The sequence below is a fragment of the Acipenser ruthenus genome, chromosome 50 (genome assembly GCF_902713425.1).
Source record: "Acipenser ruthenus chromosome 50, fAciRut3.2 maternal haplotype, whole genome shotgun sequence".
Lineage (NCBI taxonomy): Eukaryota > Metazoa > Chordata > Actinopteri > Acipenseriformes > Acipenseridae > Acipenser > Acipenser ruthenus.
This window is the reverse complement of record NC_081238.1, coordinates 5,340,736-5,412,824: the sequence shown is the minus strand read 5'-3', so window position 1 is coordinate 5,412,824 and position 72,089 is coordinate 5,340,736. Positions and strand designations below refer to the sequence as shown.

At 41.7% G+C, this 72,089-nt stretch overlaps 1 protein-coding gene across 3 annotated transcripts; it reads right to left on the bottom strand.

Annotated features, from left to right (window-relative positions):
• Positions 1–12,616: 12,616 nt before the first annotated feature.
• LOC117404707 (E3 ubiquitin-protein ligase TRIM69-like) lies at positions 12,617–48,211 on the bottom strand. 3 transcript variants are annotated; one of them, XM_059015413.1, is made up of 13 exons: positions 48,086–48,211; positions 44,661–44,730; positions 33,978–34,038; positions 29,954–30,078; positions 29,375–29,425; positions 28,877–28,975; positions 27,665–27,772; positions 22,536–22,748; positions 21,649–21,786; positions 20,407–20,458; positions 20,170–20,196; positions 20,036–20,062; positions 12,617–15,723 (listed from the first exon to the last, which is right to left on the bottom strand). In XM_059015413.1, exons 3-13 carry the CDS (start codon positions 34,006–34,008, stop codon positions 15,185–15,187), a joined length of 1,410 nt encoding a protein of 469 aa, XP_058871396.1. In that variant the 5' UTR covers positions 34,009–34,038; positions 44,661–44,730; positions 48,086–48,211; the 3' UTR covers positions 12,617–15,184. The 3 variants fall into 3 exon arrangements, with proteins under 3 accessions (XP_058871396.1, XP_058871395.1, XP_058871394.1); XM_059015412.1 differs by lacking the exon at positions 44,661–44,730; XM_059015411.1 differs by lacking the exons at positions 44,661–44,730; positions 48,086–48,211 and adding an exon at positions 40,185–40,312.
• Between the last annotated feature and the right edge of the window lie 23,878 nt (positions 48,212–72,089).

The window sequence follows — 72,089 nt, the reverse complement described above, 5'->3', positions numbered from 1 at the left end:
AAGAAAGTGTGAAGTGTAGATCATGCTATTAGAAGAGAACACCTTTACACATTTCACTATTCAGAAGCCACTGGAGCTGAGAGGAAATGAGAACATCTACATCTATTTTAATTAATTAGATGGTAAGAATTGTATATTTTTCTTTATAATACACCATTTCAAATATTATTATTCAATACCAAACATAACTTTTAAAAACAGAAATTCCCTTAAAATTATCAAACAAACAACATCTAAAACTGTTTAAATCAGATCCATTCACAGCGTGTATAAACCCAGCCCTGATTGGCTGAAAGGGTTTACAGTATATAAATACTGAAATAGTGTCCGGATCTCCAGGCTATAGGGCGCATCCTGCACTCCACGTGGAGCGCCTTGCTGGATGCACCACTCGGGAGCCCTTTACAAGGAGTTTTAATGCAGATCAACATTATTATTTTATTATTATTTATTTCGTAGCAGACGCTCTTATCCAGGTCGACTTAAAATTGTTACCAGATATCACATTATTTTTACATAAAATTACATTATTTTATTTACACATTATTTTTTACATACAATTTACCCAGTTGGGTTTTTTACTGGAGCAATCTAGGTAAAGTACCTTGCTCAAGGGTACAGCAGTAAAAAAAATAAAATAAAACCAGTGAAAAAAAAAAACAAGAGAGAACTTGCACACAACAAAAAACAAAGATATTAGGCCCATATAAATTTACCACCTTTTGTGATGATAGAACAGCGTAGAGGGAGTGTTGATAGTTTCACCCTAAGCTTGCATACCATACTGAAAGTAGCATGTCAAAGCAAGAAGGAATCTAATCAGCAGAATATGCCTGTGTAATGACAACTCTGAGTCTGGCAGACCTATGACACCACACACAGGACTACAGAAATGGACAAGGGATTCTGGGGGATGTAGTTTTTTTTAAATCATGTTTTCAGTATCACTGTAATGTGACTATACGCTGAAGGCTGCATTAGCCACTATAATAGATTGTTTAGTTTTACATCAGCCAAGGTGAGTAATATAAACTAGTGTATGTCAAAAAATGTTATAGGCGCATATAGAGGGACTCTTTATGTATTCTGGAGAGGGACATTCTGATAATGAGGCAGTTTAAACAACAAAATCCAACAAGTCTGAGCAGAAGCAATCCTATAATAATACTTTGAAATGAGTCATTACAGAGAGCAGTTCTGTGTGGATGATAAAGAGATTGTCTGTGTTGTGTGACAAACTTCAATGAAACATGTCCTTGTTTGTTTCAGAAGTACAAAGACACACAGAGAAGGTATGTAAGATGTGGCCTGTCTTCCTCTCTAGTATTGTATTGAATGCAAACACAGAGCAGCACTAACTCCTGAATATGATTGCAGAGCCGAGTGCAAGATACTGCTCTCTACAATCAATAATAATACATAATGAAATGTACACACCTGTAGCAAATACACTTCTATCCATCAGAGAGATCATCTCTCAGTTCAATATTAAACATTGTGAGCTGCTCATAGTATTGCGGTGAGCTGGAAGAGCATTCCAAGAGAGCAAAAGGCTTTCTGATCTGGGCAGCAGTGTGGAGTAGTGATTAGGGCTCTGGACTCTTGACCAGAGGGTTGTGGGTTCAGTCGGGTTGTGAGAGACACTGTTGTTGTACCCTTGAGCAAGGTATTTTGATAAATGGGTAATTGTATGTAAAATTTGTAAAATTTAATTGTGATATAATTATGACAATTGTAAGTTGCCCTGGATAAGGGTGTCTGCTAAAAAATAAGTAATAATAATTTAAATGCAATCTGCTGAACTATTTGCATTTGGCTTGGTATTTGTAATATTCTAAAATACAAGAATTTGCATTTGAATTTAAAATCATGAGAAAGCTTCAAAAATAATTCAATTTTAAATACTTTTCAATAATAATGCTCATAATAAAGTAGAGAGACTTTTCACTATTGTTGGTAAAGTTGATCAACCTGAAAGATGCAAAACTAAAGGACACTTTTGAGAACTTCATGTTTATTAAACATAACAATCAAAACAAGTAAAAAGAATAATTGTGCAATGCACACATATATAAATATATACATATATATCATCATTTATGTCAATTTTTCACAAACCTGCTCCTGCGGGCCCACTCTGTCTGCTGTTTGTGTTCCAACTGAGTTCTCAATTATTAAATTGATCCCCCAATTGAACTAACAATTAGTGACGTAATGCAATGTTAGAAATAACTTGAAATATCCAACTCTTTTGGCTGCTTTCACAAACCCTGATCAGCACTAATCTTGGACTACCTTACCTGACTTAACATTGGGTAGTCCTAGATTAGTGCTAATTGAGTCCTAGATTAGTGCTAATTGAGGGTATTCCTCTGGAATCTATCACACTCTCTCCCTCCTCCTCAGCTAAGAACCTTGGAGTCACCCTGGACTCCTGCCTCTCTTATTCCCAGCACATCTCCACTCTGGCACGCACTTGCTGATTTTTCCTGAGCAACATATGAAGAATCCGACCCTTCCTCACCAAGTACACCACCCAGCTCCTGGTCCAGGCCCTGGTACTCTCCCGCCTAGACTACTGCAACTCCCTCCTGGCTGACCTCCCTGCATCCACCACCAGTCCACTCCAGCTCATCCAGAATTCCGCTACTCACCTGGTGTTCTCTCTGCCTCGCTTCTCCCACGCAACTCCACTACTCCGCTCACTCCACTGGCTCCCGATCACCACTTGCATCCAGTTCAAGACTCTTGTACTAGCCTACAGATGCCTTGACCAGACTGCACCCAGCTACCTCCAGACCCTCATCTCTCCCTACAACCCCACTCGACCTCTCTGCTCCTCCTGCACTACAAGACTGGCTGTACCTCTTCTACGCTCCCCTGCCTCCAGAGCCCGCTCTTTCTCCACCCTCGCCCCGCAGTGGTGGAATGACCTTCCTACAGATGTCAGGACTGCCCAGTCCCTGACCACCTGCTGGCGCCTCCTCAAGACTCACTTCTTCAGACAGCACCTGTAGAACTCTTTTCCCTCTGGACACTTGCCATCCACTGCATCGCTAACTACTCTGGATATTTGTCACTTCTTAGGAGAACCTTTCAATAGAGGTGAGCAGCAACATGTTGCAGTTTCTCACCAAATTGTCTGAAATTTGTCCTGAAGTATCTCGCATGGTTTCAGTCACAATAAGTCATGACATTCCATGTACTACATGTAACTACTGCTCATCAAACCAAGAGGTGTTACATGTTTATCCTCTACATGTACCTGCAGGTACAGATTCCATGTGTTTGGAAGAATGGGCAATGATTCCTGGTAGCAAATGTAGGCAATGCAAAACTTCTCCAATCGTGAAACGTGAACTTATTCAATCAGCAGGGAGACTGATAGTAGACCAACTTATGCTTTGGGAAACCAAACCAGACGGGACCGTTACAAAGTGACACAATGCTAAGTTTACTGCTGTGCAGAAGAGCAGAATTACTGTGGACAACAGGAATTACCAATTAGATTCCATTATCATAAACCAAGGACAGGATGTTACTTCAGGACACTATGTGTCTGTTCTTGCTGTGGGTGCATGCAAATGATGCACTTATTGAAGTCAAACCATGGCCAAGAAATGCAAAGGACATGTATATGGCCTTTTATGAAGAGATCTAATGCTTTACAAATGCCTTACATTAGCCTAAGTTCATAAAACCACTATATCAAGGAGAATAATGTTTTTTTCCAGCATTAAAATGTGTTAGTATGCTACCCTTTAGCACTGACATGCATATGTACCTTTTGAACCATTCATAATATTGTAGTTTTGTACCTACATAAATATCAATATATCAATACCTACCAAAATTTTTCACCACTGATGCAACTACAAGAATACAATGTTTACACTTTCAATACTGTCCAAAAGTCCCTTCTACCATTATTTTACTTTCAAATATTTTCTCATTTCTCTTATATTACTCTCTTGTAATGTTTGTCTGTCTATTTACCATACACATTCTCGAATATCTTTTCCTCGCTTTATTCATTATTTGATGAAGTAAAAAAAGAAGTGATATCTATAACAAAAACATTGTCAATGTAAAAAAACAAGTTAGAAAAACGCAACAGCCGTTTAAAGGGCTGATATCAAACACAAAAGCCCAAGTTAGGAGAAGCAATTGGGGCAATCTTGTCAAGCAAATAGGCACAATTGGAAAGGTGCTGAGGCCCAACATTCACACAATTGTTGCTTCTAACTTGGCTTCTTTTTTTCATAACTCCACTTTACATTGAAATGCACTTTGTACAACTTCAAGGGCATTGTGACCATTCCCTTATAAGCTCAGAAGTCACATCTGCAATAAAAAACATTGACAATGCACAACCAAAAAAAATGCTCCAACACCCCAGCCCTGGATCTGCAATGCCTGCCCCATCAACTGTCACTTCCCATACACTTACCTTGCATTCTCATTACCCCTTGCACTCGTTGACATTATTGATCTTGTTCACCATCTTCATTGTTGGAAATATACTGCCTCATGCTCTTTGAGGTATTCTTGGGCTAAATGTCTGTCCATGTGTGCCGTGATCTACTTGTGCCTTACCTGCATGTTGTCCGTGTGTCTTCCCAAAACATATTTGTCTGCGCCTGTGATGACGCCTCTCCCATTCCCTGTCTGTCTTTCTCTCTGTAGTAGTGCTTGTAAGGATAAACAAGAACACTTCATTCTGTGTTGAACACTTTCCTTGGCACATATGTGTCTCAGCATCTTTATTCTGCTTACAACCCAGCTGATAAGGGAATGAGAATGTCAATGTAAAGTGGAGTGATCAAAAAAAGAAGCCAAATTAGAAGCAACAATTGCTTGTGCTTTTGTGTTTGATATCACCACTTTAAACGGCTGTTGCGTTTTTCTAACTTGTTTTTTTACATTGACAATGGTTTTGTTATAGATATTATATAGAGGGCGGCGAGTTTGATTCGAGACTCGAGCAGACACAGGCACATTCATTGTTATTAAACCTGCGCGCAGACTCCGGCGCCGTTGTAACACGAGAAACTGCACCCCATGAGATTGTGCGGGCCTATACAGTCACGTGACCAAACGAGTCATTGGACAAGAGAGTATGCAATAGTGCATCCCCTTCTTTGAGCAACGGAAAGAGGTGGAAATGAAATGTTTAAAATCAAAATATCTCAGTAACGTATTATGTACTTGTAACAGGACGAGGAGCCCTGTACACTGATTTGTTTATTTATTTTTAGAACGGGGCTTCCCCCTCCGCCCCTGTGCAATTTATTGTTTTGTATTATGATTTATTTATTTGTATTTATATGTCGGCGAAGCGCCGTGGTTATTGTTTTTGTATTTATTTATTGTTTTGTAACTATGATGATGATAGCCATGTTCTGTTATTGTTTTGACGGCGTAGCCGTGTGTTTTTGTTTTGTATTGTTTAGTAGCATGGATGGGTAGCCTCATCCACAGTAATTTAAAAAACCTTGTGCAGATTGTGGCCATGGGGTAATACTGTAGAATAATTGCCAGCTAGTTAAACCCCTCGGCCACGGTATAAAAAGCCTGCAGCTCTCCATGTTCCGGGTGGGGGTGTTAGGAGCGAGAGCGGAGAGAGCGAGAGGAGCGAGAGAGAAAACAAAACTTAAAAACGTACATGATCAGTGGAGTCTACTGCCCAGCCTGACCTGTATTGTTTAATATTTTGTGTTCGTGGCTTGTGTTTGTTTACTGTTTTTATTCTTTCTCTGTAAGTCTTTCTTTTTGTTAAAACATTTTATTTATTTTTGTTATTTAAATAAACGGCGCCCTGCGTCTCTTTGAACTGCAGTACTGCCTGGTGTCAGTGTTTCCCTTCCAGCTTCTGACCTGACGGCACCGCACAGCCACCCTGCCACAGTACTATTAACGTATTAGATAGTACTTAATAGATTTCATAAGGTGTAGTCGAGTTCAATTTTAGTGACAAGCACATTGTGAGTCAGTGTAAAGTAATATTTATTTAAAGTGTGTGTTCAAGGCCATAGCCAGCTGTGAGCACCCGAGGCACAGGCTTCGGTAAAAATCATAGTACAGTATAAATTATTTATTTAGGCTCCATTACACGTTACTTTGCAGCAATATTAAATGCATTTCATCCCTCATTGTGTGCATACGTGAATCCCCAAGAACCGCTATGATATGTATAGCCACTGTGATTTTCAACATCTTTCCTGTTATTTACTTAAATAGAGTGATTGATGTGTGTAGTAGGCTACTGTCTATATTTCAATTTAATATCAACATTTAAAATACACCCACCCCTCGTTATATCGCCCCTCGCTATACTGCGGATTTGGATATATCGCGGTCCTGGAGTTGGCTCCCCATTTTTACTGTCTAACTATGTATGACTTAGCTGCAATTAGGGTTGCCACATCATGACCTCAAAAATAAGGAACAGACCCTAACGCAATGCCACGCAACACCTGCACCCCCCCACCCCACCCCACCCCACACACACACACACACACACACACACACACACACACACACACACACACACACACACACACACACACACTCACACACACACACACACACACTCACACACACACACACTCACACACTCACACACATTTTTATTGTTTTACTCTCACTGACACAGTAGACCTCTTAAAACATAATTATTAGTTAATGTATTTTAAGATATTTTGACAAATGAAAGCATCATAGGCTTTTTACATTTTCTATTGGCCAAAAACATTTATTATATATAACGTTTCTTCCAGGGCACTTTTGTAATTTCTTGGCAATTCAAACAAATGTCAGGATTTCACACACATTCAATACAAACAAATATCAATGAACAACCTAGAACTATGTGGAATTACAAGATCCCTTTAAAATACATTTCCTCTTTAAAATAAATACCACCAAGCTATTGCACATTTCAAATTAAGCAGTGGACATGCAACCTGCCCTGGTTCCTAATGAAATTTCTGCTGACAGGAAGTCACGTGACAGAGTGAACGTGCTGCATAAAGCTAAAGATAAATAAAACAAATATATATATATATATATATATATATATATATATATATATATATATATATATATATATAGATTCTGCTAAATTCTCAGCCTGAGTTTGTAAGTCTTTACAGAATCAGAATTGGTTGTCCAAATTACTAAGATATGTGAATTTAGAAATTGTTAGTAAAGTAGAAATTATTACTGATTTACAAATTGCTTATGATGAGCTAGCGACAGCGTGTGGAAGCGACATCGTGGGAGAAGTACAGTCGTGGACAAGTACAGCGCAGTTAGAAGCAGAAAGGAGGAATTACATCTTTAAATCTGGAGTTGCTTTAATCAGAAAACATTGCAGCTTAAAGCCTTGCAGCTGCGTGTATTTTTCTGATAAGCTGAAACTCGGAGCAGCTGATTCAAATCCCACGGCGTTCTGGGACACGGGGGAGGAGCTACACTAAACAAAAAAATGGTCTTCAAGCCAGTAATCTGTGACAACTGCATGATGTGGGAAATCCGAGAAAACCCAACAGAGCTCAACCAAGTTTGTGTAAAGTGCTACACCATCCAGGACTTGCTTCAGCGATTAAGCCTGCTAGAAAAGGAGATGGAGGAAATGAGACAGCAACAGGAGCTTGAGGAGCTGACACACCCACAATTCATGGAAGTCTGCACCCCTAGCAGACTGAAAGCCACCAGGGAGATGGAAGAGAGTCGAAACAGCTGGGTTCAAATAGGCAGAAGCAGGGAAAAAAAGAAACTTCGTCAAACACAACCACCAGAAATCCAGACATCCAACACATTTGAGCCACTTCAACATTTAGATGACCAAAACCAACATCAAGAGAATGAAAGAAACAACACCCAGGACCCTATAAACAGTGCTGACCAGCCAGCAAAAAGAAGGGAGGTCATGATTGTTGGGGACTCCATACTGAGAAACACAGCAAGTTCAGTTCGCAGTTTGGACCCCCTTACTACAACAGTGTGCTGCCTTCCAGGAGCCTCTGTCAAGCACATCACTGAGAACGTGGACAGGCTCCTAGAACGAACTGGAGATGACCCGGTAGTAGTAGTCCACATTGGTACAAACAACATTGGAAGAGACAGGCCAAGATCCCTGCAGAACAAATTCAGAGAGCTAGGAAGGAAATTAAAAGACAAGACCAAAACTGTGGTATTTTCTGGGATACTGCCGGCGCCTTGCAAAGGACCATATGGACAGCTGGAAATACAAAATCAAAATGCATGGCTGAAATCGTGGTGCACACAGGAAGGCTTCACCTTTCTTGAACATTGGAGCACTTTCTACAACAAGGACTATCTATACAGGTGGGACGGACTGCACTTAAACAGAAAGGGAACCAATCTACTCGGAGAAAGGATCCTTCAGGCGGTACAGAAGCATTTAAACTAGAAAGGAAGGGGGGAGAAAACAAAAAAACAGAAGGGAGACTACATCAAAAGAAGGGCAACAACTCAGGTAAGACCACTATTAAATGTATTTATCTTAATGCTAGAAGTCTCAGAAACAAAATGTTAGAACTTGAAGCTACTGCACTAACAAGTAACTACGATGTGATAGGTGTTACAGAAACTTGGTTGTCTGAGAGTGATGGAGACGAATATAATATCAGTGGGTACACACTGTATAGGAAAGACAGGCAGGACAGAAGAGGCGGAGGGGTAGCGCTATACATAAGAAATAGCCTTGAAGCCCAGGTGTTAAATCAGGACAAAGAAAACAATGCAGAATCAATATGGGTCAGAATAATGGACACAAATTCAAAGGGCATAATAATAGGAGCATGCTATAGACCGCCAAATTCAGACGCTGAGCAAAATAATCTGTTGTACAATGACATTAGAAATGCGTGTAGAAAAGGAGAAGCCATACTAATGGGGGATTTCAACTTCCCCCATATAAAATGGGAAAACCCAATGGGGGGCACGACGGACGAAATTGAAATGGTGGAAATGACAAATGACTGCTTCCTAACGCAATTTGTCAAGGCACCGACTAGAGGGGAGGCATGCCTTGATTTAGTCTTTTCAAATAATGAAGACAGAATAACTAAAACAGAGGTCAGAGAGCCATTGGCAAACTCAGACCACAACATGGTCTCATTTGAAATATTTTTTAAAACCCCAAAAGTAATGACTAAAGCTAAGGTTTACAATTTTAGAAAAGCAAACTATGAAGGTATGAAACGGAGACTAACAGAAGTAGATTGGAGTAAAATAGAGAAAACATCCACAGAAAAAGGGTGGCTGTCTTTTAAAAATGTAGTACTAGAGGCACAAAACAATTACATCCCAAAAGTAGACATCTAAATCTAAAACAAAATGGCCAAAATGGTTTAATAGATCAATTAAAAAAAATATTCAGCGAAAAAAGGCACTTTACAGAGCGTTTAAAAGGGACCAAAAACAAAGCACACAGAAAGAGTACTTGGAACTGCAAACACAAGTCAAAAAGGAAGTTAGAAAGGCCAAGAGAGAGATAGAAATCAATATTGCTAAGGGGGGTAAAACCAATTCCAAAATGTTTTTCCAATATTATAACAGCAAGAGAACATTCAAAGAGGAGGTTAAATGTCTAAGAGACACAAATGGCAAAATCATAGATGAAGAAAAAAAAATAGCAAATATATTAAATGATTACTTTTCACAGATTTTTACAAAGGAGGACACGGACAACATGCCCCACATGTCGACCTGTTCCTATCCAGTTTTAAATAACTTTAGCATAACAGAGGCAGAAGTGTTAAAGGGACTAGGAGTTCTTAAAATAAACAAATCCCCTGGGCCGGATGAGATCCTCCCAATAGTACTCAAAGAAATGAAAGAAGTTATTTACAAGCCGCTAACCAAGATCATGCAACAGTCTCTTGACACAGGGGTTGTACCGACAGACTGGAAAATAGCAAACGTAATACCGATCCACAAAAAGGGAGACAAAACTGAACCAGGTAACTACAGACCAATAAGCCTGACTTCTATTATATGTAAACTTATGGAAACTATAATAAGATCCAAAATGGAAAATTACCTATATGGTAACAATATCCTGGGTGACAGCCAGCATGGTTTTAGGAAAGGGAGATCATGTCTAACTAACCTACTTGACTTTTTTGAGGATGCAACATTGAAAATGGACAACTGCAAAGCATACGACATGGTCTATTTAGATTTCCAGAAAGCTTTTGACAAAGTCCCGCATAAAAGATTAATTCTCAAACTGAACGCAGTAGGGATTCAAGGAAATGCATGCACATGGATTAGGGAGTGGTTAACATGTAGAAAACAGAAAGTACTGATTAGAGGAGAAACCTCGAAATGGAGTGAGGTAACCAGTGGTGTACCACAGGGATCAGTATTAGGTCCTCTGCTATTCCTAATCTACATTAATGATTTAGACTCTGATATAGTAAGCAAACTCGTTAAATTTGCAGACGACACAAAAATAGGAGGAGTGGCAGACACTGTTGAAGCAGCAAAGGTCATTCAAAATGATCTAGACCGCATTCAAAATTGGGCAGACACATGGCAAATGAAATTTAATAGAGAAAAGTGTAAAGTATTGCATGCGGGCAATAAAAATGTTCATTATAAATATCATATGGGAGATAGTGAAATTGAAGAAGGGAACTATGAAAAAGACCTAGGAGTTTATGTTGACTCAGAAATGTCTTCATCTAGACAATGTGGGGAAGCTATAAAAAAGGCTAACAAGATGCTTGGATATATTGTGAGAAGTGTTGAATTTAAATCAAGGGAAGTAATGTTAAAACTCTACAATGCATTAGTAAGACCTCACCTAGAATATTGTGTTCAGTTCTGGTCACCTCGTTACAAAAAGGATATTGCTGCTCTAGAAAGAGTGCAAAGAAGAGCAACCAGAATTATCCCGGGTTTAAAAGGCATGTCGTATGCAGACAGGCTAAAAGAATTGAATCTATTCAGTCTTGAACAAAGAAGACTACGCGGCGATCTGATTCAAACATTCAAAATCCTAAAAGGTATAGACAATGTCAACCCGGGGGACTTCTTTGACTTGAAAAAAGAAAAAAGGACCAGGGGTCATAAATGGAGATTAGATAAAGGGGCATTCAGAACAGAAAATAGGAGGCACTTTTTTACACAGAGAATTGTGAGGGTCTGGAACCAACTCCCCAGTAATGTTGTTGAAGCTGACACCCTGGGATCCTTCAAGAAGCTGCTTGATGAGATTCTGGGATCAATAAGCTACTAACAACCAAACGAGCAAGATGGGCTGAATGGCCTCCTCTCGTTTGTAAACTTTCTTATGTTCTTATAACAATGCTGTTGTGTCCAAACATGGATGGTACCAACATATATTGATTCTTTATTGGCAGCCATTAAGTTCTCTATTATCTTTTCCATGCATATTTTTGGTTGCTTCTTGCAGCAGCAGCAAGGAGAAGTTTGTCCTCCATGATCAAGGAGTGGAAGTCTGCACACCCCACATCAAAATAGAGGCTCACAAGGAGCTCACTTTTGATAAGCTCTATTGAACACCTGTTACATTTGTTTTGTGATGGACACCACAGTTGACGTGTGTTATCGCCACTAAAAGCTGAGTTCAGAGATAACCCAAACCTCTCCAATGAGCTGGTAATGAATTTCACAATGCCATATGCAGATTCATCTGGATTTTAAACAGCATTATATATATAAATAAAAAAATGTTCTCAAAAAGATAGGTGTCAGAATTATTGGCACCCCTAAGATTCTTGTAAATAAAATCAAATTAAATTAAATCTGCATTAACATTTTACTTCTTTAAATTCATCTCAGTCTTAAGGAACTGTATTGTGGCCTTCCATGGCTTACTGTTTCACTGGGGTATAAAAATTAGGTAACACGCATATGAAATCCATTTGTCATCCATCACCATGGGGAAAGGCAAAGAACTCACAAATGAAGAGACAAATGGTTGTTGACCTTTAAATCAGGCAATTGGTACAAAACAATAGCTAAAAAAACTAAATATACCACTTACCACTATTAGGGCAATAATTAAGAAGTTCAAAACCACTGGAACAGTGGTAAACTTGCCTGGTAGAGGAAGCAAGTGTGTCTTGCCCCCATGCACAGTGAGGCAGATGGTTCGGGAGATAAAGGGAAATCCAAGGGCCACAGCTGGAGAATTACAGAACTTGGTTGCATCTTGGGGTCACCAAGTCGCCAAATCTACAATTTGACGCCACCTCCATGCCAAAAGGCTATTTGGAAGGGTTGCCAGAAAAAAGCCTTTGAGAGCAACCAACAAACGTAAGTGCCTGGAGTTTGCTAAACGACATTGGCACTTCAATTGGATCCGGGTTTTATGGTCAGATGAAAATAGAGCTCTTTGGCCACGCACACCAGCAGTGGGTTTGGCGTCGAAAGAAGGATGCCTGTGCAGAAAAGAACGTCATACCTACTGTAAAATATGGTGGTGGATCTTTGATGTTATGTGGCTGTTTTGCTTCCACTGATCCTGGGGTCATTGTTAAGATCAACGGCATCATGAACTCTACCCAGTATAAGGACATTTTAGCCAATGATTGTGACACTTCATTTTTTTTGGAAATAAATTTATTTAAAGTTGAGAAATGTAACACGTTGTAACATGTTCAATGCAAACTATTAAAATGCAAATATATAAATAGGCTACATCTTAGATTATAAGAACCCAGAAAATGATTGACACATTAAAACGCCATTTACATATCACACATCAACAAAAATACACCATGTGGATGGGGCTTCCCATCCACGTTACTAAACAATAACAAAATAAACAAATGGCTACGCCGTCATACATTTAAATACTAAATCATAATAAACACAAAACAATAATCTGCACAGGGGCGGAGGGGACTCCGTTCTAAACTAAAATAAACAAAACAATGTACAGGGCTGCTCGCCCTGCTACAGTATCATACAGTTCCGAAAATATATCAAAAAATATGTTTGTTCTGTATGGGATGCTGTGATGGCACAAGTATAGTTCTCAAGTTATGACAAAAGTACACATTATTTAAGTCTAGTTTTGCATACATATAACCCCCAGAACAAAAAGTAACAAAGTAAAAAGTAAACTTTTGTTTGTAAAGGTTTGTTTGTTTTTTAATGCCAAGGCAGCTTTAATTTCATGTTTTATACATTGCAAAGACATGTATGTGATTGATTGAAGAATTCTCAGTTTACCATTTTAATCAGTTTACCATTTTAGTACAAGAAATAAGACTGCTGTCAACACATAATGAAGGATTTTTTTAATAAACCAATAATGTAATATATTATGAGCAAGAACAGAACGGGCCACATATTCATTACTATATGCATCATATGCTAGAACTGAAGTTTAATGCATGAATCAAAGGGGGTAAATACAAAACATGTCCTACCGAGCAGTAGTGTAGACTGCTTTCCTTGTACAATAGCCAGGTAAACCTCTAAGGGTCGAATGCACCAGCATGGATTTAATAAAACTCAGTTTAGCACTAAACTGGGGTTAGTTGATCTAGAATTATGTTTTAATCATAGTTACATTGCACCACACAAATTGAAACCAGGATTATTAAATCTTGGATTAAGCAGATAATCCTAGATTTCTGATTAGCAATCAGTCATTATTTGTATACAGCGTGTTTAGCAAATGTAGGAGATCAAGCATAAGAAAACATTATATTCTATTAATTTTACTCATCATATACAATTATCTGCCCAGGTGATGTTTTAACTTGATTATCAAAAAGAAACAAAAGAGGCCCCACATGCAGCCTGCAGCTTTCGTACAACCCTTAGCCCGATCTCTAGTTATGCCGACCGGGTCGTCCTGCATTAATTCCGAATATCAAGTAACTGCAACAACAGCTTTGTTTTACTTTGCGTAAACTTTTAAATATTTATTTTTTGTGAAAGTGTTTATTAGCTACCTAAAGTGGCAAATTCTAATAGATTTATTGTATTGTCCTTGATTACGTTTCAGGGAAAAAAAGCTACAAAGTTACAGAAAGTATTCATTTACTGGAGATGATACATTTGTAATGAGCATTAATTGAAGGCCACTGAAGTGTGTTAGTTATCGACACCTGTACATGCAGGGATTCATTTGTAAACAAAAAGGTACAAATTCTTATAATTACAGAAGCAGGACATCATTTCTTCTATCATATTCCACTGCCCTTGATTTACAGTAGCTTCCACATAATGTGCTTTAAGTTGTCATGTGCTTGTGGGTTTCATGGCTGCCTGCTGACCTTTGCCTAGCTCCGTTTTAATATAATCTTCAGGTTTGAACAAGACCAGCGGTGGGCCGACTAATCTGATGAATAGGAGCGACAAGCACTAGTTTGTTGGTGTTTCGCCTTTTGGGTTATGAAATGAAAATAGTATAGTTTCTAGGGGTGCAACAATTAATCTATGCATCGATTACTGATCATCTGTCCATAAATTTCCCGAGCTTCGATTACATATTGGTAAGGCTGTGTGGTTAACCGATTTTTTCTGTGTAACAAAGAAAATCAAAAGGCTGAAGTTGAAGAAGGTGTGCCACAGACCACTCCATAGGTAACTATCGTACAACTCCAGATCTAGACCTAAAATTATACTGAATGAATAACAATCACAATATGGACAATATTAAAAACATTTCCCAAGACTAATATTGATATATCTAATTGTTGCAGTGCATTATAAACTGACTGAATGAATAGCTGATCAGTTTACTCTGGTGTGATCGGAAGAGGAATTGAAAGCACATTTTATTTTAAACCAGCTCCAAGGAAGGTTTCAAATTAATCCACCTCTCGATTTAAATGTGGATTAAAATTAGTGGTGCAATGTGATTTTATTTGTATCTTTTATGTTTAAGAAATATTTTACCTTGGATTAATTTTAAACAAGGAATACATATAAAATCTGGTTTAAAGTTTTGTGCAACATGATTAAAATATAACCCTTAATTTAATCTGGGTTAGTGGTTAATCCACATTGGTGCATTTGACCCTAAAGCTTTAAAGGGATACTACCTCTACGTTCTTGAAGTTTTTTTTTTATATATATATATATATATATATATATATATATATATATATATAATCTGCAATTGTCTTTTTTACATTCCAGAATGAGGCAGATACAAGCCAGTTTAACCATGGGTTCCTGCATGGGACACTATAACAAGGTCTGCATTAGATTCGGTGTCTACTGTACCAAAGACTGGATAGAGTTTATCAGTGAAATCTTCGGTATATGTGTAGATATGGCTTTTTTTTTCAGCATCGTAAAAGGAGAGCTGCCCTTCCTCATAATCCAGATACACACCCAGCCTCTGGGGCTTCAGACTCAGGGGGAGAGGGGTAAAAGGGACAGTGAGAGCCTTGAATTCACTACCCCTCTCCAGCCTCAGGGTCCAGTAACCCATGCTGGTATTCAGGAAGCTGTAGCCATTTCTCGTGGAAGACTTAGTGGTGACTCCTAGCCTCCAGTCTCTCTTCTCTCCCACCTCTACCTCCCAGTATTGTCTCCCGGATGTGAAGCCCTCCATGCCCAGAACACAATACCAGCCCATATATTTACTGCTATTGACAAGGTGACCATTTCGAACAGCGCCACTTCTCACTCGTTTCCTATCCTTGGACAAGATGAGGTCAGGGTTTGCTGTTTCTTGGTCCAGAGTCACATCAACTGTGAAAAAGAGTGAAAAGTGTGTCGATCAGCCAGTCAAAAAATGCATTTTGGAGTAATCACATGATGAGCTGTGTGGTCGAAAGGGAAAGTGTATAAAACTCTGAGCTGTAGTTAAAAGTCATGCACATAACGTAATATTTTATGGGTTGTATATCCAGGAGATGTTTTTATGAATCACAAAACAGCAGAACTCACTGTTTTTTTATGCTGTTACTACTGACCCACCTATATAAAATTACAACATCATTGAGTATTATGATTATTAGGGCTGTATCTTTTTTCACTGTAAAACATGGCTTGTGTCACAGCATTTCATGGTCTAAAAATAGGTATTTCACTATTAAACATAATAATTATTAAAGCAGAAAAATGGCATTATCACATTTAACATCGACCGTTTTCTCTGGAGTTATTATACAACAAATGCCGAGCTGAAAAGCAGTAAATGCTCAATTGTAGAATATTTTGTTTTTTACATCCACCTTTTTAAAGACATTCTAGTTTCACCACCTGTGATTTATCTTACAAAAGAAGAACATAAATGTAAAAAATAACCAAAGATGTGAAATGTCTCCTTCATGTGCTGGACAGCAATATTTAGCTGGTGTCTTTTTCATTAAATACATTTTAACACTAGAAGGACCAGAGATATACTCATACCTAGAAGCCCCGCAGCAGTCTTTCTGACGGCTGTATTCAAAACACTGTAAATAGTATAATGAAAGGAGAAACAATTGGATGTAATTCGTTTTTTTATTGAGTATGTTACGTAAACATCTGAAAAACCGAAGCGCGCATATATATATATATATATATATATATATATATATATATATATATATATATACATACATACACTACCGGTAAAAAGTTTTAGAACACCCCCATTTTTCTAGTTTTTATTGAAATTTAAGCAGTTCAAACCAGTGAATAACCTGAAATGGTACAAAGGTAGGCGGTAAACTGCCAGAGGTTAAAAAAAAAGTTTAGGTTACCAAAAACTGAAAAATAATGTACATTTCAGAGTTATACAAAAAGGCCTTTTTCAGGGAACAAGTAATGGGTTAACAACTTACAGCTGTTCTGCAGCAATGGAAGTAAATTAAGCCTTGAAAGTTGATGCTAACAATTCCTACAGGTGTCCCAACTTTTGTTGATTACTTAAAAACCCTCTGTCTGTATAAAAGCAGTGTTGGAACAGACTGTCTTACTACACCCTCTTAAGCATTATTTGGACAGTATTGTACTGCAGGAAGTAGTATATTGCTCTCATAATGGCGAGAAAAAGGCAATTAACAAAGGAAGACAGACAGACCATTATAACCCTTAAAAGTGTAGGTCTTTCCTTTAGAGAAATTGCAAAGAAAGCCAAGGTGTCAGTGAGTACAGTTTCCTACACCATCAAAAGGCACTAGGAAACTGGAGGAAACTCTGACAGGAAGAGGTCTGGCAGACCCAAAGCCACAACAGAATCAGAAGACAAGTTTCTGAGAGTCACAGCTTGCGTGATAGGCGGCTCACAGGACAACAGCTTCAAGCACAGCTTAACACTGGTCGAAGTAAGCAAGTCTCAGTTTCAACTGTGAAGAGAAGACTTCGAGCTGCAGGTTTGACAGGTCAAGTGGCAGTAAGAAAGCCATTGCTAAGATGGCAAAATAAGAAAAAGAGGCTTGCCTGGGCCATGAAGCACCGCCAGTGGACTACTGAAGACTGGAAGAAGGTCTTATGGACCGATGAATCAAAATTTGAAATCTTCGGTTCATCACGCAGGGTTTTTGTACGCCGTCGAGTAGGCGAAAGGATGGTTCCTCGGTGTGTGACACCAACTGTCAAACATGGAGGAGGAAGCGTGATGGTCTGGGGCTCTTTTGCTGGATCCAGAGTCGGCGACTTGCACAGAGTGAGTGGCACCCTGAACCAAAACTGCTACCACAGCATTTTGCAGCGCCATGCAATACCCTCTGGTATACGCCTAGTTGGTCAGGGGTTCCTCCTACAGCAAGATAATGACCCAAAACATACCTCCAGGCTATGTCAGAACTACCTTAGAAGAAAAGAACAAGACGGTAGGCTTCAAATCATGGAATGGCCAGCACAGTCTCCAGACTTAAACCCCATCGAGCTGGTTTGGGATGAACTGGACAGAAGGGTGAAAGCAAAGCAACCTACAAGTGCAACACATTTGTGAGAACTTCTGCAACAGTGTTGGGAAGAACTTTCCGAACAATATTTGATTTCCATTGTAGAAAGAATGCCACGAGTGTGTTCGGCTGTTATATCTGCAAAAGGTGGCTACTTTGAGGAGTCAAAAATTTAGATTAAATTTTGTTAAACAAAACGATTCCATGATTTCTTTTTTATCTCCAATTGTTTATTTGTTCTATGCTTTAATTTCAGAGTACATTGAGACATTAAACTGCGTAAATTTCAATAAAAACTGGAAAAATTGAGGTGTTCTAAAACTTTTGACTGGTAGTGTATATATATATATATATATATATATATATATATATATATATATATATATATATATATATATATATGAACATTTATTTTACAAATCAAAACAAGAAAATGTAAATAAATAAACATCTGAACAGTCATCGCTGCTTTACAAGATACATATTTATAAAACTGAAACGATAGCAATACATTTTTCAAAACTTTTCAACTTTTCAACAGCAAGGGCACAGGGCACAGCTGTCCGAATTTTTATTTTTATTGCACTTGCCAACCTGGCATTGGTGTCTCTTACAGCTCTCAGCGGGGTTGCCAGCTTCAGCTGTGGGTGCACGCTTGGCAGTCTCCCTCTGTTCCAAATGCTTCTTGCGAAGTTCCTGTGCTAACTGTCAAATATATTCTCTCCTTGGTAAATTGTTCTCTGTGCATTCTTTGTAAAGTACTCAGGAGTTGATGGCTGCTAGGTCCAATACATTGTAAAACACCTGAAAAGGCCACCGTCAGGAGACAGCTTTCACGGAATACTTCTATGCCATCTGATCCAAAACATCAACTCCATATTTTGTTGCGCTGTAAAACTCCACGGTCTCTGGTATTTATTTTCACTAATCCAACAGCACAGCTGGCAAGCAGGCGCCAGCCTTTGAAAATATCTAATCTAATTACAGCTAAGCACATTGCGGACTTGTAAATAAAAATAATTAAGTAGAATACCGTTCTGTATAATCACAATACAATTGTTTTCGGTGTGGCCGTCAATGTGACTGCTCCCGGGGCTTTCAGGTATAATGTAATATATCTCCTTTATTTCTACACTCCCGCGTTTCATGCTTTGTGAGAATATTTAATACATACAGACAGAAAGATACGTGAACGTGCAGCCCCATATGTGTTACACGACTGGAGAAAACTACATTTTAAAACCAAAAACCACGAAAATGACTGCCGCAGGGCTTCTAGCGTTAAAGAAATGGTGTAGCTCTATGCAGTGTGTGTTCAATCTTTTACCGAAGAAAATTGAACTGGCTGCCAGGTTCCTAAATGCAGTGAAACAGGTGGTGCGTCAACAAGGCAAATGTTTGCTGTATTTATTAAGTGCTTAATAAAGTGTATTGAAGCAGCAGAGAGGAGCACCAACTGGCTGTGGTTGAGATTCTGGCTGGGGATCTCAAGCACAATAGAAAGAAAGAAACGCTGATGTATGGGTAAGTAAGCTGGGCTGAGTTGAGTGGGGGACGGAGGGGGGTGATGCTGGGACGCCAGAATCACCGTCGAACCCTCTTGAGGTGTCGTGGGCTAGTCGACGAAACACCGAGGATAGAAGGTGCCCACTTGAAGACCCCAGGGATGTACCCTACTTAGCTCAATCCAGACGGTTGTCATGCTGATGCGCTGGGGAGACCACACTGTGGTTGATCCCCGGAGCCAGCATCACAGCCGTTGTGCGTGTTGATGCGCTAGGGAGGTAATAAGCTGATCCCTGGAGCCAGCGTTACACTTCAGCCATCGACACAAGACAGAAGGATATCTACATCATCATATGGAAGGAAGCGCAAATGGATGGAGACGCGTATGGATCACATTAGTTTACTGTAAAGCTACGTCTTAGTTGGTGCTTATCTTGGCGAGAGCTGAGTTCAAATCAGCATGAAGTTTTAACAGCTACTCTCGTGGAATGGAAATCATTACGCTATTTCCGAAATGGGAATTTTCACTGAAAACTATATATTACACGACAATGGGTACATTTCATGGAAATCGTGAAATCTGTGATAACAGTGAAAAAATACAGACTCTATTATTTTTATTTGGTATAAAAGGTTAAATTACTTAATAATTAAAATAATACCTGATGCATCAATAATCCACTTCCAGACTAGAAAGAAAGAAATAGATATTTAAAAAAAATAATCAAATACACAAAAATCAACAAAACAGCAGCAATGTTCATCTCAATCAGCAAATTGTAATTGTGAGGAATACCTGAATCAGGGATGCATCTGACAGCACCTGTGTAGAGAAAGTAAAGAAATAATCAAATCACCATACCTGTCCAAGCTTCAGAATTCTAATAAATGGGGTGTTCTAATACATTTGCACACGACTGTGTGTCTTTTTGCATATTCCCATCAAGTACATATGTTGCAATTTGAAAGAAATCAAATGTGGTCAAGCTTTTTGACCCAGTCGGAACATCTTACTTTCATTTTCCATACTCACCAATTGTTTGAGATCTTTGCTTCATAGAAAGCCACATACAAGGAATGGTCCCCTAAAAAACAAAACATTCATGTTAATCTATAACTTTAAACTCCTACAACTTGGGAAACCTCTTCTTATTAGGGCCATTCTAGGAACTAGGGCGACAATTTCAAGTTGTTTGCTGATTTAGTGCTTTTGCATTCCTTTAACCAAAGGTGTGTTTTTAGATTTGATGTATGTGTATATATATATATATATATATATATATATATATATATATATATATATATATATATATATATTGTAGGCTGGCTGAATGCAGGCACCACTTTTTAGTGTGGAATTAATCACAGAGGCGAACACAGGTTTGGTTGATCCGTGTGCTTTTATTTTGGGTCTTTTCCAGGTTGAAGGACATCAAACAAAAAAAACAAACAAAAATATCTTGCACTGAAGTGGTTTTAAATAACAAACTATTCTCAAGACAAACAAAAGGTTCCAACACTGCTCTGTCCTCTCCTCGGTAATGATCCCCTGTCTAGTGAATGCTCAGCCTTTTTTATGTGGCTGGGCTGGAGGAGATACTTGTTAACTGCATCGGCTACAGGTGCTGGGCAATTGAGGCAATGACTAATCTATTAATTAACATCCCTAACTATGAGCACCTGTAGCCCATAGCCCAATTATCTCCTCCTGCTCATGGCAAGCTGGTTCCAGAGCTGCCAGTGATCCCTCCTGTGCTGTTTGCTGGGTCCTGTCAGCCTCTCTCCGGCCCACCATGCACACCCCCTGGCTCACAATATATATATATATATATATAAAATGCTCAAATGTTTCTATTTTTCATATAAGGTTGGGAGAAGAAAATAGTTTGGAAAGATTTGGTGGTGGTTGCACCCTGTTTAATTTAAATAACAGTTGTTAAGATTATCCCACACAATAACAATTTAACTGTACAATTATTGTATATAATCGTATGCTCTTCATTGTAGTTCCCCCACAAACTTGCAATTATCCTATAATATTGTTTCAGCTCCTCTTGGCCCCTTGTTCCATATAGCTGGGGAGGCTCTCCTTAGTAATTTTCTAAGGTGGTTGGGGGGCTGCCCCCATCACTTTAGCCACTGCACCTATATAAGTAAAAACAGTTGTACTATTGACATTACAGGCAATTATCTGAAACCCGCTATTCGCGTACAGTAATTATTCTCATACATCACAGACACGTCTTTCGCAAGGGTGCTGGCTTGCTGCTCTCACCTTCTGTGGCTTCCCCAAGATCAGTGCCCACATGATTAACTCCAGGATGGGTAAGATGTTACTCAGCTTGCCTCGTTTCCACTCCTTCACCAGCTCATCAAGAACCTGAGACACATCCTCCCCAAGTGAGATAGAAACCTATGGTAAGAAAATAATACAGCTTTTTCATTCCTTGGCCTATTCCCAAAACAAGGCTGGTACAGTAAACAGTGTTATAAAATGACACAACTTAACACCTTAACCAGCAAGCCTCCTAAGAAAATATCTACATTTATTACTGAACATTTGCATTTAATAAGAGAATGTATAGTGCTGTGCACATTTATTGGAACACCCCATTGCTTGATTTGTTGTGCATATGAAATCAAACCACTGCAACTGAATATCTTGGAAAATTGTCAAAATAGACAAATGAGTGATTTACGAATTTAATTAATGACTTTAATAGGCCACACATGCAATTAATTTAAAACAGTAAGGGAAAGGGAACACATAGCCACCAATTGTAAAATGCATGAGACTTTTTAGAAGCCTAATTAAAGCACAAACATTGCCTCTCAGCAATGTGGAATTTCAAAGACTATTTCTATTTTCGATTAAGCTTTCTTGTAGCTCAAGGGGCACTTGTCTTTTAGATTTCATTGGTTGAACTTTAAAAATGACATTGAAATTGTTTTTTAAATATAAATCATTTCCAGTTGTTTTTTATTTTAATGTTGCGAGTTTGAGGCTCATGACCCCACAAGCTCACACCCCTCACAGCTCTGCAAGTAAGAGAGAGTGCATCTCACCGGGACACCTCCAAACTCACTACATGTGTGACCAGAAAAGCCTCATAAAACAGTCAGGTTCATAAAAATGTCAATCTAAACAGTGTTCAACAGTACCGGCACACTCTTGAGACTCATCGCCCACTCCATAATGATTTTCTGTTCTTGCTTCAATATCTGCTCTCCTCCCTTGCTCTTCTCTTCCCCCATGTTTTGTCCTTTATGGCGCTGCTCCCCCCTGCCCTGCTGTCCTCCATCTTTCTCCTCAGTCCCCTCAGATCCTGAGAACGCTACTCTGGGAGTCAGATCTAGAGAACTCCTCTCAGAAATCTAGGAGCAAAGCAAACCCACAAATATTACATAGAAACACACAAATCAACAAAAGCTAAGAAAAGCACTTGCACAACATGTACCCCCCTCTCCCAACCCCACCCTTCATCCTCCCAACCACACCCTTCATGCTCCCATCACTCTCCCAATCCCACATTTCACCCTCCTCCCCTCTCCCAAGACCACTCTCCTTATCAAGCCTCCCCAACCATATAATCTATAACAAAGGTGATTATAGCAACAGATAAATATCAAGCTTAATATTGAAAATATACCAATAAACACATTAAAAAATAGATAAATAGATAGATAAATACATGTTCCTTTTTTCATTTGTGAATTTCAGATTGCGGTGAGGAACAATGACCCTGTTTATACCAAGGAGGCTTCATGAAACACCCTCTGTCTGCCACACATAGACCAGAACTGGGCACAGTCGCTGCTGGCTTGAAACCAATAAGAGGAAAATGGTAAAAGGTCTGAAACAATGCAGGTGAAAAGAGCAAGTTGTGTTGAAAGTGATGTTACAAAGAAAGTAAGAATTACCGCGTGGCAGGGGGAAGCCACACCGTGCAAAAATGAACCAGCGGTAGATCTATTCACTAAGGTAATTATCTGCACAAATAAAGCACACTAAATGGTTCACTTGCAACTTGTCACAACAAGTGGAATTCAGCACGAGGTTTACACACACTGTATTATAGTGTATATATATATATATATATATATATATATATACACAGTACTGTGCAAAAGTTTTAGGCAGGTGTGAAAAAATGCTGTAAAGTAAGAATGCTTTCAAAAATGTTAAAAATGTTCATAGTTTATATTTATCAATTAACAAAATGCAAAGTGAGTGAACAGAAGAAAAATCTACATCAAATCAATATTTGGTGTGACCACCCTTTGCCTTCAAAACAGCATCAATTCTTCTAGGTACACTTGCACACAGTTTTTGAAGGAACTCGGCAGGTAGGTTGGCCCAAACATCTTGGAGAACTAACCACAGTTCTTCTGTGGATTTAGGCAGCCTCAGTTGCTTCTCTCTCTTCATGTAATCCCAGACAGACTCGATGATGTTGAGATCAGGGCTCTGTGGGGGCCATACCATCACTTCCAGGACTCCTTGTTCTTCTTTACGCTGAAGATAGTTCTTAATGACTTTCGCTGTATGTTTGGGGTCGTTGTCATGCTGCAGAATAAATTTGGGGCCAATCAGATGCCTCCCTGATGGTATTGCATGATGGATAAGTATCTGCCTGTACTCAGCATTGAGGAAACCATTAATTCTGACCAAATCCCAAACTCCATTTGCAGAAATGCAGGCCCAAACTTGCAAGGAACCTCCACCATGCTTCACTGTTGCCTGCAGACACTCATTCGTGTACCGCTCTCCAACCTTCGGCGAACAAACTGCCTTCTGCTACAGCCAAATATTACAAATTTTTACTCATCAGTCAAGAGCACCTGCTGCCATTTTTCTGCACCCCAGTTCCTGTGTTTTCGTGCATAGTTGAGTCACTTGGCCTTGTTTCCACTTCAGAGGTATGGCTTTTTGGCCGCAAGTCTTCCATGAAGGCCACTTCTGACCAGACTTCTCCGGACAGTAGATGGGTGTACCAGGGTCCCACTGTTTTCTGCCAATTCTGAGCTGATGGCACTGCTGGACATCTTCCGATTGCGAAGGGAAGTAAGCATGATGTGTCTTTCATCTGCTGCAGTAAGTTTCCTTGGCCGACCACTGCATCTACGGTCCTCAACGTTGCCCGTTTCTTTGTGCTTCTTCAAAAGAGCTTGGACAGCACATCTGGAAACCCCTGTCTGCCTAGAAATTTCTGCCTGGGAGAGACCTTGCTGATGCAGTATAACTACCTTGTGTCTTGTTGCTGTGCTCAGTCTTGCCATGGTGTATGACTTTTGACAGTAAACTGTCTTCAGCAACCTCACCTTGTTAGCTGAGTTTGGCTGTTCCTCACCCAGTTTTATTCCTCCTACACAGCTGTTTCTGTTTCAGTTAATGATTGTGTTTCAACCTACATATTTAATTGATGATCATTAGCACCTGTTTGGTATAATTGTTTAATCATACACCTGACTATATGCCTACAAAATCCCTGACTTTGTGCAAGTGTACCTAGAAGAATTGATGCTGTTTTGAAGGCAAAGGGTGGACACACCAAATATGGATTTGATTTAGATTTTTCTTCTGTTCACTCACTTTACATTTAGTTAATTGATAAATATAATCTATTAACATGTCTATTTTTGAAAGCATTCTTACTTTACAGCATTTTTTCACACCTGCCTAAAACTTTTGCACAGTACTGTATATATATATATTTTTTTTTGTCACAATGACAGCAACCAAGGAGGACAGAGTGAGGAATCTAAAGTTTACAGACCAGGAGCTAAATGTATTAGCAGAAGAAGTGGTGGGGAATTCTGAAAGGCTTTTTGGTGCTGAAACAGTGAGAACATTAACTTCAATGAAACATTAAGGACAAAATAAATGCGCTCTGTAGGAGGAGGGCGGGGGTCATGTCCCAAATCACAAGGTACTGCGAGACAGTCAAAGCAGAGAAAGTAATTGTTAATGAAATATTTATGTTTAACTCTGCAAATCAAATACATGTTTGTTTGTTCAACTTGATTTCCCTCTGATTTATTTTGTAATATTAATCAAAAGACAGCAAACATTCGCTCAGTGAATTAGAGGTTCACTATTTACATTTCAAAAAGTGTTTGGCAAAACAAAATCACTTTTTTAACATAAGATGCCGTTTGACTGCTTGTATTTATGACTGCACCTCAACTCGCACTCTGTGTACATTCATTTATTGAACATTTATAGTTTATTTTGTATATTTTAAAGCTATTTTAAGCATAGCCTACTTAAATATCATAAGTACATGGTGGCTATATAAATATATTAAAATAGCCGAAAGTGTTGCATGTACACCTGCCTCATAATCTTCGTATATCCCAGACTGTCTTAGGATGTACGAGTACACTGTAACATCGGAACTCGAGTCGCTATTGAAACAATCTTTTAAAATGAAACAAACTGGAAACAAGAGTCGTTTAAAATGATCTGTGTTGGCTGCAAAAAAAAACCAACTAAAAAGCAGACAAAACAGATTTTTTTAAAAACAACCTTGAATGACATATTCAGCAACATTTTCCAGTTTTCTAAACCTTTAAAATATATGTTGACACATTAATTACAATGACTGTGTAATTCTCATCGACTATTTTGCTGCCTTTAGTCCCAATATTAACACAGGAGAAACGTTAACTGCAAACCTGAAATGACAAAACCGAAGCTTTTGTGCTTTTATTTATTTTTATAAAAGACACTTTAGGGAGATACTCTCGTCTGAGTGTGTCACTGTTAGGCACAGCTCCACAATTAGGTTTTTTTTTCATTAAAAAAAGGCTGCACAAAGGCTTCCACTAATTCAAACATGTTGACATTACGTGCTTCTCCACTTTCTGTGCTGTTTTTAAACAATGCTGTGATTGTGACCTGCTTGTTCGGTAATTGTTTAGCCTGAACTTCAAGTTTGATTTTATTGTTTTTGTGTACTGCGCTGTCAAGATGTTTGTCAATAGTACCTTTTCTTAGCTGATCCAGACACATTATAAGTTGAGCAAAACAGAATCCCACCATCTGCATGCAACATCCCCTTTTCTTAGCTTTGAATGTGATTTCTGCTGAAATTAATTTAGCTTTTATTTATTTGTCAGCTGTCTGTATTTTCAATGTTAATCATACACTGCAAGCAAATAAATCAACAGATTTGAACAACCATTTTAAACTTCCCGCTTCTGACTCGCATGTTACATCATTGTACAGTATGAGGAATTTGTTTGATTCCCATTGCCGTAGTAACCAAATGCACGGCATTGATGCTGGACAGCTACTGTAGCGCTGCTTCTACTTGATAAAAGTATGAAATGAACAGGGGAGGTGAAGAGTTATGGAAAATACTGTAAGGAAAATACACAGCATATTGTTCACGGTAGGTAGGCATATCATGAATTTTCTAGGGCCCTACATATAAGGCTAGTATGATCTGTGCTCAATCTGTATCTAGTTATTGCCTCCTCACACAGCCCTAGTAACCTTTGCCTGGTCTGAAATACTCTCTCCCTGACTCTTCTCGCTCTCCTGTGCTGCTCTCCTGCTGGTTCTGTGACACTGCCTGGTTTCAGTAAGCGGCATTTTTAACACACGCTGAGGCACATAGTAAAGTTAGTACCCTTAATTGAATATGGTTTGTATATCAGATACCTCCCTCGTGGAATTTTGTGATGTGATCTGCATGCACTTCCACACATTAACATTATTCATTAGATTTAAATGACGCTAACGCTGTACTTTTTCCACACGCTTTTTTCACGTGCTAGTTTGCCAGCCACTAGTTAGTGAATACAAAAGGTGCACAAAGCACACAGTAAAGGGGCTTACTGTGTGCAAAACACATTACTGCTGTTTGGTGCATGAGGCCCTAAGAAAGCAAACAAGTTAAAAGTCATGTAGGCTCTATGCTAGCTTGGTATAAATACTGCCATAAGAGATATGGTCATTTGAGAAGCTCCCAATACCTCCAGACCATCAAGAAAATCGATGTAGTGCCTGGAGCTACTGTCAGTGGATGGTAAATCGATCACTTACTTTATCTCTGTTAATGCTACTGGCACGTCATTGCATCTAAACAATAATGTTCAAAGTACAGTGTAGTGCTTGGTATTTGGAACTAATACATGGAAAACACGATTAAGATTTGAAACATGGCCTGGTCTAATCCTTATTAAAATCTGATTATATATGATGTAAATAATGCCAAAAACATGTGGTAGTGATAGCAAATTTGCTCCAGGCTTCAACTGTGAATGATCTGTGTCTCTCTTACCTGGAACCGCCTGTTTAACTCTTTGGCCCATTCCATGATGAAGCTGCGGCACTCAACCAGGCTAAATGTGTCCTCATTCTTCCAAAGACTGTGTGGTATGTCAGTGTTCTGGAATCAAATATCACAATTATTTCAGAAATATGCAATGTGCGTTTCTGAAATCCTGACAAGGTAGCTTACTATGATCTACATCAACTTGTAAATATATAAGTACGTTCGGACAGACACATCCTCCAACAAGGCTCTACCCATCTTACTTAAAATGTACTATATCTTTAAAATATGCCTTTACAAGCACGTCTGTGCTTAGCCATGCCACTACGCTACGTCAATGGATTGCACGACAGTGAGAGATGGGATGAGGCTGAGAGGAAAGACCAATGATGAAAAACACTCCCTATCTCTGAATGATCGAGTCACACCTCCCACCCCTCAGTGATGCACTCACACACAAGGCTCTGTCACACAAGCACCAAAACACACAGAGAATGCTAACAGGTCTGAACAAGAATGACACAGTTTACAAACACACATTATTTACAGAGCACTCCCATCCCCTTCCCCAGTCCATAATCAGGTTCATTCCCACATTGTCTTGCAAATCAGCTGCCCCCACCCCCCCCTGCTACAATATCAACAGCTCACGTGACACTACCAGCATGCATGCTTAGACTCAAACAAGTAGGGAAGTGCTGTGCAGCCTTGGATTCTGGGCAGTGAATAAACAGTCTGATCACTGACACCTTGGATTCTGGGCAGTGAATAAACAGTCTAATCACTGACACCTTGGATTCTGGGCAGTGAATAAACAGTCTGATCACTGACACCTTGGATTCTGGGCAGTGAATAAACAGTCTGATCACTGACACCTTGGATTCTGGGCAGTGAATAAACAGTCTGATCACTGACACCTTGGATTCTGGGCAGAGAATAAACAGTCTGAAATCAGAGAGATTATTATTTTATTTACTCTGCTCAACAACACACAGTTCAGCAGCCCATTTCATGCAGTTGCGTAAGTGGTTCACTGGAGAGGTACAATGTAAGTGCAATGTTAGTATGGACTGGCAGCTTGCACTATACATGACCAACGCTTCAACACGAATAGGGACAGATCACCCCCTCCCTCCTTCCTTCTTATCCATTTTACCAGTTTAAATTTGTTAGATCTTTTGGCGGTTTACCGTCCCTCTCCTCTCCTTTTCTCTGTACCTGTGAGACTTTGTTCAGCTCCTTTGCCAGATTAATGATAAAGCCTCGACATTCTTCCAGGCTCCAATCAGTAATCACTTGACGTCTGGATTTTTTACTCTGAAAAATCAACCAATCACTCAATCAATCAATCAATCAATCAATCAGTTGTGGTTTTTATAGATTTATCTCATCTGCCTAAATTAAATTACAGTAAAACACCAAAAAGAAATTTAACATGCAATAAATAGTCTAAACATGTTAAATGTATTTACTATTTGTCTAGTAAATCACTATTTAATATACAAATAATTAAATCAACATTAGTCACTGATAAAGCATATTGTGTAATTACCACAATTAGTTTGATTTTATTCAGGAGAATATTTTGAAAGCTCATATGACCCTTGGCTCTCTTTTACAAATAATCATGTTTACTTGTTGAAATTTGTTTTTTGACCATTGCTGTCGGAAACAGTTTCCTGTACACTCTCTCTTGCTCGTCTGTCTCGTACGTACCTTGAATACACTCTTCATGACGCTTTTCAGTTTCAGGGTCCAGTCAGTAATCTACAAAAGCAAAATCGTACACATTGTTTTCAGCAATATCGCATTTGTACAGAACACTGTAGATCTTAATGCATGACACCTTTAATTCCCCTCATACTTCACGACAGAGTGTTTAACCTATTCAATGTGTTTGTCTCCCACCGAATAACACAGAACACATAATATACAGCTTTGAACTTAATTATAAGGAAAATGCAAATTGATCTTAATAACTAAGACTGTATTTTTTTCAGTTATCACAGATTTCACAATTTCATGAAATGTACCCATTGTCGTGTAATATGTAGTTTTCAGTGAAAATTCCCATTTCTGAAATAGTGTAAATATATTTTATTAAGAACTCTGCTCTCCTTCTAATCTCTGGAGGTTCTTCATTCAGCCCTTGCTCCTGTCCTGTAAACTTGTAAAAAATCACACTTTAAGCAAAGCCTCTTATCATGCACCAGTACTTGAGCTGATGGTTTCAAAGACATGTTTCTTCTTGGGGGTTTTGGTAGTTGTTCTGAAGTAATACTGGTCTCACCATACCTTATCATTGGTGAGATTTGGTTTATCTAAACCATAGGACCTGCTGTCTCGTGCTGATGTTTCAACCTTGTTGCAATTGTCGAAACTGCCAAAACTCAAGCAAATACTGGTGATTTCTGATGTACCTGGAAGCACAGAGACAGAGAGAAATTAAGGGTTTGTTCAATAGTAAAAACATGGGACTGAAGAAAGTTGAGAAAATGAAGGAGCAGGTAATATTACAGGTGTGACAGCCAAGGATTTAAAGCTAACATAATCATTTCCTGAATCTTATATGTTTCGTACTTCTCAAATATTATTTATTTATTTATTTTTAAATCTAGTAGTCGGCAATTGTTTTTTTTTTATCATTTTCTCCCAATTTAGAATAGCCAATTACTTTTAGGCTCAGCTCACCATTACCACCCCTGCGCTGACTCGGGAACGGCGAAGACGAACACACGCTATCCTCTGAAGCGTGTGCCGTCAGCCGACCGCTTTTTTTTCACCCTGCAGACCCACCATGTAGCCACCTCAGAGCTACAGCATCGGAGGAAGACGCAGCTCTGGGCATCTTACACGCAAGCCTGCAGGCGCCCGGACAGACTACAGGGATCGCTGGTGCGTGGTGAGCCGAGGACACCCTGGCAGACCTAACCCTCCCTCCCCCCGGGTGGCACTCGGCCAATTGTACACCACCCCCTGGGAGCTCCCATCCGCGGTCGGCAGTGGAATAGTCTGGACTCGAACCGGCAATGTCCAGGCTATAGGGTGCATCCTGCACTCCACGCAGAAAGCCTTTACCAGATGCGCCACTCGGGAGCCCATCAAATATTATTTTTTGAAATAAACGCATAAAAAAGCATGTATTTTCATTTTAATATTTCATTTTAATATCTGGTACTACACTAGGTTATCTCTGTTTGTAAGCCTTTCTTTTAGGTTGTATTGCCCTTCATTAGTCAAATCTGATGAAGCGTGATAATGACCACACCCCATCAACGCATTCTTTAGTGTTATTAATCAACCAGCTGCTTCCCCAGCTAAGGTCACCTGCTCAGACCTTAAAGACACTGCGGAGGTGAATGACCTCAGAAGTGCAGTGTCAGGCTTTGTGCGAGCAAGGCAAGCAAACTGAGAACTTTCTATAACCTGGAGTAGTACCATCTGTCAGAATTTAAAATAAAAATATGTGTTAGCTATAACATTTCAGGAATGCACTTTTCACATATATACATGGAAGCTCAACTGCTTTATATACAGTACTGTGCAAAAGTTTTAGGCAGGTGTGAAAAAATGCAGTAAAGTAAGAATGCTTTCAAAAATAGACATGTTAATAGATTATATTTATCAATTAACAAAATGCAAAGTGAGTGAACAGAAGAAAAATCTACATTAAATCAATATTTGGTGTGACCACCCTTTGCCTTCAAAACAGCATCAATTCTTCTAGGTACACTTGCACACAGTTTTTGAAGGAACTCGGCAGGTAGGTTGGCCCAAACATCTTGGAGAACTAACCACAGTTCTTCTGTGGATTTAGGCAGCATCAGTTGCTTCTCTCTCTTCATGTAATCCCAGACAGACTCGATGATATTGAGATCAGGGCTCTGTGGGGGCCATACCATCACTTCCAGGACTCCTTATTCTTCTTTACGCTGAAGATAGTTCTTAATGACTTTCGCTGTATGTTTGCGGTCGTTGTCATGCTGCAGAATAAATTTGGGGCCAATGAGATGCCTCCCTGATGGTATTGCATGATGGATAAGTATCTGCCTGTACTTCTCAGCATTGAGGAGACCATTAATTCTGACCAAATCCCCAACTCCATTTGCAGAAATGCAGCCCCAAACTTGCAAGGAACCTCCACCATGCTTCACTGTTGCCTGCAGACACTCATTCGTGTACCGCTCTCCAACCTTCGGCGAACAAACTGCCTTCTGCTACAGCCAAATATTACAAATTTTGACTCATCAGTCCAGAGCACCTGCTGCCATTTTTCTGCACCCCAGTTCCTGTATTTTCGTGCATAGTTGAGTCGCTTGGCCTTGTTTCCACGTCGGAGGTTTGGCTTTTTGGCCGCAAGTCTTCCATGAAGGCCACTTCTGACCAGACTTCTCCGGACAGTAGATGGGTGTACCAGGGTCCCACTGTTTTCTGCCAATTCTGAGCTGATGGCACTGCTGGACATCTTCCGATTGTGAAGGGAAGTAAGCATGTGTCTTTCATCTGCTGCAGTAAGTTTCTTTGGCCGACCACTGCGTCTACGGTCCTCAACGTTGCCCGTTTCTTTGTGCTTCTTCAAAAGAGCTTGGACAGCACATCTGGAAACCCCTGTCTGCCTTGAAATTTCTGCCTGGGAGAGACCTTGCTGATGCAGTATAAATACCTTGTTTCTTGTTGCTGTGCTCAGTCTTGCCATGGTGTATGACTTTTGACAGTAAACTGTCTTCAGGAACCTCACCTTGTTAGCTGAGTTTGGCTGTTCCTCACCCAGTTTTATTCCTCCTACACAGCTGTTTCTGTTTCAGTTAATGATTGTGTTTCAACCTACATATTGAATTGATGATCATTAGCACCTGTTTGGTATAATTGTTTAATCATGCAGACTATATGCCTACAAAATCCCTGACTTTGTGCAAGTGTACCTAGAAGAATTGATGCTGTTTTGAAGGCAAAGGGTGGTCACACCAAATATGAATTTGATTTAGATTTTTCTTCTGTTCACTCACTTTGCATTTAGTTAATTGATAAATATAATCTATTAACATGTCTATTTTTGAAAGCATTCTTACTTTACAGCATTTTTTCACACCTGCCTAAAACTTTTGCACAGTACTGTACATATTTCTTATTAGTTGTTAGCACTAAGAGTAAAGCCTTAGTTAGCACTTGTTAATTGAAAACTTCTTTAACACAAACCAAGCCTTAGTTAAACCAGTTTTGTTACAGTCCTGAAAGGTGTCACTGCAGACACAAAGAAAACTCAGAATATGCTTCCTGTTAGTATGTTTTTGTTTAAAAAAAATAGCTCTATATACATAACATGTACAATAAACAAATGTAAAACTCTTTCTTGTTCCATGAATCGAATGACAAACCTGTACTGTAATGATATATTTTACAAAGCAACATCATGAGTAAGGAAATTACTAGTTTTATTGTACACCCCAAATGGCGAACTGCCAAAAACTAGCACTCTTAACAACAACAGTGTCGTCACTCCTGTTCATCAGATTAGTCGCTCTGCCGCTGGTATTGTTCAAAACTGAAAATTATGTTAAAACACGGCAAGGCAAAGATGACCATGCAGCTACCGACACCAACACTAAGGCACCCCTGATCCACAAGCAGAGAACTTGAAGCATATATGGGGGCTGCTGTAACTCAAGGGCAGTACATTAGGACTAGAAACAAAAATGTTGTCCCTCTTTTAATTATAAGAACAGCTACCTTTGTGTCTACACATTAACCCCTGGTGTTGTCTATCAGGTGGTATGTTTCCAGTCCAGAATGGGACTGGTTTCAATTGCTTTCAACAAGCTTCAAAGGAACATGAAAGGTGCTTCATTATATGTAGGGTTGGGGTTAATTTCTGTTTTTCAATTCCAATTCTATTTCCAATTCCCTTTTAATCAATTACTTTTACGACATAGGCGTTATTGAGCAAACATAGCCATCTTGCCAATCACATCATGTACAACTTGTCAATAACACAGGCTATTGTACAAGTTGTATATGTCTGCTCAATAAAGCCTGTGTCCTAAAACTAATTGGACTTGACTAAAAGGGAATGTCAATTGGGAATTGATTTTAACAAGGAATTGGAATTGAAAAAAAGGAATTGACCCCAACTCTGTAAAACCAAGGTCCAATTGTAAGTGACTCTGCAACAGCAGCAGCAGTTGATGATGCAGAGTTCAATCCCTAGTCTCTGTAAGTCGCTTTGGATAAAAGTGTCTGCTAAATGACTAAATAATAATAATAATTGTAAGAAAATATGTCATCCTGCAGAGACCAATAGAAAGACCAATTTCCTTCTTACCAGTTCTCCGATCTGATTTTTGGAATGCCATCTTCTCTACAGATCATCACACCCACAGACACTGCAAAAACAAGAGAAGCAGATTGGAAGGAGCCAATGGGAAGGTACATCAGTTTCCTCAACACAATAAAGAAGACTGAACCACACTTTCACTGCACAGTCTGCTGAGCCAGTCAAACCAATCAAGAGGAAAGATTATACTTGGCACCAGACCTGGGGTCAATTACAGTTGTAATTGTGTCATTATGAAGTGACCGAGTAATAAGAAAAAAATGAAACTTAGAAGCTGATTCATGTCACATGACACAAGCCTTAGTTTCGGTTTGCTGTAGTTTCGGTTTGCTGTAGTTTCACTTAGGAACGTGTGTTCAGGACATACGATACATCATTGGAAAGTTCTAATTCTGTACTTTCAAACAAGCCTTGAACCGTCTTTTTTCAAAATCTCCAGTGCTGGTGTTATTCTGCCGTCTTTAACAATTGAACGCCTCTCTTCTCGGATCTTACTGTAAAACTTAGTTTCAGGATAATGTGTTGTACCTTTTCTATAGGTTAAGTGTCAGAGAAAGAGGAGGTGGACCATCTATACAGAGGGGTATTTAATGTCATGCAAAAGATTGTAAGAACGAGTATTCTGTTTGTCCTGTACCTGGGACCAGACTCCCTGCATATTTCAATAAACCTAACAACTGATTGAAGAAAAGGACTCTGTGCATTTTCTTGAATCTACTTACTCACCATCCTTTTTTTTTTTAAGTTACAGCACTGAAATTGCGAGAAAAATGTCTTGTGGACGGACGAAAGCAACCAGTATAACAGAGAGTGTGAGAACTTTTGCTTAAGAACTTGGATGGTGCACAGTTTTTTTCAGTTGGATCTGACACCTCCAACAAGGGAAATAAGAAATTCTTCCCATTAATCGTGCGTTACTTTTCTGTGACAGAGTGAATTAAGCATGGCTTGCATGATTTTTACAATGACAATGACGAGACAAGTGAGGCAACTGTGACACGGATCTCCAATATTCTACAAGAGAATGGTCTCAGCATTAACAATGTGTCTTCTTACGTGGTTGACAATGCCTCTGTGAACTTTGGGAAACACAGGTCAGTATATCAGAAACTCAAACAGCTTAATAACCGACTGATACAAGTGGGGTGCAAATGGCATGTAATCCACAATTGCCTAAAATGGGATGAGAGCATTGAGTTTTGACGTTGAAACACTCGTCCTCAAAGTATACAGCGAGTTTTCCTCCTCGGCCAAGAAGACAGAGTCTCTTATGTCCTTTTTTGAGTTTGCTGAAATGGAATACAAAGATGTGCTTCGGCACGTACCAACAAGGTGGCTGTCACTTCTGCCCGCTATTGAACGAGTGCTACAAAGCTGGCCAGCATTGAGGGCATACTTCTTATTAATAATTCTAGAACTTAAGAATATAAGAAAGTTTACAAACGAGAGGAGGCCATTCAGCCCATCTTGGGGAGTTGTCAGAGGGGGAAGAAGAATGTGTCAAGATTGTGTGGGAAACATTCAGTGAGGAAGAACACGAGTCTTTTCCTCTTTATTATGTTTAATTTTTGCACAATGCTGTGAAAAAACTGGAATGTACCAATGTCACCGTGCAGTTCTGTGCAGCTGTCATGGAAGGCTTCCATTCAAAACTAAAGAGAAGAAGAGAGGACAAATTCTATGGAAGATCAGCCCAAGTCATTTTGGGCGACGTCTCTCCATCGACAACAGAAAAGTCAGAGAAGAAACGGATAAGACATTGTCGCGGTGCATTGACTACCTGGAGAAATGGTATGATTTCGAAACATCGGTTTTCAAACAAATGGCATTGCTCTCACTTGACAAAGATGTGAAATGGTCCGATTTTGAGACTCTTGTTACAGCACTCTGCATTGAGATTGACATCGACAAGCTGTATGATTACTACTGTGTTTTACAGCAATCCAGAGAAGAGATTGTCTCAAATTAGCAGAACATAGATCAGAGATGGGTGGAGGTTTTCAGACAAATGCCAGAGAGTGGTGACAGCCAAATGTTGAAACTGGTCTCTTTCGCACTTTCCATTCCTGTATCCAATGCCTACTGCGAGAGAGTTTTCAGTTTAATGGCACAACTGTGGAGCAAGGACAGAAACAGACTGAGTGATTGCATTGTGAAAGCAGAGCTGCAGGTGCAATTGAACTTCAATATGTCCTGTGCAGACATTCATGAGTTCTTAAAAAAGAACCCAGAGTTGTTTACAGCAGCAAGAGGCTGAAATACAGATTTAACAGGAAGGAAGCCGAGGTCAACGACATCCCGCAGGCGACCCAGCTTTAAGGTAAAAATAACAAGTATTTAAATATGAAGGGTTAAAGTTTAAAGCTGTTCATTGGTGTTGCTCTGTAGCTAGCAAACTAATACTAAAAAAGATGGGTAAACATGTAGAAATCCGATCTCGGTTTGAAATAAAATTATCATATCGATAGTAACATTAGCTAACTAATACATTATTGAGCTAACCTAGTTTTGCAATATTTCTTATTCAAGATTCATAATGGTGGTATATAGTTATATATAATTTTTTAACCAGTGACACTCCTTACACCCACACACAATAAAATGATGGCTTGATATTGTGAACGGGTTGAACAGCACAATTAATGACATTATGTCATGTTAGAAAAAAAAATCTCCCGGAATAGCTTCAGTCAGAGTTGGCAACCCTATTTGTGCATCACGCAGCAGTGCGGCAGCACTACATTGTTCCAGTTTTCTGGTGTTGCGCATTCGCTACTAGTGAAATCAATTTGTGACACTTAAATAATGTCACTAGCGTTTCTGTGGATTTAAATGTATTTAATATATACATGCAACTGTGCTTAAATGTGTTTATCAATTAAATAAAAAGAATATGCAAAATGTTTTTTAGCCTTTCTCGATTTCCTGTTCAAAGACCGTTTTCATCCAGTGATCCATTCCTTCTAACGTGCGGTGAGTTGCAGCATGTGATGTGATTTAGTCACCAGGCTAAACACGTCACACGTTGCAACTAGTGTAATACAGCGACAGACGCTTCGTTCTGCCGAAGATGATTTTCCTGTGAAATTGGGCTTGCCGGTGTGAGGAGACATTTTTAATTTTGTTTAGGGTCCGCGGACCATAGGTTGGGAACCACTGATCTAATATAAACGGCGGACTCAAGTACACGCAGGGTCTGCTGGCAAGTATTGTAAATAAAACCTAAGTTTTACGATATATATATATATATATATATATATATATATATATATATATATATATATATATATATATTGTAACGCATCAGGGAGGGGGTTAGTATCCTCCCTGAAGAAAACATGTGCGTATGCACATTTTGTTTAATTGTTTTATTATTTTGGCTAATTGTTTTGTTTAATTATCACCCGCACCGGATATTTATTGTAAATTAATGCCAGGCGCGGGGTATTTGAGACGTGCAGCTTGGCTGCACGGGGCTGCTGAGTAGAAGGAGGCAGATGAGGTACTCTGCTTCCGAGCAGTCAAAGTGTAAGTGCTGTGAAACCTGTGTGTTTAGGTTTTGGTTTATGTTAGCAGGTAAACGGCTTAGCCGTCCTGCAAGTTAGTGAGGGAAAAACTTGTATAGTAAGTGCTCCAAGAGGAGCTAGGTGTTTATTTCTGTTTGTTTTATTTTTGTATTTATTAAAATATAGCGCGTCTGCGCTTGAAAACTCCATTTCCTGTGTGCTGGGTCGTGATTTTAAAGGGGCAACGAACCCGAGTGAGTGCCGGGCCGTTACAATATATATATATATATATATATATATATATATATATATATATATACACACAGTGCCTATAGAAAGTCTACACCCCCTTTCAAAATGTTCACCTTTTGTTGCCTTATAGCCTGGAATTAAAATACATTAAAATAGTTTTTTTTTTCATTTATCTACACATCCTACCCCAAAACTTCCAAGTGAAATAAATATTCTAGAAATTTGAAGAAAATTAATTAAAAATAAAAACTGAAATAGCTTGGTTGGATAAGTGTCCACCCCCCTTGTAGTAGCAATCCTAAATTAGCTCAGGTGTAACCAATCATCTTCAAATTCACACACCAAGTTAAGTGGCCTCCACCTGTGTTAAATTGTAGTGATTCACATGATTTCAGGATAAATTCAGTCATTCCTGTAGGTTCCCTCTGCTGGGTAGTGCATTTCAAAGCAAAGACTCAATCATGAGCACAAAGGTGCTTTCAAAAGAACTCCGAGACAAAGTTGTTGAAAGGCACAGATCAGTGGATGGGTATAAAAAAATATCAAAGGCCTTGAATTTCCCTTGGAGCATGGTCAAGACGATTATTAAGAAGTGGAAGGTATATGGCACCACCAAGACCCTGCCTAGATGAGTCCGTCCCTCCAAACTGGATGACCGAGCAAGAACGAGACTGATCAGGGAGGCTACCAAGAGGCCAATGACAACTTTGCAAGAGCTACAGACTTTTATGACCAAGACTGGTCAAAGTGTGCATGTGACAACAATATCCCAAGCACTCCACAAATTTGGCCTGTATTTTACTCATGAAAGACCACCTTGAATCCCGTTTGAAGTTTGCAAAAAAACACTCAGGAGATTCTGTAGCCATGTGGCAAAAAGTTTTGTGGTCTGACGAAGCTAAAATTTAACTTTTTGGCCTAAATACAAAGCGTTGTTTGGCGCAAACCCAACACAGTGCATCACCCAAAGAACACCATCCCTACTGTGAAGCATGGTGGTGGCAGCATCATGTTATGGGGATGTTTCTCATTGGCAGGGACTGGGGTACTTGTCAGGATAGAAGGGAAAATGAATGGAGCAAAGTACAGAGAAGTCCTTGAGGAAAACCTGCTGCCCTCTGCAAGAAAGCTGAAACTGGGACGGAAGTTCACCATTCAGCATGACAACGACCCAAAGCACAAAGCCAAATCTACACTGAGTGGCTAAGAAACAAAAAAGGTAAATGTCCTTGAGTGGCCCAGTCAGAGCCCCGCCCTAAATCCAATTGAAAATTTGTGGCATGACTTGAAGATTGCTGTCCATCAACACTCTCTAAGGAACTTGACAGAGCTTGAACAGTGGTCAAATATAAAGATCTTGTCTGTTCGAATACATACACAATATTTGAATTAGAAAATGTGCAAAGTTGGTGGAGACCTATCCCAACAGACTCACAGCTGTAATTTCTGCCAAAGGTGCTTCCAACAAGTATTAACTCAGGGGGGTGGAGACTTATCCAATTATGATCTTTCAATTTTGTATTTTTCATATATATATATATATATATATATATATATATATATATATATATATATATACCAGCCCTATTGCTGCCTTCCCCGTGCGCGCTACAATATATACAGTGCCTATAGAAATTCTATCTCGGGTCGTTGGGAAATTTCGACGTCCACAAACCCTCTTTCAAAACAGTTCAGCACCAATTTTCAAAACGATTTTCACCTCTGCCAGGGCCTAACCCCACCTAGCGCTTTTGGTTACTAAAGATCTCGTCTGTTCGAATACATACACAATATTTGAATTAGAAAATGGTTAAAAGTGCCGTTGTACACAACATATTATTGACAACGAAGAGTTAAGAACTTTCTAGTCAAGATTCATCTGCGTGTGTGTGTGTGTGTGTGTGTGTGTGTGTGTTTTACTTATCTTTCTTGTCAGCACGAACCTAGTCAGATCACTGTTCCCTAGCAACAAATGACACTACAGGCAGGAAATATTCCAATTGGATGATTGCAACTTAACTACAATTCTATTTATTTTTTTCTAACATTTGTTTTGGATACACTTTCTGGTTTTAATCAAAGGTAAACACAATTATAAAACAATTTATTAAACAGAAGCAAATGTATAAAATAATATCATGAAGCATAAAACCTATTTAGCATTGATATATAAAAAACAATAACACAAAAAGGTGTGATTGTCGCTGTTACATAACTAGTAAAAATCTTTAGAAATGGTGTGTTTAGTTTAGCGCCATTATAAAATGCAGAGTACGTGACCATAACTACAGTAAAACTGATCCTGTCGCAGTTGCCGTGTTAAAAAAAAAAAAAAAAAAAAAACATCCAGCCTGTCAGTTTGTGTCTGCTCTGAACCACATGTTCACATTCTACACCATTCCTTGAACAAAACAGCGTGCTCAAATGTCCTACTTACCTTTAGAGAAGCCGAACTGTCTCACCGCTCATCAAATCGGTAAAAACACGGTCGTGTTTGTCAAGTTCTTATTTTGCTCCAGTGTGACTGGCATGGTAAACAACTTGTGATTAATATCGAAACTAAAAGTGTACTTGCTCATTTCAGTCACCAAAAAAAAAAAAAAAAAAAAAGACAGCAAACGAATTCACTGGTTTCTCGTGCCTTTTACTTTGGTTACCAACGTCCCGGGGGGAAAACTGGGATTGTTTTTAGACTTCATTCTTTGTCCCGTTCAGAAACAGTAAACTTGTTAAATCGTCCCGGTTTTCGTATTTTGTATTCACATTTTTATAAGTACTAAACTGTAGTGGTGTGCTCAGCAAGCTGAAAGCACAGCCATTTATTATACAAAAATAAAACAGACATTTATGATTACTTGTTTAATAATTCAGATCATGTGTTTAATAATTAATATTCTGTTTCACTTCCCGGACCATGGATATTTTTTTCTTTTATTAATAGAGTCATTTTTGTATCTGATTTTAAAATGCATATAAACATATATATATATATATATATATATATATATATATATATATATATATATATATATATATATATGGTTAGATAGATAGAAAGATAGATAGATAGATAGATAGATAGATAGACAGATGTGTGTGTATGTATGTAGTTAAAGTGAGAAAAAGCAGTGTCTAGAGAATTATGGGTAACCAACACATGCAAATGTCAACATTAACAGCCTAAATCGCATGAGGCACTGCTGTGATTTAGTAAAATTTCTCATATTTGATGAATTTTATAAAACTCCCAGGCTTGTCGTTTAAAGCCTCTAGGTGGAGCAGAGATGCAGTCAATGGGGAGTTTCACAGGGGAGTTTCAATGTGTGGTTATTTACATGTGAAGTGGCGATGCGCATGCATGTTTGGAAGAACAGCTTCAGAGGATCAGGTTTGTGGCTGGAAATAACAGCCACAGAGAGTTATAGGACAAATCTCATTTACTCGTGAGCATGACATAAAACATGGGAAATCCATGCCCATTTTCACATGGAAACTGTCACGGGTGACCCCGAACCAGTTATTATGTGTAGTAAGAAATTGGATTCCTTTGCATGGAGAATTTCAGTGGCTAGAGTTCACGGCTCCTCGATTGATTCAGATTCAGTTGTATTAAGTCTGCCCACTAATAATGTAGAGCAAAATAGTTATTGTGGTGTTTGCAGAGCCGACCCGAGCTGAACCCAAGACAGAAGTGGAGTCCTGCTGGGAACGAGCTGAAACATTGGACATGGACTGGATGATTTAAAAATGAAATGTATTAATGAGATGATATGTGTTGTAACCATTTGTAATGTTTGAATAATCTTTAGTCTGTAACGAATACTGTAAAGTGCTCTCTCTGTAAGACCGTATAACAGAATCTGGTACAACTTGATACACTGGCCGGCCTTGAGCAGTCTCTTATCAAGATAGGCACAGCTCCAGAATTGAGGGCTGGAATTTTTAACACTTTTCAGCTTAAATACAGAATAATGCTATACTAATAAATACATGTTAAAATGTTTGCTTTAAATAGTATAGATTGTTGTGGGAACATATAATCATAGGTAGTGATAATTATTGTTAGTATGAGATACTATGAACAATTTTTATGTATAAGATCATATGATTCACTTTGCTTAATATGATAGCATACCTGAAGCTGTTTTCTATCAAGATGAGCATAGTTAAAAACTGAGTCCTAATTCAATGAAAAGAATTACTGTGTGCTTACATTCAAGAATTATAACTTCTGAATATAAAGGGAAAAGGAGTTAGGAGTATTCTTAAGGGAAAGAGAAAAACAGAAAAGGATTAAAAGACCTCGCTCTGAGTAGGTTTCTGCTTGTAATTCAGTTTTAAAATAAGTAGGTGAGTAAGAACAACCTAGAGTAAAAAGCAGACTATAACTGAAGAAAAATAAGCATTGTCAGAAGATACACCACAAATAGAGAGCAGAAAAATTGAATAAAATCCTATTGTAATATTGCGGATATACTGCTGCTAGCAGGGAGTAATAAGGTTAGCAGCCATACGCTATGAGGAGTAAAATACTTAGCTTGGCTCTGAGTTAAAAAGATAATGCAGCATAAAAAGATGTTGTGGTAAACATACAAAATAAAAGGATTGAATAAATAATGAAGAATAAAAGCAGGAGATTTTAGGAGAGTAAACTCTATGTGACCTGTCTTCTTGAACTCTCTATCAGCCTGCCCTTGGAGAAGATTTGTATTAGCCGATGGAAGGCCCTTTGGTGGGAAGAAGCCGGAATTTTTTTATCAGAAGGCTTATAGTATCAGGGGCCGGACTGCAAAAATAGGGAGTTAGAACGGATGGTCTTAGCACCTAAGATAGTTAGTTGCCGGGCAGAACAAGCACGTAAGATACAGGTGTAAAGAAAGTTCTAGGGAACATTAATCACTATTAAACTTGGCAAGAAAAGAGGTGTCTCCAGCAAGCTGGTTTTAGCCAGTATGTGTATAGCTGAAAAATACAGGGTCATCTGAGTGTCAATTGAGTTCAAGCTACCAGGGGCCCATAGGAGAAAAACATTACAGCTTAACAGCTCAGTAAAATAGTTTTCCATAAGGAGAAAACTCTACACTAAAAAGATATAAGATGGAAGTTCCCTATAATACCTGCTAAACACACACCTGTAAGGAAAGAATGAAACTAATTTGAGAGTGAGATGACATGAGGGACTATATTTTTGAAAGCCAAGTTCATGTAATCAATTATAATCATTATAACTATAACTGCTATATTATGATATAACTATTGGTGTTGCATATATTCAAACACCACTCTTTTTATAATACACACAATTATTGGTGCTTCATATATTTAAACACCACTCCTTTTTATAATGCACCCATATTAAGTAGTGAATCAAGGTAGCAGGGATTTTGTGAACTCTGCTTCATCTAACTTTTCAGATGAAGGAGGGGAGCCAAGAATGAGTGGATGAGAACATTGGCTAGTGTTGATTTGTTGGCATATGACTCTAATTGAGTCTGAAGAGTTGGTTGAATTCTTTAGAGATTACTGTTTGCCAAGAGATAAGGACTGTCAATATAGATTGATGATTGGATCTAATTGGGGCTTCCCATTGCTTTCAATGGGACGAAAATTGTATAAAAACCCTGGGCCGATCACACTGAGACCACCACAATCAAGCTTGGCAGAGCTACGTGGTCCATCCTTTGCAGATCTCTACAGGACAGTCCTTCTCTTTTGTTCACGCTACTCTTCCTTATAATAGGAGGTAAGCAAATTAATGGTATTATTGTATCTCGCATTTATTGGTTATATTGCTATGAGGTTTTGAAACTATGTTTTAGTATTGAGAGTGTTATATTGAATGTGCTAAAACATAGCAGTGGGTGCTTGTAGGCTTTGTGCTTATCCAGCCTGAGGGCTGCACTGAATACATATAATTGTATTATGTTATTGAAGTATTAAATGCTGAGCTTGTAATAAACTTAGGATTGCTAATTATTGTTACATGTTTTCGGGTTTTGGTAGAATGCGCAAACTACTAAACCAATATTAAAGGCATTTTAATAAAACGAAGGAGCGCTGATGTTGCTCTGATTCGTAAAACTTTGAATAAATGAGTCTGAGTGATTTTCTTGATTAAATAAAAAGGTTTTAAGGACACACCGCTCGTCCAGTGCTCGAACATAAACCACTAGGAGTTTTAAACATCTCTGTCCTCCTTAACGTCTCCCCTGAGTTAAGAGTGTGTGCAGAGCAAATAATATAATAAAAGAGAACGTGAAAAGTGAAAACGTGACAAAACCCCAGGGCGGCCGAGAGCTGCCATGGGCACCAGGGAAGGATTGGTATGTGGGTCCCCCATACAGAAGGCCCAGCCCTGCCCCATACACTTTTTGCTAACGGATACAAAACCACAACACAAAGTCACAGAATTTCTTCAAGCACTGCATTACTCTCAGACTGAGAATTGAAGCATGTTGATTGACAGTACGGTACATCATGTCATAATTCATAACAATATTGCTTAGCATTACACAAACTTTATAGTTACACCTATTTGTTTTAAGTGGTATTGCTGGGGTACTCCTTCAGTAAAATGGGGATTCATATCCAGTAAAACATGCACTTTTGTGACCAATAAGTTGGTTTAATCAAAATCAAAAAAGCTTCAGTAACACAACCTCACCCTTCTTTCCAGGGTACACCCTTCAACATAGTACCAATAAATAATAAGAAAGCTGACATGGAAACTTATTCAACAATTCAAGAATAAGAAAATATTGCAAAATGCTTTCACTGAGCAAGGGGATCAGTATACTGAGACCTGCAACAGTAAATCTTCAATATTGAATATCTGAAAACAAATACTTCTTAACCCTTCAATATTTCAGACTTTGTAAATAACTAAAGAGAGGAAATAAAACAAGTAACTGACCAGTTTTGTGATCTCCCTGAAGTCTCACCCTGAATGTGTGAGTTAAAGGTGCACCTTCCTGGCCTTCAGTCTGGCGAAGTGATAAGAACATAAGAACATAAGAAAGTTTACAAACGAGAGGAGGCCATTCAGCCCATCTTGCTCGTTTGGTTGTTAGTAGCGTATTGATCCCAGAATCTCATCAAGCAGCTTCTTGAAGGATCCCAGGGTGTCAGCTTCAACAACATTACTGGGGAGTTGGTGCCAGACCCTCACAATTCTCTGTGTAAAAAGTGCCTCCTATTTTCTGTTCTAAATGCCCCTTTATCTAATCTCCATTTGTGACCCCTGGTCCTTGTTTCTTTTTTCAGGTCAAAGAAGTCCCCTGGGTTGACATTGTCTATACCTTTTAGGATTTTGAATGTTTGAATCAGATCGCCGCATAGTCTTCTTTGTTCAAGACTGAATAGATTCAATTATTTTAGCCTGTCTGCATACGACATGCCTTTTAAACCTGGGATAATTCTGGTTGCTCTTCTTTGCACTCTTTCTACAGGAGCAATATCCTTTTTGTAACGAGGTGACCACAACTGAACACAATATTCTAGGTGAGGTCTTACTAATGCATTGTAAAGTTTTAACATTACTTCCCTTGATTTAAATTCAACACTTCTCACAATATATCCGAGCATCTTGTTGGCCTTTTTAATAGCTTCCCCACATTGTCTAGATGAAGACATTTCTGAGTTAACATAAACTCCTAGGTCTTTTTCATAGTTCCCTTCTTCAATTTCACTATCTCCCATATGATATTTATAATGCACATTTTTATTGCCTGCATGCAATACTTTACACTTTTCTCTATTAAATGTCATTTGCCATGTGTCCGCCCAGTTCTGAATGCTGTCTAGATCATTTTGAATGACCTTTTCTGCTGCAACAGTGTTTTCCACTACTCCTATTTTTGTGTCGTCTGCAAATTTAACGAGTTTGCTTACTATACCAGAATCTAAATCATTAATGTAGATTAGGAATAGCAGAGGACCTAATACTGATCCCTGTGGTACACCACTGGTTACCTCACTCCATTTTGAGGTTTCTCCTCTAATCAGTACTTTCTCTTTTCTACCTGTTAACCACTCCCTAATCCATGTGCATGCAATTCCTTGAATCCCTACTGCGTTCAGTTTGAGAATTAATCTTTTATGCGGGACTTTGTCAAAAGCTTTCTGGAAATCTAAATAGACCATGTCGTATGCTTTGCAATTATCCATTAGCAATGTTGTATCCTCAAAAAGTCAAGTAGGTTAGTTAGACATGATCTCCCTTTCCTAAAACCATGCTGGCTGTCTCCCAGGATATTGTTACCATATAGGTAATTTTCCATTTTGGATCTTATTATAGTTTCCATAAGTTTACATAAAATAAAAGTTAGGCTTATTGGTCTGTAGTTACCTGGTTCGGTTTTGTCTCCCTTTTTGTGGATCAGTATTACGTTTGCAATTTTCCTGTCTGTCGGTACAACCCCTGTATCAAGTGACTGTTGCATGATCTTGGTTAGCGGTTTGCAAATAACTTCTTTCATTTCCTTGAGTACTATTGGGAGGATCTCATCCAGCCCAGGGGACTTGTTTATTTTAAGAGCTCCTAGTCCCTTTAACACTTCTGCCTCTGTTATGCTAAAGTTATTTAAAATTGGATAGGAACAGGTCGACATGTGGGGCATGTTGTCCGTGTCCTCCTTTGTAAAACCTGTGAAAAGTAATCACTTAATATATTTGCTATTTTTTTTTCTTCATCTATGATTTTGCCATTTTTGTCTCTTAGACATTTAACCTCCTCTTTGAATGTTCTCTTGCTGTTATAATATTGTAAAAACAGTTTGGAATTGGTTTTAGCCCCCTGAGCAATATTGATTTCTGTTTCTCTCTTGGACTTTCTAACTTCCTCCACAGAGAATTGTGAGGATCTGGAACCAACTCCCCAGTAATGTTGTTGAAGCTGACACCCTGGGATCCTTCAAGAAGCTGCTTGATGAGATTCTGGGATCAATAAGCTACTAACAACCAAACGAGCAAGATGGGCTGAATGGCCTCCTCTCGTTTGTAAACTTTCTTGTTCTGTTGTCAAATGTTCTTACAGAAAAGTCCTTGAGGAAAACCTGCTGCCCTCAGCAAGAAAGCTGAAACTGGGACGGAAGTTCACCTTTCAGCATGACAACGACCCAAAGAACACAGCCAAAGCTACACTGGAGTGGCTAAGGAACAAAAAGTTAAATGTCCTTGAGTAGCCCAGTCAGAGCCCCACCCTAAATCCAACTGAAAATTTGTAGCATGACTTGAAGATTGCTGTCCATCAACGCTCTCTAAGGAACTTGACAGAGCTTGAACAGTGGTCAAATATAAAGATCTTGTCTGTTCAAATACATACACAATATTTGAATTAGAAAATGTGCAAAGTTGGTAGAGACCTATCCCAACAGACTCACAGCTGTAATTTCTGCCAAAGGTGCTTCCACCAAGTATTAACTCAGGGGGGTGGAGACTTATCCAATTATGATCTTTCAATTTTGTATTTTTCATATATATATATATATATATATATATATATATATATATATATATATACAGTGCCTATAGAAATTCTATCTCGGGTCGTTGGGAAATTTCGACGTCCAGAAACCCTCTTTCAAAACAGTTCAGCACCAATTTTCAAAACGATTTTCACCTCTGCCAGGGCCTAACCCCACCTAGCGCTTTTGGTTACTAAAGATCTCGTCTGTTCGAATACATACACAATATTTGAATTAGAAAATGGTTAAAAGTGCCGTTGTACACAACATATTATTGACAACGAAGAGTTAAGAACTTTCTAATCAAGATTCATCTGCGTGTGTGTGTGTGTGTGTGTGTGTGTGTGTGTTTTACTTATCTTTCTTGTCAGCACGAACCTAGTCAGATCACTGTTCCCTAGCAACAAATGACACTACAGGCAGGAAATATTCCAATTGGATGATTGCAACTTAACTACATTCTATTTATTTTTTTCTAACATTTGTTTTGGATACACTTTCTGGTTTTAATCAAAGGTAAACACAATTATAAAACAATTTATTAAACAGAAGCAAATGTATAAAATAATATCATGAAGCATAAAACCTATTTAGCATTTGATATATAAAAAACAATAACACAAAAAGGTGTGATTGTCGCTGTTACATAATTAGTAAAAATCTTTAGAAATGGTGTGTTTAGTTTAGCGCCATTATAAAATGCAGAGTACGTGACCATAACTACAGTAAAACTGATCCTGTCGCAGTTGCCGTGTTAAAAAAAAAAAAAAAAAAAAAAAACATCCAGCCTGTCAGTTTGTGTCTGCTCTGAACCACATGTTCACATTCTACACCATTCCTTGAACAAAACAGCGTGCTCAAATGTCCTACTTACCTTTAGAGAAGCCGAACTGTCTCACCGCTCCTCAAATCGGTAAAAACACGGTCGTGTTTGTCAAGTTCTTATTTTGCTCCAGTGTGACTGGCATGGTAAACAACTTGTGATTAATATCGAAACTAAAAGTGTACTTCCTCATTTCAGTCACCAAAAAAAAAAAAAAAAAAAAAAAGACAGCAAACGAATTCACTGGTTTCTCGTGCCTTTTACTTTGGTTACCAACGTCCCGGGGGGAAAACTGGGATTGTTTTCAGGTTTCATTTTTTGTCCCGTTCAGAAACAGTAAACTTGTTAAATCGTCCCGGTTTTGGTATTTTGTATTCACATTTTTATAAGTACAAAACTGTAGTGGTGTGCTCAGCAAGCTGAAAGCACAGCCATTTATTATACAAAAATAAAACAGACATTTATAGATTACTTGTTTAATAATTCAGATTATGTGTTTAATAATTAATATTCTGTTTCACTTCCAGGACCATGGATATTTTTTCTTTTATTAACACAGTCATTGTTGGAACTGATTTTAAAATCCATATATATATACATATATATATATATATATATATATATATATATATATATATATATATAGTTAGATTGATAGATAGATAAATAGATAGATAGATGTGTATGTATGTAGTTAAGGTGAGAGAAAGCAGGATCTAGAGAATTATGGGTAACCAGCATATGCAAATGTAAGCATTAACAGCCTGTGAACGTGTGGGTTGCAGTGCGTAGTGAATGGGTGATGCAGGTGCTCACGGTTCAAGTTCCTTTTTATTTCTTGAACAGGAAATAAATAATAAAGCTGGCTCTACCCAGCAATGGGTATTGCCAGCGCCAAAACAAGGCGTTGCAGTCCCGAAATAATAATCCCAAAACACAAACACAACACAAACACGTCTCCGGACAGTGCATGCTCGGGTGCAGGTGCGGTGCTGGATACAGTGATGCCGGTTAAGTGCAGGTGCGGTGAAGTCCGGGTGTCGCTGGCCTCTGTGCCTAATCAGTCTGACAAAGACAAAACGCACGTGATTGCAAAACAAACAAAACACTTAACTCTCCTTCCAAACAGTCCTCGTTTCCTCCCATCAACCACAACAAAGGAACTGATTATGGAGTCACGTCCCCCTAAAGTACCCTCAGCCCCGCCCCATCCAATAGCTAGTTCAATCACATCTCCTCCAATTCATGAATGAAAATTTGCTTACCGTACTAGGGCGGGGACTCCTGGTACGTGACGCCATCCCTTTCCTGAATGGCCAGCTTCCGACTGCCCCCGGAATGAACTGCCGAAACATTCTGTACGGGGCACGCCATTCCTGCTGTACAGTGCTCTCACAGGTCGAGAGGGAGATTGTTGATTCAGATTCATTCGCTCTTTGTCCCACAGCCTATATCGTGTGAGGCACTGCTGTGATTGGCTAAAATTTCTCATATTTGATTAATCTTTTTAAACTCCCAGGCTTGTCGTTTAAAGCCTCTGTTATTATTATTATTTATTTCTTAGCCGACACCCTTATCCAGGGAGACTTACAATTGTTACAAGATATCACATTATTTTTACATACAATTACCCGTTTATACAGTTGGGTTTTTACTGGATCAATCTAGGTAAAGTACCTTGCTCAAGGATACAGCAGCAGTGTCCCCCAACTGGGATTGAACCCACAACCCTCCGGTCAAGAATCCAGAGCCCTAACCACTACTCCACACTGCTGCCTCTAGGTGGAGCAGAGATGCAGTCAATGGGGACTTGTGTGCAGTCAATGCAGTCAACTTTCAGCTGCCTGTGCTCCATAAAGTTTGAGGCTATGACAAGCACATGGTGAGAATTTAGCCAGCGGATTAACTTTCAGTATCAGAGCTTGAGCACCATTATATTCACCAGCCATATTGGACACATTGTCATATGCCTGTGCTCTGCAATCCTTGATTGGTATTTTATTATCAGCTAAACAATCAAATATCAGATTTGCAATATAAACCCCAGTCTTCTTGTTGCAATCAATAAATTTGAGAAACTGTTATTTTACATTATAGACAGTACTTGTTTCTGATGGCATGGAGAGATACCTCAGTATAAGCTGTCTGCTCTTGATGTGAAGAATCAGGTGTTGCATCCACTACGATACCAAAGTACTTAGCGCAAGTCTTTCCTCTAAAATTGTGTTATGCACATGTTGAGCACAGACTGCTATAAATTCCTTCTGTGAATCTCCTGAAAGGTAGTGGGCTTGAAGACGATTACCTGCTTGCTGATATTCTGCAACCCTTTCCACATGTTCTTGTAGAACTGGATCATAACTGGAATTTTCAATGAGGCCAAGAAAATTCCCATTATCTGGCGCACCAATCCTTTGAGGTGATCCATGAAAGGCTAAAACTTTTTCTCCCAAGAAAAGGACAACATCTATGATCATCTTTAGGATTTCCCTCCATCTAGCTGCCCTAGAAAGAATGTCCTTATCAAACTGCATGTTGATGGCAGAGTTGACAAAGAAAACAGTATAAAGCCTTGCTTACTGCTACTCCAAACCAGCCAGTCACGTTCGCAGTGCTCACCATTTTGTTGTACTGATTTAAGCACAGAAGTTTCAAAGCCACACTTCTTAGTGTCATTTAGGATGTTTTGGAGGCCCAGTTGTAACAGCTAGTCTATGCTTTCAGCTGACACTTTTCTGTCAGTGAACGTGCCAACATTGTAGCCATTACGCTGTTGAAGCTCTTCAGCTTTTTCGGGATCTGTAACCTCGACTGTACTTGTCTGTGGATATTCTTTTTGCTGAAGACTGTCGCTCTCAGTTGTAGAGTTATTTTTAATGGGTAAAAAGTTATTCTTTTTTTTATGAAGAACAGTTATATTAATGTGCTAAATATTACCAAACTAATTGAAATTGAAGTACTCTTAGCAATGTGAATCAGTCCCTTTCTTGCATATTTTGTAGCTTTAGATAGCAACCATAGGAATACTCAGTAGTGATCCTGTTGAATATTCATAGTAACATATATGATATAGGAGGCTTTATTTTACTACACAAGGAGCAACCTTATTTTTTAAAAAAATATGAAGCGTAATTAGTTTAATAGTTTAAGAATTTAACCCCTACACACACCTTTTAGCCATCTGGTATCTTTATTACATTTATATTTTTACATATACACTAGGTTAGTATATTTAAAATTGATCTATAAACTGCACAAATTCACGTGTTCAGAATTATTGTTTATTGCAGTTTACCCAATTATTTTTACCACTGTTGAAAGCATGTATAACTAATCATAGAAATTTGAATTCTCTCATTAAATGGTAGTCGTGTTGTTTAATATTGTTTGTGCTTCCATACGTTTGATCTAGTAATGGTATTAAATGCAAAAAAAATAAAAAAAGAATAAAAAATAATTATCTGTGATAAAGAGAGAAAGGGTCAATGCTGTAAATCTCCTTCCCAACCAGAAAGGGCGCTGTGTAAGGGGGATGGTATGCTGCCTCCTAGATTTGCCACCTTGATGGTAGGTGGAAACCAGATGGTAACCATATTAGGAGGGGTGCATAGTTGCAAGTACTCAGGACGACTCCATTGTAGTCAGCTGCGGGGCAGCCCTCTATTGGAGAAACCATGGCAACGCGTTGATTGCAGGGAGGAGTTTGCTGGGTAGAAAGGGGAAGCAGCTATGTCAGTACCTCCCCTTGTGCTGAGAGGTTGAATGACCAGCCGGAGCTGTTGTGTTTTGTTTTGTTACGTGTTTTGTTTTGTGTATTCTGCAGAGGAGCCAGACAGGAGGCTGTAGCTACAGAGCCAGCACGAACCCCAGAGCACGCCCTCACAGCACAGCACAGCACACGCACGACAAACCCCGGAGGAGAAGAGCACATTTTGGTGAACGGAGGATTGTGGTTGAGGAGTGTCGTTTTTGTTTATTTTCCAGAGACTGGACCCTTTCTGTTTTACCAGATACGATCGCTGGTAGAGGGGTGGATTATTATTTTTGATTCATAGTATTTTTTGGTATTTGTGTTGTGAAAATAAAAGAAGGATTATTTCAGGGAGAATTCTGTTTGGACAATGTACATTTTTTGCACTACACCGTTCACAACCTGTCACAGTTGGAGGTGGGATCCGGGATGGACGCTGCTGCGTTGGGAGTGATATTGGAGGCACAGGAGCAAAGACACCAGGAGGGAATGGCGACCATGATGGAGCGGATGCACGCCACGTTCCTGGAAGCCAATCGGGCCGACCGGCGACTGAACCGACGGCACCCTTACCGAAGATAAGGGTGGTAAAAATGTCGCTGGAGGATGATCCCAAGGCCTATTTGGTAGCCTTTGAGAGGCAGGCAATGGCAGTGCAGTGGCCTCTGGATTGGTGGACTACCCAGTTGGGGGCTAATTTGATTGAGGAGGCCCAGGCAGCCTACCAAGCCTTAACAAATGAAGTGTGAGACATTATGGAAGAAACCCACCATTGCCGGTTCCGGGAATACCCTCAGGACTGCGACCCTGTGTGGTGGTGCAACGGCTGATGGACCAAGTGACCAGGTGGCTCTGCCCTGGCACCAATAGTGCGGAGAAGGTAACCGAGCTCATTGCCATCAAGCAATTTGTGAAGGTGCTGGGGCCAGACACACTGAACTGGGTCAGTCACCACCGTCCCACCACGCTGGAAGCGGTGGTCAGATTGGCTGAAGGGTTCAAGGACGCTCTACCTGCCACTCCAGTGGTTGCCCTACCTGCTCTTGGCTCCAATAAACCGCAAGCGACGGCACCACCACCACCACGCTTCACCCCCACTACCCACAGACCAGCACTGCAATATCATCTCATGGTAGGCCTCCCTCCAACACAATGGAGAGCGAGGGCAACCCCCAGCGGGGTAAGAGCAGAGTACCCCTCCCAGCTGCCAAACCAGCGACGGGACACGCAGGCTCCGTGGGCACCCTTTCGCCCCACTTGTTACCGGTGCCAGGAGGTCAGCCATCTGGCACGGAATTGTCCGGCGGCCATGGAGTGTGGGGTGACCTCCCATTATGTTCTGACAGCACCAGGTAAGTCCAGGGGTAATGATTGGGAGGTGCCTTGTATTGTTAATGTACGGGTTGGTGAGGTGAGCACCCACGCATTAGTGGATTCAGGATGTGCTTAGACAAGTTCTATTGAAGGGGGTACCTTGGTGGTCACGAGGGGTCGTGGTCATTTCCTGTATTCATGGGGATAACAAGGACTACCCCCTCACTAAATTAGATTTGACAGTTGGATGTCATAACCGCTGCGTAATCGTGGCCGTGGCAGAGAAACTGCTATACCAGTTATTTTAGGTCTAGACTGGCCGCATTTTGACAGCATGATTAATAAAACGGTAAAGCCAGTCTCCGGTAAGACCATGGGAGCAGTGGGAGGAAACTATTGGGAATATTTTTCCGCTACACACTGATTTGTTCCATTCTCGATTTCGCCCAAAAAAACAAAAAGAGAGCGAAGGGTTGAAAAATGGGAAGGAATGTTAAAGAAACAAGGCTAGGGTTTGGTGGGGGAAGCCTCAGGATCAGTCAAATGTAAGGGAGAGGGGGTTGGTACCCAGTGTGACCTGCGGGGGCAGGTTACTGAGGCCCCCAGTGCTGAAGCTACTTTAGCTCCGCGCGATGTCCCGAAATTCTGGGACCAAGATGTGGACCTAGCATTGGAGCAAAAGAACAATCCTTCGCTGGCACACATCTAGGGGCAGGTTCAGTCTATCGAGGGGAAGGATGTAGAGGATAGCCGGCCACTTACATATCCCCACCACATTATTGTTGGGCACTTACTATATAGAGTATCCCAAGCCACGAGCACAAGCCAGATTGTAACACAACTACTCATTCCCCAGTCTTTTTGACATGAGATCCTGCGGTTGGCTCACGATGTCCCCTGTTCGGGCCATTTAGGTATCGATAAGAGTTAGGAACAAATATTGGCTCACTTTTATTGGTTGGGAGTTTTTGGTGAGGTGGCACGATATGTAACGGAATGCCCGGAATGCCAGCAAGTAGCGCCAGGGCGGGTTCACCGGGCCACGCTGGTCCCACTGCCGCTAATCTCAGTTCCCGTTGAGCGCATTGCTATGGACATAGTGGGTCCATTGAGCCAGTCTGACTCTGGATATATGCACATTTGGTAGTGGTGGACAACGCGACCAGATATAGGCAAGAGTTATATCGAGAGTAGGGATTCCAAAAGAAATCCTCACTGATCACGGAACAAACTTCATGTCACAATGTTTGAAAGAATTATACAAATTGTTGCAAATTAAGTTGATCCGAACCGCCGTTTATCACCCGCAGATGGACGGTTTGGTGAAACGTTTTAATCAGACCTTGAAACAGATGCTGAAGCGGTTTGTTAACCAAGAGCAAAAACATTGGGCTAAGCTCCTCCCTTAGATAATGTTTGCAGTGAGAGAGGTGCCTCAGGGTTTCAATCGGGTTTTCTCCCTTTGAGCTGCTGTATGGGAGGCAACCACAAGGTATCCTTGATCGTGTGAAAGAAGGGTGGGAGGAGCAAACAAAAATTTCTAAAAACATAGTCAAATATGTGATTATGTTAAGAGACCACCTAGCATTGGTTGGTCGTTTGGCACAGGAGAACTTAAAACTAGCTCAGCATCGCCAGGAGCAACAGTACAAAACAAGCACGTATTCTGACTTTTCGGCCAGGTGATAAAGTACTGTTTCTACTTCCCACATCGGAATCTAAGTTGTATGAACATAAGAACATAAGAACATAAGAAAGTTTACAAAAGAGAGGAGGCCATTCAGCCCATCTTGCTCGTTTGGTTGTTAGTAGCATATTGATCCCAGAATCTCATCAAGCAGCTTCTTGAAGGATCCCAGGGTGTCAGCTTCAACAACATTACTGGGGAGTTGGTTCCAGACCCTCACAATTCTCTGTGTAAAAAAGTGCCTCCTATTTTCTGTTCTGAATGCCCCTTTATCTAATCTCCATTTATGACCCCTGGTCCTTTTTTCTTTTTTCAAGTCAAAGAAGTCCCCTGGGTTGACATTGTCTATACCTTTTTGGATTTTGAATGTTTGAATCAGATCGCCGCGTAGTCTTCTTTGTTCAAGACTGAATAGATTCAATTCTTTTAGCCTGTCTGCATACGACATGCCTTTTAAACCTGGGATAATTCTGGTTGCTCTTCTTTGCACTCTTTCTAGAGCAGCAATATCCTTTTTGTAACGAGGTGACCACAACTGAACACAATATACTAGGTGAGGTCTTACTAATGCATTGTAAAGTTTTAACATTACTTCCCTTGATTTAAATTCAACACTTCTCACAATATATCCAAGCATCTTGTTAGCCTTTTTTATAGCTTCCCCACATTGTCTAGATGAAGACATTTCTGAGTCAACATAAACTCCTAGGTCTTTTTCATAGTTTCCTTCTTCAATTTCACTATCTCCCATATGATATTTATAATGCACATTTTTATTGCCCACGTGCAATACTTTACACTTTTCTCTATTAAATGTCATTTGCCATGTGTCTGCCCAATTCTGAATGCTGTCTAGATCATTTTGAATGACCTTTGCTGCTTCAACAGTGTTTGCCACTACTCCTATTTTTGTGTCGTCTGCAAATTTAATGAGTTTGCTTACTATACCAGAATCTAAATCATTAATGTAGATTAGGTATAGCAGAGGACCTAATACTGATCCCTGTGGTACTCCACTGGTTACCTCACTCCATTTTGAGGTTTCTCCTTGTGGCAAAGTGCCCTGCCCCTGTGTGCATTTGTGTGTTTTGTGTATGTATGCGTGCGTATGTTAATGTTGGTGTATAGATTGGTACACGGGATATAAACGGGTCTGTGTTTCACGTATTTTTAAAAAGTGTAGATTTGTATGTAGGCACGAGGAGGGCACAAATCACTTCACGTGCTGGTTAAATGTAATATGTGAGCATGGGGTTGCACAGAATTAATTCACGTGCTGGGATTCAAGTGAATAATTAATTAGTAATTGAATCCCAGCACAACAGTATAAATAGGCACATTTTTAGTCAGTCAGGGTTGGGTGTTCGGTGAGTGGAGAACGGGATTGGAGACGGAGGTAGTAATTGTTAGAATAAGAGTAATAGTTAACGTGTTTTCACTCACCGTGTTTGTTCGTCTGTCTGTCCTGCACCGTCTGTTTAGTGTTTAGTCGTTTAGTCGTTTTGTATGTCTGTTTATTTTGGCGTCAAGTGCCGTGTCCTGTTTTTGTGCTGTTTGAAACCTTTTATTTTGTTAATAAACGCTGAGTGCAGCCATTGCACTCAGCTCATCACCATCACCGTCTGTCTGTGTTTGAATTCCTTCCTGCTTCCGGTCTGACGCCACCCACTCTGGCCGTCTTTGTGACACTCCTCTAATCAGTACTTTCTCTTTTCTACCTGTTAATCACTCCCTAATCCATGTGCATGCATTTCCTTGAATCCCTTCTGCGTTCAGTTTGAGAATTAATCTTTTATGCGGGACTTTGTCAAAAGCTTTCTGGAAATCTAAATAGACCATGTCGTATGCTTTGCAGTTATCCATTAGCAATGTTGCATCCTCAAAAAAGTCAAGTAGGTTAGTTAGACATGATCTCCCTTTCCTAAAACCATGCTGGCTGTCTCCCAGGATTTTGTTACCATATAGGTAATTTTCCATTTTGGATCTTATTATAGTTTCCATAAGTTTACATATAATAGAAGTCAGGCTTACTGGTCTGTAGTTACCTGGTTCGATTTTGTCTCCCTTTTTGTGGATCGGTATTACGTTTGCTATTTTCCAGTCTGTCGGTACAACCCCTTTGTCAAGAGACTGTTGCATGATCTTGGTTAGCGGTTTGTAAATAACTTCTTTCATTTCTTTGAGTACTATTGGGAGGATCTCATCTGGCCCAGGGGATTTGTTTATTTTAAGAGCTCCTAGTCCCTTTAACACTTCTGCCTCTGTTATGCTAAAGTTATTTAAAATTGGATATTATTATTATTATTATTTATTTCTTAGCAGACGCCCTTATCCAGGGCGACTTACAATCGTAAGCAAATACATTTGAAACATAGGATAGGGACAGGTCGACATGTGGGGCATGTTGTCTGTGTCCTCCTTTGTAAAAACCTGTGAAAAGTAATAATTTCATATATTTGCTATTTTTTTCTTCATCTATGATTTTGCCATTTGTGTCTCTTAGACATTTAACCTCCTCTTTGAATGTTCTCTTGCTGTTGTAATAGTGGAAAAACATTTTGGAATTGGTTTTAGCCCCGTTAGCAATATTGATTTCTATCTCTCTCTTTGCCTTTCTAACTTCCTTTTTGACTTGTGTTTGCAGTTCCAAGTACTCTTTCTGTGTACTTTGTTTTTGGTCCCTTTTTAAACGCTCTGTAAAGTGCCTTTTTTTGCTGAATATTTTTTTAATTGATCTGTGTGGCAAAGTGGTAATGACGTGCAGGTGAGTGCAGTGCAGAATAATCACACAGACAAACTTTGATACAGGTGCAAGGGTGTTTATTTAAATTAATAAATGTCCAGAGCCTCAAGGCAAAACCTGTAAATAATAATGGTGCTGGAAGTGATATAGCGGCGTATATCACTTCTCGTTATAATCCTACGGGTTTGACCCGCAACCCCAAAGTCCCGTTCCGACACCCACACTAAACACAAACACAAAGACAGTGCGTGATTCAAGTGCTAAAAGGTGCAAACAACAGACAGTTCCAGTAGTGAAAAGGTGAGTGGTGAAGTCCGGGTTTGTCGCTGGCCTGCGGCTGCAGCTCCGGATCGTGCTCAGTAATCTTTAGTGAAACAACACACAAGACACACAGTGTTAGGACACAGACACAAAACACTCACGGTCGATTTCACAAACGGGCTCCTTCTTGGTCATATAATTTAACCATATGCAAAGGAACAGATCACTCAAGCCATGCCCCCTATTTATACCCTCGCCCATGACCCCGAGGTTAACGAGCGCATCCGCTCCTCCAGTCCTCGGATGCCACGCCGCTTACCGTCTGGGTCACTGAGCTCGGGTGCCATGGCTCCGCCCCCTTCCGAACTGACCGACTTCCATCTACCCTACGGAATAAATTGTCGTGCCATTTCATTAAGGGTACTCTGTTCCTCGTATACCGTGCCCTCACAGGTCGAGAGGGAGATCTAACACTAAGACTCATTCGATCTCTGTCACATATCCCACCGCTCAGAGTGGAGCCGAAGGAACACTCGGCTAAACCTACCTTTCCCATTACTCCCCCCTCCCGGGAAAAATAATCCGCATTTTGGTGGTCTTTCCCTGCACGGTGTACCATATGGTACATGAAGGGCTGCAATGCCAGATACCACCGAGTTATCCGGGCATTGCTGTCCTTCATTGTGCTTAACCACTTGAGTGGGGCGTGGTCAGTGACAAGATCAAATGAGTGTCCCAGCAGGTAGTATCTTAAAGAGTGAGTAGCCCATTTCATGGCCAAACACTCTTTTTCGACGACGGAGTAGTTGCGCTCCCGAGGGAGCATTTTTTTACTTATGTACAAAACAGGGTGTTCTACTCCGCCTACCATTTGAGACAGGACTGCACCCAAACCGACATCCGAAGCATCGGTGTGGAGGATGAATCTCTTAGTGAAGTCTGGAGTGATGAGAGCAGGGGCCTGGCAAAGTCTCTGCTTAACAGTATTAAACGCCCCCTGACATTCTTCTGACCATTTAATTAAATTTGGTGCGCTCTTTTTGGTGAGGTCAACTAAGGGATTAACCACTGTGGCATACTCGGGGATAAAGCGGCGGTAATAACCGGCTAACCCCAGTAGCGACCGCACTTGAGTCTTGGTTTTGGGGATTGCCGCGTCTACCAAGGCCTGGACCTTGGAGACAACGGGTTTCACCCTGCCATTCCCCATTACAAATCCCAAATATTGTGTTTCTCTTTTGGCAAACGCACATTTTCGCAAGTTAGCTGTCAGCCGGGCTGCCCTTAGAGACTGAAGGACGGCTGTGATCCTAGCCAAATGCTCTCGCCAGGTGGAGCTGTAAATGACCACATCATCAATATACGCTGCCGCATATTCACGATGTGGGTGTAAAACCTGGTCCATCAGTCTCTGGAAGGCAGCAGGCGCACCATGTAACCCAAACGGCATGGTTGTAAAATGAAACAGCCCCTCTGGTGTTGAAAATGCGGTTTTCTCTCTAGACCTACGAGTTAACGGGATCTGCCAATATCCTTTCGTCAGATCCAGAGTGGAGATGAACCTCGCCGTCCCCAGTCTATCTAGGAGTTCGTCGACCCGAGGCATGGGATACGCATCAAACTTGGCAATAGCGTTTACCTTGCGGAAATCAACGCAGAAGCGGTTGGTGCCGTCCTTTTTGGCCACTATCACAATTGGACTGCACCACTCGCTCCAGGAAGGCTCAATCACCCCAAGTTCGAGCATGTCCCATACCTCTTTGCGAACGCCACTCCGTCGACTTTCCGGGACCCGGTAAGGTCTCTCTCGCACTGTGACACCTGGGGGAGAGATAATGTCATATTCAGCGAGGTTAGTTCTACCGGGCGTGTTAGAAAAAACATCGCTAAATTCCTCAATTAACCTGCGTAGTTCAGTTGCTGATCAGGAAGTAACTGTTCCCCCATCGAAATGTTCTTTGTGCTAGAGGGTTCTAGCTCGGGCCCTAAATCATCCTCTATATTGCCTGGGGCTATAAATAACACCTCTCTTGCCTGCCAGGGCTTTAATAAATTTATGTGATAAATTTATTTTTTGTTACGGCGATCGGGCTGTTTAATTTCGTAATTCACCTTTCCTATAGCCCGAATCACCTCATATGGCCCTTGCCATTTAGCACATAGTTTGGATTCCGCTGAGGGAAGTAGCAGCATTACCTTGTCTCCCGGTCGAAAAGTTCGGATTAATGCATTTTGATTGTAATGCTGCTGTTGTCGATGCTGAGCCGATCTGAGATTGTCTTGGGCCAAACGACCGACCAAATCTAGGCGATCTCTCAGTAGGAGCACATGCTGCACTACATTTTTGGACGAACCTTTGTGCTCCTCCCACCCCTCTCTCAACAGATCGAGGATGCCGCGAGGCTGTCGGCCGTACAAGAGCTCGAAGGGGGAGAACCCTGTCGAACTCTGCGGCACCTCTCTCACTGCAAAAAGGAGGTAGGGAAGGAGCGATGCCCAATGTTTTTGCTCCTGATTCACAAATCGTCTCAGCATCGCCTTTAGAGTCTGATTAAAACGTTCCACCAAACCGTCCGTCTGTGGATGGTAAACCGACGTTCTGATGGGACGTATTTTTAGTAATTTATATACCTGCTGTAGCGTATTTGACAAGAAATTAGTTCCATGATCAGTCAATATCTCGTTGGGGATCCCTACTCTTGCCATAATCTGCACTAGTTCTTTGGCTATCGCAGCAGCACTAGTGGACCTCAATGGAACTGCCTCTGGGTATCGCGTTGCGTAATCTACCACCACTAATATATGCGTATACCCGGAGTCAGAAGGTAGCAAAGGGCCGACTATGTCCACTGCGATGCGTTCAAAGGGGGTGGAAATAATCGGCAGTGGGACCAAAGGGGCGGGGCGCACTCGACCCGGCGCTACTCTCTGGCAGTCTGGGCATGTGGCTACATATTTCGACACTTCTTTATAAACACCTGGCCAAAAGAATCGAGCCAATATCCGTTCCCTTGTCTTGTCAACTCCGAGGTGCCCCGCAAAAGGGATATCATGCGCCAGCCTCATGACCTCCAGCCGACAAGACGGGGGAACCAATAATTGTGTTACAGGATGTCCTGTGCCCGCGGCCAGGTTTACCCTATATAGTAATTGCCCCTTGATAATGAAGTGTGGAAATACTAGTGCCCCAGCGCCTTCAACATCCTTACCTTCAATGGACCGGACCTGTCCCCGAATGTGCACCAGTGATGGGTCATTGTCCTGCTCCCACACTAGGTTCACATTCGAGTGCCACATGTCCGGTATATTGAGCGGGGCGGGAGTAACATCTGCCCTTGATGGCCCAGTAACCTCGCCCTCTCGGTCACACTGCGTTCCGACCCCCTTTGACTGACGTTTTTCACCGTTATAACAGGCTCCCACCAGCCCCCAGCCTTGTCTCATTAACGCTCCCTCCCATTTCCGCAGCCTTCTCTCTTTGTTTGTTTTTTTCGGCCGGAACAGGGAAGAGAACATTTCCGCTTGAAAGGGAAAAACATTACCAATCATTTCCCCTTCTACTTTTTCTGCCACATTTGCGTGTATGGCCGGGACTGCCCTTAATTTCAATAAATCTTTATAGTTGGGCCAGTCCCGACCCAGAATAATGGGATGTGGTAACCTTTCCGCTACCCCAACTACCAGGGAACGTTTCATCGGACCGACCGATAAATATGCTTTTACTGTGGGGTATGTTGCCGTGTCTCCATGGATACAGGAGATCGCCACCTGACCTTGTGGCTGCCACACCATACCGCCTAAGAGAGATGCTCTAATTAAGGTCTGACCACACCCTGTGTCCACTAATGCATGGGTTTTCACATTTCCAAAAATCACCTTAACAATACAAGGCCCCTCCCGACCATTTTTCCCTCGCTCACCCGCTTCAGATGCCAGATTACAGACGGCCACGTCACACTCCATCGCAGATGGGCATGACCTAGCCTGATGTCCCGGCTGGCGGCACCTAAAACAGGTAGGGGGAAAGGAGGGCACAGTGTTAAATGGTCTGTCCCGCTGCTGGTATGGCAACGGGGCAGGGGCAGCACCTCTACCCCCGCTGGGGGCCGACCTTGGTCTCCATGAAGAGGAGGCAAGGTCGCCCATTGGGGTTGGTGCTCTCGGAGGTCGTTGAACCGGTCCTGGTGGTGGGGCTGATGGAGCAGAGAGAGGAGGTGGGGCTCGGCTGCTCCGTTGAGGTAGCGGGGTGAGTAGCCCGGTCTGGGCGGATACCAGGGAGTCCTCGAAGTCCTCAGCGAGCTTGACTGCCTGTTCCAGGGTGTCGGGGTTGTGACGCCGTATCCATCCTTGGGTCTCGGCGCCGACCACATGACAAAACTGCTCAATGACGATGGCCTCCCCCATCTGGGCAGTTGTTTTTAGCGCCGGGGTGAGCCAGTGTATCATGTGGTCACAGAGCTTCTGCGCGACCACCCTGGGGCGTACGTTCGGGGACCTCCTGTACTCCCTGAACCTCACTCGGTGCGTTTCCTCCGTAATGTTAAGACGGCGGAGAATAGCCAGCTTTACCAGGTCATATTGAGCGGTGTCGTCATCCCCCATCGCCTGGTAGGCTGCCTGCGCTTCCCCAATCAGGCAGGGTCCCAGCTGGCTTGCCCAGAACTGTCGGGGCCATGACGCGGTGGTAGCCAGCCGCTCAAATGCCACCAGGTATGCTTCTGGATCATCATCCGCCGTCATTTTATGCGTCCTGGCTTTGGGCGCTACGAAGCCGCGTTCCGCTGATGCTGTGGGAGGTATTGCCAGCCCGACCCTCTCGATCAGCGCAGTGTACCTCTCCTCTCTCCGTCTTTCCTCCCCCTCCCGTCTGCTGTCCAGCTGCTCCAGCAGCACCGACAGTGTTGCGTAGTCCATCCTTACTTCTGACAACCACGTGTGGCAAAGTGGTAATGACGTGCAGGTGAGTGCAGTGCAGAATAATCACACAGACAAACGTTGATACAGGTGCAAGGGTGTTTATTTAAATTAATAAATGTCCAGAGCCTCAAGGCAAAACCTGTAAATAATAATGGTGCTGGAAGTGATATAGCGGCGTATATCACTTCTCGTTATAATCCTACGGGTTTGACCCGCAACCCCAAAGTCCCGTTCCGACACCCACACTAAACACAAACACAAAGACAGTGCGTGATTCAAGTGCTAAAAGGTGCAAACAACAGACAGTTCCAGTAGTGAAAAGGTGAGTGGTGAAGTCCGGGTTTGTCGCTGGCCTGCGGCTGCAGCTCCGGATCGTGCTCAGTAATCTTTAGTGAAACAACACACAAGACACACAGTGTTAGGACACAGACACAAAACACTCACGGTCGATTTCACAAACGGGCTCCTTCTTGGTCATATAATTTAACCATATGCAAAGGAACAGATCACTCAAGCCATGCCCCCTATTTATACCCTCGCCCATGACCCCGAGGTTAACGAGCGCATCCGCTCCTCCAGTCCTCGGATGCCACGCCGCTTACCGTCTGGGTCACTGAGCTCGGGTGCCATGGCTCCGCCCCCTTCCGAACTGACCGACTTCCATCTACCCTACGGAATAAATTGTCGTGCCATTTCATTAAGGGTACTCTGTTCCTCGTATACCGTGCCCTCACAGGTCGAGAGGGAGATCTAACACTAAGACTCATTCGATCTCTGTCACAATCTGTTAAACCATTTTGGACATTTTGTTTTAGATTTAGATTTGCCTACTTTTGGTATGTAATTGTTTTGTGCCTCTAGTACTACAATTTTAAAAAACAGCCATCCTTTTTCTGTGGATGTTTTCTCTATTTTACTCCAATCTACTTCTGTTAGTCTTTGTTTCATACCTTCATAGTTTGGTTTTCTAAAATTGTAAACCTTAGCTTTAGTCATTACTTTTGGGGTTTTTAAAAAACACTTCAAATGAAACCATGTTGTGGTCTGAGTTTGCCAATGGCTCTCTGACCTCTGTTTTAGTTATTCTGTCTTTGTTATTTGAAAAGACTAAATCAAGGCATGTCTACCCACAGCAGAGATGTTAAAACTTCTACTGTTAAAATATGTATTTAGTCCAGCTCAGCGTTATAAAACTGGAGACTGAATACTGGTCCCCAGTTGAACTTCTTGCACTGGCATAAAATTCCCTTAATGTTGTTGAGTTTTTTGGACTTATTTCCATGAAATGAATGTCCATTTTTTTTTGCTTTAAGTACATTAACCAGCCCATGCTGTAGATTTTTTTGTGTGTTTTTTCAATCTTTGTTTTCTTCTATTTCGTTTAGCTGTTCCTCATCTACTGTGATGTGTCTACTCTTGCTGGTGCACTTATTTTATTTTTTTTCAGATGGACTGTTTGTACCAGTTATGTGGAGTTTCATCCCCATATACTGTATATTAAAGGAAATAGGTCAAATGCCACTTATTTTTGGCTATTAGTATGCAAGCTGTGCTACATGCTATACATACGGTTGTTATTTTTCCAAGTTGTGTTTTATATGTGCCAAGGTCCGACTGGAAATTACATTAGTAGAGTCACGCGATAAATGCGTAAGGGAGGCAGCACCTGTGTTGAAAACTGGAAGAAAGTGGGCGGCAAAGAAAGCTGTGGAAGATGCAAAGGCTGCCCATCGAATAGGTGATATCATGTGGCAAGTTCAGCATGGAAGAGGGGGTCTTGATCTCAGTTCAGCTCCTCCTACATGGCACAAGGCAGCCCCAGCTCAACGGAGGAAGCTGGTAGTTAACGAGATGCAAAAGCAGGAGGAGAGGATGAGGTGCGCAAAGGCTGTTTCCCAGGCCAAGCAGGGAGAATGGATGCGATGGGAGAGTGTGGAACAATGCAAGATCAGCTGGCAAGACCTATGGACAATGGAACAGAGCAGGATCAGTTTCCTCATCAGGTCAACTTATGATGTTCTCCCATCACCACAGAACCTAAACTTCTGGGTAGGAAAGGATCACCCATGTCCTTTGTGTTCATCACCTGCAACATTAAGGCATATTTTGACAGGGTGTAAGGTGGCTCTTAGCCAAGGATGGTTTACTTGGCGCCATGGCCAGGTGCTGTGATGTTTGGCCTTAGCATTGGAAGACCAGCGTAACATGACCAATAAGATGCCACCAGTTCCATCAAAACATTACACACAAAAGGCAACATTCCTCCACCCAGGAGAGCAACCACCAAGAAAAGGTGTTAAAACTAATCCTCGCCCAGGACAACTGGAAGCTGATAGAGACTGGAAAATGCTGGCAGATGTTGGTCAACGGCATACTTTTCCACCTGAGATTGCCACCACTAACCTTCGACCAGATATTGTCTTGTGGTCTGGATCAGCACGCCTTGTTCACCTGGTAGAGTTAACAGTGCCATGGGAGGATGCTGTAGATGAGACGTATGAGAGGACAAAACTGTGGTATGCTCAATAGTCGCTGAAGCAGAACAGCGAGGATGGAGAGTCTGGGTTTACCCAGTGGAGGTGGGTTGTCGAGGATTTGTGGCACACTCTACAACCTGGTTTCTCAGAGACGTCTGATTCGGTGGCCAAGAGTTGCGTTGCACAGTGAAGAACTTATCTGAAGCAGCAGAGAGGAGCAGCAACTGGCTGTGGTTGAGACGAAAAGATTCTGGTTGGGGATTTAAAGCAAAATACAAAGAAAGAAACACTGATGTACGGGTAAGTAAGCTGGGCCCAGTTGAGTGGGCTAGTCGACGAAACACAGAGGATGGAAGGTGCCCACTTGAAGACCCCAGAGATGTACCCTACTTAGGTCAATTATTTGTTTATTTAGCAGACGCCTTTATCCAAGGCGACTTACAGAGACTCAGGTGTGTGAACTATACATCAGCTGCAGAGTCACTTACAATTACGTCTCACCTGAAAGACGGAGCACAAGGAAGTTAAGTGACTTGCTCAGGGTCACACAGTGAGTCAGTGGCTGAGGTGGGATTTGAACTGGGAACCTCCTGGTGACAAGCCCTTTTCTTTAACCACTGGACCACACAGCCTCAATCCAGACAGTTGTCATGCTGATGCGCTGGGGAGACCGCACTGTGGTTGATCCCCGGAGCCAGCATCACAGCCGTTGTGTTTAAGGTTGCCACCTGTTCCGTATAATACAGAATTGTCCCGTATTGGTAAATAAAATGTTGTGTTCCGTTTCAAATGGATATGGAACGCAATTTTGTATTATTGTTTGTGGTGCAGATAAGTGTTGCGTATTTGTTATTGTTTTTATATTTTAAAAACCTTGTGAGGATGCGTGACTGATCAGCTAGTGATTTATTTAGCTAGCTAACAGTCACGCATCCTTATTAAACTCGTGCAGACAGTGACCATCTCCCAAGTTAACTCACTGATTAATTGTTGCTAATCGGGAGATGGTCACTGTATATAAACATGCAGCTCTCTACCCTCCAGGGAGAGTGTGTTAGGAGTGAGAGCAGAGATAGCGAGGAGAGAGAAAACGAAACATATAAATAACCTGCTAAGCGTACTGGTTTATCCCAGCACAATAATTATTTGTTTATTTGTTTGGCCATGTAACAGGGGAGAGATCTGTGCTGACTCTGCTGGCGTGTTCACAGTGCTGCAGGAGGGGGCGGCAGTCGTCCAACAACCGCCTGTCAGTCATAGCCGTGACACGGGGAGGTGGGAGAGTGGGTGTGGACTCTCCCTCTCTCTCTGAATGGCTGCGAGGCGGGTCTTGGGGAGATTGTTGGCCCTATAAGATAATGCTCTGCTGTTTCCTCAGGTCTGCCGTTTTAGACGCGCTGGAGGTGCGGAAAGTGCTGACCGGGAGCGAGGATCAACGGAGAGAAAGGAGCCTCCGGATAGACAGAATTAGTGAGAGCGGGGTACCTTTGGGCAGAACCCCAGTAGTAAAAAGGCAAGCATAGCGAGCCGGTAGAGTAGGACGGAGATCCGGGTCGTGCGGGTAGCGGCGACCGGGATATTGTTGCCAAGGGCAGCACCTTTTTCTTTGAAGGTTTATTACTGTGTTTTATTTTCTCTTTTTCTTTGATCTTTTGTTTTCATTGTTTTGTTTGAGGCACCTGCGAGTGCTACTGTCCGATCCCTGGTTTACCAGACTCCTGGTATTCTCCGTGGCTCTGTTTACCATCGGTGGTACGCAGACCACGGACCCACAGCGCCATCTGCGGGCTAAAGAGATCAACTCCCTGCTCCAAACAAAAATAAAACTGGGCACCTGTGTGGTGACGCCAAATACACCTGTCTGTCTCTGCGTCAGTGAATTACCCACCACCCTTCCACACGTGGTGTCAGAAGTGGGATTCACTGGCATTGCCCCAAGCAGTGCACCTACCCAGAGATAAAAAAAAAAAAAAAAAAAAAAAAAAAAAAAACCCACAAAACATAATGGATGCCCCGCAGTTTGCTGCCCTGATGGACCTCCTGCGCCAGACTCTCACCGCTGCGGTGCAGGGGGCGGCTAGATCAACAGCCCCAGACCCCCGGTTGCAAAGACCTACTAAAATGACGGCCGAGGATCGACCAGAAGCCTACTTGGAGGTGTTTGAGGCCATGGCGACCTCGGCCGGGTGGGCTCCAGAGCAGTGGGCTAGCTGCCTACTGCCTCAGCTCACGGGTGAGGCGCAAGCAGCGGCGAGGACACTGTCCCCGGAGGCTATGATGGATTACCCAACTCTGAAGGCGGTCATCCTTAATCGCGTGGGGGCCACGCCCGAGGGGTATCGGAAAAAATTCCGGGGGGAACAGTTTGCGGCAGAGGAGCACCCCCGAACCATTGCCCACCGCCTGAAAGATTACGCCCTAGGTTGGCTGAACCCGGACGTAAACACCAAAGCCAGGTTGGTGGAGATGGTGGTGGTGGAGCGCTTCCTGGAGTGTCTGGCCCCGGGTCCTCGGCTGTGGGTCCAGCGACAGGCACCGGATACTCTGGACCGGGCGGTCGAATTGGCGGAGCAGTACCAGGCAGCGGAGCCAACGCCCACGAGACTGCCTGGGAAGAGCGGGGCTACCGGATCATCCCCTCAACTGGCCCCGGAGAGGGCGAAGGGACTGGGGGGAAGGGGTTATCAAGGATTTGGTCGGGGGGTGTCGGCGGGAGCTCCCGGCCCGGGAACTGGGGCAGGGTGGGGCTACCCACGGGCTGCTGCGGTGTCGGACCGGGGTCTCGCGCGGACACCTTATCGGCGAGCCCCTGTTCTGGCTCTGGTATTTCCACCTGTTGCCGAAGCTTCAGGGAGAGAAACCAGCCCACCGAGGTGTTGGACGTGCAGGGAGGTGGGCCACCTCGCCCGGGACTGTCCCGCGATGGAGTGTGACCTCGGCCGACCAGGTAAGCGCGTTCAATTACCTCAGTCACTTCAGCACACGGGTTTTGTTATTCCTGTGACAGTGGATGGTACAAAAACCCAGGCTCTCCTGGATTCAGGGTGTGGTCAGTCTCTAGTACAGGAGAGCCTAATCTCACTGGGGCACAGACTTATATTGGAACGGGTGCATATTAAATGTATTCATGGGGATGTACGCTCCTATCCTAAAATTAAGGTGAATATGACTATTGGCCAGCAGGTGACGCAGGTGCAGGTTGGATTGTGTCCTCGATTGCCGGTACCGGTAGTTCTGGGACGGGACTGTGAGCAGTTTAAAGACTGGTTGACTGCCCTGACAGCCCCGTCCTCCTTATTGGCTAAGAAAGAGGAAGTAATTGGAGAGATCTTCCCCTTTCGTGATCCGGAATGGTTTTGTCATAAATTTAAACCCCGTAAAACTAAACGGGAGCGCCGGATCGCTAAGAATGAAGGCTGGCAATGGAGGGGGTAAGTTTCAGGTGGGGGCGGTTGGTGAAGAATCTGGGGGGGAGGCTGCGGAACCAGCGCAGGGGTCTGGCTCGGCTGCCTCTGCTCGGGATCGACCTGACCCCGAGTTGGAAGCCATGGGAGCTGATTTTTTAGCTCGCTCCCGTGACTTCCGACTCGAGCAAGGGTGTGACGACGTGCTGGGCAGGCTCTTTGACCAGGCAGCAGTGGTTAATGGTCGGGTGGTCGAGCCCAGACGCGCCGCCACGTACCCTCACTTTGAAATTAATCGAGACCTTCTGTACCGTGTTGATAAATTACCTCAGACCGGGGAAGTGCGTCATCAGTTGCTCATTCCTCAGCCCTTTAAGGAAGATCTGTTGCAGCTTGCTCACGCTATTCCCCTGTCTGGTCATTTGGGAAGGGACAAAACTAAAGCTAGGCTCGTGACACGGTTCTATTGGCTGGGGTTGGATGGCGATGTGAAGCGGTTTTGTGAACGGTGTGGAGAATGTCAGAAAGCTAGCCCTAGAGCCGTCCCACGCGCCCCACTGGTGCCATTGCCCCTAGTGGAAGCTCCGTTTGAGCGTATTGGAGTAGATATAGTGGGACCATTGGAAAGGAGTGCGGCAGGATACACACACCTATTGGTTATTCTGGATTACGCTACGCGTTACCCAGAGGCCATTCCCCTCCGATCTATGTCCGCTAAATCTGTTGCCAACGAGCTTGTGAAGGTTTTCTCCCGGGTGGGGATCCCCAAAGAAATACTAACCGACCAAGGCACCAACTTTATGTCTCGGCTAATCCGCGGAACATGTAAACTTTTGGGGATTAAGACCATTAGGACCTCAGTGTTTCATCCTCAGACTGATGGTCTTGTGGATCGCTTTAATAAGACCCTTAAGAGCATGTTGCGCAGATTTATTAGCAGTGATGTGCGTTACTGGGACCAGCTGATTCCTCCCCTTCTCTTTGCGATCAGAGAGGTACCCCAGGCTTCCACCGGCTTTTCGCCATTCGAGCTGTTGTATGGGCGGAGACCCCGGGGTGTGCTCGATCTAGTCAGAGAGATGTGGGAAGAACAGCAGGATAATTCGACCAATACAGTCCGGTATGTGTTGGACCTGCGCAAACGTCTTGAGTCTGTGGGAAAATGGGCGCATGACAATTTGCAGCAGGCTCAGCACAGGCAGGAGACACAGTACAACAGAGGAGCCCGATTGCGCACATTTCAGCCGGGGGATAAAGTACTTCTACTATTACCCAGTTCTGAGTCGAAACTTCTGGCTAAGTGGCAAGGACCCTTTGAGGTTACACGCCGGGTTGGGAAGGTGGACTATGAGATCTGCCAGCCGGAGCGACGGAGAGAGAAACATATTTATCATATAAACCTCCTGAAGCCCTGGCTGCAACCGGAGGCGTTGCTAGTGGCGCACACAGATGACGTCACCGATCTTGGACCTGATCTTTCTGTGTTGGCAAGAAAAGGGTCGGTACAGATTGCGGAGAATCTGACGCCAGCACAGAGGTGTCAGGCTCAGGGTCTGGTGGCGGAGTTTCCTGACGTGTTCTCTTCTGTCCCGGGGCAGACTCGAGTAGCCCATCATCACATTAATATTGAGCCGGGGGCGTTAGTTCGCCAGAGGCCGTACCGTATACCTGAACGTAAAAGACAGGTAATAAAGGCGGAAATTGAGGAAATGCTAAGACTGGGGGTAATAGAAGAGTCCCAAAGTGACTGGAACAGTCCGGTAGTGTTAGTCGATAAGCCAGACGGGTCAACTCGATTTTGCATTGACTTCAGACGAATCAATGAGAAATCGAAGTTTGACGCTTATCCGATGCCCCGGGTAGATGAGTTGCTGGAGCGTCTAGGCACCGCTCATTTTATGACGACACTGGATTTAACGAAGGGGTACTGGCAGATACCCCTGACCCCGGAATCTAAAGAGAGGACGGCGTTTTCGACTCCCTTCGGGTTGTACCAATTTAGGACCATGCCCTTTGGGTTGCACGGAGCCCCTGCCACTTTCCAGCGGATGATGGATCGCATTTTACAGCCCCATCAGCAGTACGCCGCTGCTTACATAGATGACGTGGTTATCCACAGTGAGGACTGGCCGAGTCATCTGTGTAAGGTAGCGGCGGTGCTGCAATCCTTGCGGGAGGCGGGGCTCACTGCTAACCCAAAGAAATGTGCCATTGGGAAGAGTGAGTCGGAGTATTTGGGGTATCGAGTAGGGGGTGGCCAGATCAGACCGCTGATTGCTAAGGTGAAAGCCTTGGCTGACTGGCCGGTCCCTACGACTAAAACCCAGGTGCGCTCTTTCTTGGGACTAGCGGGCTATTATAGAAAGTTCATTCCGAGCTTCGCTACGCTCGCTGCTCCCTTGACAGACCTCACCCGGAAGACTGCCCCAAATACGGTTCAGTGGACGGAGCTGTGCCAGAGGGCCTTTCTCGCCTTGAAGCGGAGGTTGTGTAGCAAGCCAGTTCTATGCAGCCCGGATTTCGGTAAGAGGTTTACCCTGCAGACGGATGCGTCAGAGACAGGTCTCGGGGCAGTGTTGTCTCAGGAGGTTCGGGGAAGCGAGCACCCGGTCCTGTACATCAGCAGGAAGCTCCTTCCCCGCGAGAAAAACTACAGTACCATCGAGAAGGAGTGTCTCGCAGTAAAATGGGCAGTCGAGTCACTCCGGTACTACCTCCTGGGGCGACACTTCACCCTTGTTACAGATCATGCCCCCTTAGCATGGCTTCACCGAATGAAAGATAGCAACGCCAGAATCACGCGGTGGTACTTGGCCTTGCAGCCCTATGCCTTCAGGGTAGTCCACCGAGCGGGGAAACTGCATCAAAACGCAGATTTTTTTTCTCGGGAAGGCATGGGGTTGTAGGATTTTCGAATGGACCGGTGGTGCCATTCTAAGGGGGAGGATATGTAACAGGGGAGAGATCTGTGCTGACTCTGCTGGCGTGTTCACAGTGCTGCAGGAGGGGGCGGCAGTCGTCCAACAACCGCCTGTCAGTCATAGCCGTGACACGGGGAGGTGGGAGAGTGGGTGTGGACTCTCCCTCTCTCTCTGAATGGCTGCGAGGCGGGTCTTGGGGAGATTGTTGGCCCTATAAGATAATGCTCTGCTGTTTCCTCAGGTCTGCCGTTTTAGACGCGCTGGAGGTGCGGAAAGTGCTGACCGGGAGCGAGGATCAGCGGAGAGAAAGGAGCCTCCGGATAGACAGAATTAGTGAGAGCGGGGTACCTTTGGGCAGAACCCCAGTAGTAAAAAGGCAAGCATAGCGAGCCGGTAGAGTAGGACGGAGATCCGGGTCGTGCGGGTAGCGGCGACCGGGATATTGTTGCCAAGGGCAGCACCTTTTTCTTTGAAGGTTTATTACTGTGTTTTATTTTCTCTTTTTCTTTGATCTTTTGTTTTCATTGTTTTGTTTGAGGCACCTGCGAGTGCTACTGTCCGATCCCTGGTTTACCAGACT

Excerpts from the sequence above, each read along its gene's own strand:
- LOC117404707 (XM_059015413.1), bottom strand. The coding sequence starts at position 34,008 with ATGGCATTCCAAAAATCAGATCGGAGAACTG. Across the intron at positions 29,426-29,953 it reads CAAATCTCACCAATGATAAG|ATTACTGACTGGACCCTGAA; the intron begins GTATGGTGAGAC and ends TTGCTTTTGTAG. Across the intron at positions 22,749-27,664 it reads AGTTAAACAGGCGGTTCCAG|ATTTCTGAGAGGAGTTCTCT; the intron begins GTAAGAGAGACA and ends CTTTGCTCCTAG.